Source organism: Asparagus officinalis, chromosome 9, assembly GCF_001876935.1.
Source record: "Asparagus officinalis chromosome 9, Aspof.V1, whole genome shotgun sequence".
NCBI lineage: Eukaryota > Viridiplantae > Streptophyta > Magnoliopsida > Asparagales > Asparagaceae > Asparagus > Asparagus officinalis.
In genome coordinates this window covers 22,232,886-22,285,824 of record NC_033802.1, presented here as the reverse complement: position 1 = coordinate 22,285,824, position 52,939 = coordinate 22,232,886, and the positions used below count along the sequence as shown (strand labels likewise).

General features: G+C 39.4%; 1 protein-coding gene across 1 annotated transcript; it reads right to left on the bottom strand.

The window, feature by feature from the left end:
* On the bottom strand, positions 26,645 to 28,150 carry LOC109823288. The gene is made up of 5 exons (XM_020389573.1): positions 27,663 to 28,150; positions 27,507 to 27,566; positions 27,249 to 27,434; positions 27,098 to 27,154; positions 26,645 to 26,838 (listed from the first exon to the last, which is right to left on the bottom strand). Exons 1-5 carry the CDS (start codon positions 27,898 to 27,900, stop codon positions 26,645 to 26,647), a joined length of 735 nt encoding a protein of 244 aa, XP_020245162.1. The 5' UTR covers positions 27,901 to 28,150.

The following is a 52,939-nucleotide window of genomic DNA, read 5'->3' as shown; positions in this document are numbered from 1 at the left end:
AATCGGATTAGATTAGCATAAGACCCTAATCACCCCCTCTAGGGTCTAACAATGATCAAGTAGTTCACTGACATAGGAGTATAACGACTGTGATTAGAACAGAGACACATCGCATGATAGGCCACTATCAATAAACAGCGTCATTTGCATAAATGACGATGTTGAAATAATCAAGTCGCTCTGTGACATGGGAGTATAACGACTGTGATTAGAATAGAGACACATGACATGGTAGGCCACTATCTTCGATCGTTTTAGGGAGATATAACGTTCGAATAAGATTAGATAACTAATCATCGCATGATAATCATATTTTATTACAGTTTTATACCCTCATTATCTATTTTATATGAATAAATGTACTACTAATAATTTTTTTTATCTTTAATTGCAGGTTAATGAAGAATAAATCTCAAACTCTCATCTCTCAACAAAAACCCATTGATTAAATGAAGAAATGAAGCAAAGAAGCACATTGGAAAATCAATTTCCAAATTATCCAAAAGCCCAGAATGAAGTCGTGTAGCCTGTAGAAGCCGGAGAAAATAAAAAAATTAAATATGAAAAAAAAATGTATCAAGATAGTTGGCTGCAAAGAAACGACAATATCTCTCAATCCGGAAGGCGGAATTTAACATATAATATATGAAAATCGCCTATCTCGACGAGACGAAGCTATCCGTGAAATCAGAATTTGGAAATAGTGGGCATCGATGTCGGCATCGATGTGGGCATCGATGCTGGCATCGATACCTGCATCGATGCCTGCATCGATGCCAGATTACTGTAGCGCGCGTCAATGGCTGATTTTGCTTGTCTTGGGGCTCAAGTTTGATCCAATGGCTCTCATTCACTGATGTTTACTATAAATAGGGGTAGAGAGTGAGGGGTTAGAGGTGTGAAAATTTTGTAAACTCCTTTTGGAGAGGAGGGCTACTCTTAATTGAGAAGGCCTTCCAAAATTGTAACTTTAGTTGCAATTAATAATAATAATTTTTTCACCACTTTAAATATTTCTTCTCTTTGTTGGATGATGAAGATGGAGATGAAGAATTATTTAGAGGTTTGCATTTTCTTTCCTTTTTCTCTTTTATTTCCTTTTTATTGCTTATTAGTGTAGATTTATTTCTATGCTTGTAGTTTAGATTTTATTTTCTTGTTAAATAGCCAAGAGGCTAGAACCCTCTTGCCTTAGATTTATTTCATGCTTATAGAATAGATTTAATTTCTTGCATTTAATTCTTGCAATTTTATTTTGTAGTTTAGATTTTGCAATTTATTTTGTAGTTAGATTTTAATTTCTTATACTATTCACCTTGAGGCTAGAACCCTCTTGGGTTTAGTTTTTCTTTTTGTTTATTTTTATTTTGTTTGATTCGCCTTTAGGCTAGAACCCTCTAGGGAATCACCCTTTTCTAAGAAGTGGGTTCAATTGTAGATTACCCATATCTATAATTGAATCCACCATCTTTAATTTCTTGCATTTTCTTTTATTCTTGAATTTTATTTTCTTTATTCTTGATTTTTATTTTCCTTTTCCTTCTTGCCTTATTGATCATATTCATTCTTTGTCACATCCACTCTCACTTATATCTCGTGCCGATTTACACACTATCACTTCCACTCTCTCTATCTCTCCACAATCACATTCACTTATCACTCCTACTTGTCACGCACACAACATAAGAACCGATTTTATATTTTCTCCTACAAAACACCTTCCTCGTGGGATCGATATCTTAAATACTATAACTTGACACGGTTGTGCACTTGCAACCTTTTTGGTACATGTTTATGCCGCATCAAGTTTTTGGCGCCGTTGCCGGGGAAGGTGCTTAAGTAGGTTTTAATTATTTTGGTTCTTTAACTTGTGTGTTTTTTGTGAAGGAAACGCTTGGAGCTTGAAGATCGCGGATTGGAGAGCTAGGATTTGAAGATTTGCTTTCAGGTAAGTCCTCTTTCTAGTTTTTAATTCCACCCTTTAGCTACTTCTTCACAATTAGAGACAATTAGGACTTAAAAAAGAAGAAGAGATTTTATTTTTTGTTGACCATAATAAAATTCATCCTCCACTTTGACATTTACTAACAAGATAATAAATTCAAACAAATCCCCCCTTCTCATTTGTTTGATTGTTAACCCTAATTAAAAAAAAAGATTTTTCTTTTCCATCCTTTTTAGTTGCTTTTAATTCATAGGGTTGCATTTCATATAGTGTAGGAATTCACCAAGTGATTTGAGCATCTTGATTTGACACACACTTAAAAATATTTTTAAGGGCAAAACCCCATAATCAAGATAAGGTGAGGGATTTCATCACCCTTTCCTTAGCCCAAAAATCACTAATTCCTCACTACACCACCCAAGCCTAATAAAACTCATTAGACGTTGGCCCCTAAGGATTCGAGCTCAATAAGGAACAAGAAATCCTTAAGTGAACCGGTTTAAGTTTTCTCAGATTAGTTGGTGTCTAAGGCAAGGTTTAGGGGTTGCGTAAAGCGCTCCGCAAGGAAAGAGGTACTTAATTGATCTTTGATCACCCTCTAGTACTATCCTTACCTGGCTAACTACCTGGGTAAAACTTTGATCTTTTCACTGTAGGAGTTTTTGGTTAGGAGCTGGTCTAGTTGAGTTAGGCTAAACCCTAGAATTAGAGTTGATTGAAAAGTGATTGTTTTGATTTGTTTCAGTTAGGATTTTTCTTTTTCTTTATCTTCTAAAAAAAAACTAATTTTCTTTCTTTTTTTGAAAAAAAATAAAAAATAAAAAAAATAATAAAAAGAAATATTTTGGTGTATGCAACAGTGGATTAGGGATAATACACATCGATTAATTCGCTTTGAACCAATCATAGAAATGGAGCATCCTAATCCACCCGTTCTTCATGATATGTGCTATCCCATTAGGAATGCAATCCCCTCATGCATTAGGCTCCCCGAAACAAATGGAATAAGTTTTGAGCTTAGACCGCAATACATAAACATGCTTCCCAAATTCCTTGGTAATGAAACAGAAGACGCATATATTTTTATTTCGGAATTTGAGGAAGTGTGTATTATGATTAAAATGAGAGAATTAAATGAAGATGCGGTTAAGCTTAGATTTATTCCATTTGCTCTTAAGGATAAAGCTAAAAAATGGCTGTACAGCTTACCAACAAATTCCATCTCAACTTGGGATGAATTTGTCACCGTTTTTCTTAAGAAATTTTTTCCTATTCATAAAACGGTAAAGCTTAGGAACAGCATTCAAAACTTTAAAATTATCCCGGGAGAACCTTTTTGGAAGTATTTTGACCGATTTAAAGATCTTCTCATCCAATGTCCTCATCACGGTTTAGAGAAATGGCGATTGTGCCAAATAATTTATGAGGGATTAGATTATTCTGCAAAAACTTCCTTAGAATCAATGTGCCACGGGGATTTTATGAGGAAAAATGCTGATGAAGCTTGGGAGTTTTTGGAGAGTCTTTCTGAAAAAACAATGCAATGGGAACAGTGCGATGACAGGGTTTCATCAGTTCCCCATTCTAAGTCTAGTGGTCTTTCCTTGGAGTCAAACATTGCTTCTGAAGCGAAGATGGCGACAATTCTGCGGAGGTTAGAAGCCTTAGAAATTAAGGAACGAGCTCCAGCTCAACTCAATCATGTTTCTTTCCCAGGATGTCATAATTGTCAGTCTCCTACCCACGTTTCAGAGGAATGCCCTCTCTTAGGAAACAATCATTCATTAGAACAGATGAACGCTGCATTCCAGCACCCTAGAAATGATCCATTTTCTCCAACCTACAATCCAGGTTGGAGAAATCATCCCAACTTTGCATGGAATCTAGGAAATTCTCCCGGAACTCAAAATTTCACTCCCGCTTCGACCCAACATTTTCCTAGGGGAAACACAGTTCCATTCAATTCTCATTCACAATTTCAACAACCCAATCTGCCGTATCAAAATCAGTCTCCTCTTCATCAAGCTGTAATTCAGACTCCTCACAATCCAGATCAGGATAAACGTCTCAATGTCTTGGAAAGGGGTTTAGAAACCATAATTAAGGCCTCTACTCAAACCACGAATATGTTGACTCAAACATCTAGCACGTTGAATTCCTTCATGCAATCAACCGGACAAATGCTCAACTCCAACACTCAAGCTATAGCTAGATTAGAATCCCAACTTGGTCAACTAGCTAGTGCCGTGAGTGAAAGAGAGAAAGGAAAATTTCCGAGTCAACCCGTGGTCAACCCTAATAACACAGGATGCAGTTCATCCTATGAAGCTCAAGTGAATGCAATCCATTCACTTCGGTCAGGTAGACAGGTCGATAATCAAGTGAGAACTCCTCCAAGTCAAACTCTTGATCCTGTACAAATTCCTTCTCCTTCTCCTTCTGATGAATCTATTCAACAATCACTCCCCTCAGATGACCAAGAACCTGAACCCGAACCTGAGCCTGCTTTTGATAGATTTAGACCGGTTGCTCCCTTTCCAGATAGACTCAGGTCTAGGAAACACTCTCCTCAGGAGGAGAAGATCCTAGAAACATTCAAGCAGGTTAAGGTCAATATTCCTCTCTTAGATGTAATTGAACAAATTCCATCTTATGCTAAATTTTTAAAAGAATTGTGCACTAAGAAGAGGAGAATAAATGTTCCAAAGAAAGTCTTTTTAGCCGCCAATATCAGTGAAATGCTGTCAAATCCCCATACCTTTGAAACGTAAAGATCCAGGTCCCCCATCATTTCATGTATCATTGGTAATACTCATATTGATAAGGCGCTTTTAGACTTAGGGGCCAGTGTCAATTTGCTTCCATATTCAGTCTATCAGCAATTGGGTCTAGGTGTACTGAACCCAACCAAATGCACCTTACAGTTGGCTGATAGATCTGTCAAGGTCCCTATGGGTGAGTTAGAGGATGTTCTGATTAAGGTTGGAGATTTTATTTTTCCAGTAGATTTTGTAGTCTTGGAAACACAGCCTGTTTCCAATCCCAAAGGACAGACACCTGTCATCTTAGGACGACCGTTCTTAGCCACTTCTAATGCTCTCATCAACTGTAGAACTGGTCAAATGAAGCTGTCCTTTGGGAATTTGACTGCTGATCTCAACATTTTTAATCCAGGGGACCAACCAAATAATCAGCCTCTAAAAATAAACTACATTCAGGAAAAATCAGAAGAAGAAGAAGAAGAAAACTACATTCAGGAAAGATCAGAAGAAGAAGAAGAAGAAGAGTGTGATTTAAGTTTTGAGGAAATTTTTGATGAAGAGTTAGAGTTTTTAGAAGAAGCAGATCAGGTCCTTGAGAATAATAAAACTGTGTTAAACATTTGCTGCTTTGAATTAAATTTTGAAGAACTCTTTCTTGATGAACTTAGATTTTTGGAGAATAATCAACAACCAAATTTTCAGAACTTCACAGAAGAATTGGTTGTTGGAAAACAAAATTTCACAGTACAAGAGTCTAAGTTCATTAAGAAATACAAAATACATGACACCAATAATATCCACCTTACCTTGTTGCAAGGATTGTTGAACACCCCGAAATGCTTAAAAATTCACATTATTGATTATATCATTCTGAATTTGTTTAAAATCCGGGGAAGAATTTTCAACAGTAAGGTAGGATTCAATGTAGAACAGGAACTCTTCATGTTGAATATTTCATTCTACATTGTTTATTTTGTTTATTTCAGAACAATAAAAAGAATTTATTCTTCTCTCATGTGAGAGTTTCTTGTTCAGTTGTAAAAAAAAAGAGAAAAAAAAAGAGAAAAACAGAAAGAAAAAAGAAAAAAAAGAAAAAAAAGAAAGAAAAAAAAAGAAAAAAAACAGAAGAATAAATTTTTGTCTTCATCCTCCTCAGACCAAAGGTAATTGCAGATTTTTATCAGCCGACCAAATGTAAGTGCTTCACTTCTTATCTGCTTTACTTTATGCATCATAGAGTTTGCATTGAGGACAATGCAAAATTTAGGTGTGGGGGTGGGAATTAGTTATTTTTTTCTCTTTATTTTTCATTTTTAGTTACATTTTTGTTTTTTTCCCCTTAAAAAAAATTATAAAAATATCGTCACTTGCCAAATTGATGGAGTTATGTAATAATTGATTTATTTGATAAATTTGAAAATTTCTAATCCCTAGTTAGTTATTTACTTAAGCTCACCTTTTATGATAACTCTAAATAATTTTCTTAAGAAATGATTTTCAAAGTAGTAGACTTTACTTAAGCCTTAACTTGGATTTTTATTTAAAATTTTTCCTTAAAAAAAATTTATAAAAATATCGTCACTTGCCAAATTGATGGAGTTATGTAATAATTGATTTATTTGATAAATTTGAAAATTTCTAATCCCTAGTTAGTTATTTACTTAAGCTCACCTTTTATGATAACTCTAAATAATTTTCTTAAGAAATGATTTTCAAAGTAGTAGACTTTACTTAAGCCTTAACTTGGATTTTTATTTAAAATAATGAAATTTTTGCATGCTTAGCTTAGAGTTGAAAATAATTTTTCAAAGTGTCTTGATTTACATATTTTCCAAAATATATATACATATACAAAAAAGAAAAAAAAAATTTGCAAAAGAAGAGTGCGAAAAATGGGCACCAAAAAGAAAAAAAAAATCTCTTGAATTCAAGGTGATTCTATCTTATAAAGCCTAAGCTGACCGAGTAATTAAGCCCAAGGAGTATTTCCATACTTAATGACCTAAGCCCATTTGGGTTGGGATCCATTGGCCCAAAACTCGTTAAATGGTCACTTAGAAAGCCCGTTAAAGTAGAAAAAAAATCACCAAAGAAGAAAGAGTTAAAAAAATTAATAAATGTTTTATAATTGTATATATGGTATTGGAAAATAAAAACAAAGAGTTAGCATGTTCTTTTCAAAACTTTTAAATTAAATTTCTAAGTTTGGCTTGGTTTTGTATTGCTACAATGAGAAGATTTTCTTAAAATTATACCTTAGAGTTATATATAAATGTTTTCTTGAGTGATAACTGACTCCAATTAGATTATCTAAAAGTTATCAAGTGAATTTAGTTATTTACTGACTTCTTTAATTTGGCAAGTTGACCGAATTTTGTGGGTATATTCACTGCAAACCCTCACGAGACTACAACTCGTCCACTAGGGTAACCTAGGGGTTTAAAGGCTTGTTGTATGCGCTAAATATAACCGCGATTCCTGCGAAAGTGAGTTAGGATTTTCTTTTTATTTTCTTTGCTAGAGGACTAGCAAAAGTTTAGGTGTGGGGGTATTTGATAATCATATTTTATTACAATTTTATACCCTCATTATCTATTTTATATGAATAAATATACCACTAATAATTATTTTTATCTTTTAATTGCAGGTTAATGAAGAATAAATCTCAAACTCTCATCTCTCAACAAAAACCCATTGATTAAATGAAGAAATGAAGCAAAGAAGCACATTGGAAAATCAATTTCCAAATTATCCAAAAGCCCAGAATGAAGTCGTGTAGCCTGTAGAACCCGGAGAAAATCAAAAATCCAATATGAAAAGAAATCATATTCAAAATGGTTGGCCACAAAGAAACGACGATATCTCCTAATCCGGAAGGCGGAATTTAACATATAATATATGAAAATCGCCTATCTCGACGAGACGAAGCTATCCGTGAAATCAGAATTTGAAAATAATGGGTATCGATGTCGGCATCGATGTGGGCATTGATGCTGGCATCGATACCTGCATCGATGTCTGCATATATACCAGGTTACTGTAGCGCGCGTCAATGGCTTATTTTGCTTGTCTTGGGGCTCAAGTTTGATCCAATGGCTCTCATTCACTGATGTTTACTATAAATAGGGGTAGAGAGTGAGGGGTTAGAGGTGTGAAAATTTTTGTAACTCCTTTTGGAGAGGAGGGCTACTCTTAATTGAGAAGGCCTTCCAAAATTGTAACTTTTTGTTGCAATTAATAATAATAATTTTTTCACCACTTTAAATATTTCTTCTCTTTGTTGGATGATGAAGATGGAGATGAAGAATTATTTAGAGGTTTGCATTTTCTTTCCTTTTTCTCTTTTATTTCCTTTTTATTGCTTATTAGTGTAGATTTATTTCTATGCTTGTAGTTTAGATTTTATTTTCTTGTTAAATAGCCAAGAGGCTAGAACCCTCTTGCCTTAGATTTATTTCATGCTTATAGAATAGATTTAATTTCTTGCATTTAATTCTTGCAATTTTATTTTGTAGTTTAGATTTTGCACTTTATTTTGTAGTTAGATTTTAATTTCTTATACTATTCACCTTGAGGCTAGAACCCTCTTGGGTTTAGTTTTTCTTTTTGTTTATTTTTATTTTGTTTGATTCGTCTTTAGGCTAGAACTCTCTAGGGAATCACCCTTTTCTAAGAAGTGGGTTCAATTGTAGATTACCCATATCTATAATTGAATCCACCATCTTTAATTTCTTGCATTTTCTTTTATTCTTGAATTTTATTTTCTTTATTCTTGATTTTTATTTTCCTTTTCCTTCTTGCCTTATTGATCATATTCATTCTTTGTCATATCCACTCTCGCTTATATCTCGTGCCGATTTACACACTATCTCTCCACAATCACATTCACTTATCACTCCTACTTGTCACACACACAACATAAGAACCGATTTTATATTTTCTCCTACAAAACACCTTCCTCGTGGGATCGATATCTTAAATACTATAACTTGACACGGTTGTGCACTTGCAACCTTTTTGGTACATGTTTATGCCGCATCACTTATACAAAACGATTTGAATGCGGGAAAAATATAAAATACAACGATCAGGTGGAATTGGAAAGTACTATAAAAGTAAACTAGGGTCATCAACTAACTAAAAGAGGTAACTAAGCTTCGACTTGTTCTTCTGCTCCGTCTGCAAAGTCTTCCTGTGGAGGATCCTCTGGCTCATGTACTACTACGAACTGTAGCTATCTGTCCTCTAAATATAACGTACATCCCGAGAGGAAAGGAGTACGTCAGCGTGCATGGCACACGGCAAGATCCCAAAAGGAAGAATAGAACGGTCGTGTGACCAATGTAATAATGGTAATAACAATGGAAACATGCAACTGAAATACTAATAATCTAAATATAATCTATTACTAGAATATAATGACCAGAAGAATCCAAGAAAATCAACCAAGTAAAATGTCGATCACGGAGCTAGCGATCATAATAATCATCCAAGAACAAGGTCATACAACTAGATGGAATTAATATTTAAAAATCTACAACTCGAGACATAGTACGTCGAGCGAAATAATCCAAGCAAGGAAACCCTCATGTATATACCATATGTCTCAAATTATAGATAATTAAATATTAACCCCGATCTATGTATGAAAAGAAATATAACTGGTCCGTATCTCACATGTATCCAAATCATCCAAGTGACGAAATCATATAACTAGCTATCCTATCACAACTCACTGGTCCACATCTCAACAAAACTAACAAAGCCTTCCATAAGACACACAAGTGTGAGTGAGAGAGATGGTGAAGGAGAGAGGGAGAGTTATGAGAGAAATGGGGAGTCAGCTAGAATGAGAGAGAGATGAGAACGAGATAAAGGGGGAGGGAGGGAGGGAGGGAGAGAGGGAGAGAGAGAGAAAGAGAGAGAGAGAGAGAGAGAGAGAGAGAGAGAGAAACAGAGTGAAATGCCGCAGAGAAAAATACCATTTTAAATAAAATAATCAAAATACCAGAAAATTTATTCAAATAAATATTGAAAATTTATGGTCAAAATAATAATAACAATAACAATAATGAATCATTAAAAATTAATTAGTTTAAAAAGTTTTACCAAAACAATTAAATTTATAATTAGCAAAACCTTTAAAATAAATATAAAATTAGGTTTTTAAATCATAGAAAATTCTAAAAATTTTGGGGAAAATAAAATACTCTTTTTTTATATTAAATATTTAAATACCAGAAAAAATTATTTAAACCCGTATTAGAAATTTACGATCATTACATCCAACCCCCGTTAAAACAAATTCCATCCTCAGAATTAAAATAAAAGTAATGCAGAAAGAATCTAAATTCAAAGATATGGAACGATATCCATAAACAGAGTAGAATGTAAAACAAAAACGACACAATGTAAGATACAAGATGTGATAGCTAAGACATCGCTATCGCATTTCAGACTCGTAACAAAGTCCAAACAAATACTATGATACAACATATTTAACTGTGTGAACTTGTTATACAGTACTTGTAAATATATAAGCAATCTAAATAGTATAAAGTATAAGATAAGCAATAATATAGAATCAAAACAAATAGGTACGATATAAATAAACAATCATATAGAGTGAATCATACAAATAATATACAAGCATTCATAGAAGCAAAACAGAAACATATTAAGTAAGAATAAAGTCAAGTAAGAACAATAAATCTAAAGCAAACACAAAAATAAGTCAAATACAATAGAAATAGACAAAAACATAAACAACATAATAAGAAAAGTCGAAAAAATCTAAAATACATAACCATTTAAACAAAACATAATAGCAGGGTATAACAATGGTTAATCAAAAACAAAAAGAAATTTAATTATGAAAATAAACAAAACATAATAGCAGGGTATAACAATGGTTAATCAAAAACAAAAAGAAATTTAATTATGAAAAACACAATCAATACAGGTTCAAACTAAAGATATTAAAAACACAATATAAGATACAAAATCAATAAAAATGAGTAAAGAGCGAAAAGCAAACATCAACAGGATCATATAACAAAATAGAATAATATAATAATAAGTTTAAATCAAGGATAATAGGAAAAGCAATCATAAGGCAATTAGAATAATAATACATACAAAATAGACACAAATAAAAAGAAAATATATTTAATTGATGGAATGATGAAAAGTAGTCTAAAATATAGAAAAGATACAAAGACAGTCGAGTATAAATAGCTGAACACAATTATAAAATAATTATACAATCCAATAATCATGTAAAGCAGTATACAAAATTATCAGATAAACAATTCATTACACAAATATTGGGAATTTACAAATTGTATACACAAAATTTAGAATACGACAAGCAATATAATTATGTTAAAATACGCAACACAATGTAAGTGAAATATTAGAAGGTAATTGAACATAAACCAAAAAGATATGATATACAAAACAATACAAAGCAGGTAATCATAAAATGACAAGGTGATATGACACAACAACATATAAGAAATAAATTATACGTAGTATATCATATCAAAAACAAAATAAATAAGTATAGTCGTATATCACAGCAATAATTATCGAAAACACATACTTTATATAAATATTGTGACTAAATAAACGAAGCAGACTAACCTAGACAAAGAACAAAATAAAAAATAAGTATTAGCATGAATAAGAAACTGTATATAGAAAATAAGTAAGCAAAACACAAACAAAACTAAGAAAGATAAAATGATTGATAAATTAAATCAAACAATGATGATGCATGTAATTGGAAGTAAAGAATGAAATGAAATATACTAAATGAAACCACTTTATACGTAATAAAATAAGCTAGCAAGTTAATAATACACTTATCATATAATATACAATAGTAGATAATGATAATGAAAACTGACTGAAATATACTAAAACACGAGAATAACGCAATATTACTAGAAAAGCACAAGATATAAGACAAGAATACAGAACAAATTAGACAGAAGGACAATAAAGATTATAATAATGTATACAGAATATACATAATCACAATTGAAATAACATTAAGAAATAACATAGATAGAAACACATCAACACACATAGAAAACAAACACATGCAAATCATAATCATAATCAATAGCAGAATAAAACGATACACAATAATCATTAGCATACAAATAGTTATATAAAACAAAGTAAATAATACAAAATCATAGTTAGGCTCAAAGAAACACAAATAAAATCAAAGTATGAAAATAAAAGATATAGAAGCAAAAGAGATAAACAAGATTCATAAACATATGATGTGTATAACAAATATAATCATTATGTATAATAAGCGTTAAAAATGAAACACATACATAATAATAAGCATATAAAAGTTTGTATACTCATGGTACTAATCATGCTAACAAAATTAAATTTTGATGGAAAGAGTCACAAAATATTATATGATAAAATAGACATAAGAGTAAACATGTGATTCAAAATAAACATATTATATAAAAGATAATAAGAAGAACATAATTATATATTCGACAAATAATATGATAAATTAGAAGTATTAGTAATATTCATAAATATAAACAAGATACAACAATAATAATCATCACTATATAAAATCAATTTAGACATAGTAGTATATTGTGTAGTAGTCAAAAATTACATAAATACAATCAGCGTAATATACATAAATAAAATATATAATACATAAAACATGAACTATGAAAGATAAAATAAATTTATAAACAAATGAAAACATACAATATACCACTGTATGTGATACATAAAATAATATAATAAATAATACAGAATTCAATACAATCAACGATATACAAGTCAAATAAAAAAAATATAGTGTAAAATAATAACAAATAAAATAATGACCAGCACGAGAATAGAGGAGTTATGCAAGGAGAGGGTAATCACGAAGCGATGGGACAAGAACCGTGAAAAACTCCGGAGTCAAAGAGTGATAAGATAGAGATGAAATGAAATCTATCAAGAAAATAGGATAAGGGGTCAAGAATAGTCTCACGGATGAAATCATGATATGTATCTAAATTGTCCATTATATTCTTACTAGTAGGACTCGGGACCGTGACCTGCATGGGCCACCACTAAAACCTGTCACGCCCCGCTTCCCAAAATACCCGAGAATTAGGACGCGAACAAGGCCGCGACGTATTAGATTGAGAAGAAATATACACTGTAATTTTTTTCTCTTTTCTTTTCTTCTCAATCCAATACGCTAAGCGTCTGGAAATAAATACAATGCGAAGTCACAGGTCCCCGATCACAATCAACAAGAATATAATAAACAACTCAAAACAAAATAATACATATCATAACTAAAATGATCCTCCAGACATAATATTCGGGACAAACATGCCCTTATACAAAACGATTTGAATACGGGAAAAAATATAAAATACAACGATCAGGAGGAATTGGAAAGTACTATAAAAGTAAACTATGGTCATCAACTAACTAAAAGAGGTAACTAAGCTTCGATTTGTTCTTCTGCTCCGTCTGTAAAGCCTTCCTGCGGAGGATCCTCTGGCTCATGTACTACTCCGAACTGTAGTTGTCTGTCCTCTAAATCTGACATGCATCCCGAGAGGAAAGGAGCACGTCAGCGTGCATGGCACACGGTAAGATCTCAAAAGGAAGAATAGAACGGTCGTGCGATCAATGCAATAATGGTAATAACAATGGAAACATGCAACTGAAATACTAATAATCTAAATATAATCTATTACTAGAATATAATGACCAGAAGAATCCAAGAAAATCAACCAAATAACATACCGATCACGCAGCTAGCGAGCAGAATAATCATCTAAGAACAAGGTCATACAACTAGATGGAATTAATATTTAAAAATCTACAACTCGAGACGTGGTACGTCGAGCGAAATAATCCAAGCAAGGAAACCCTCATGTATATACTATATGTCTCAAATTATAGATAATTAAATATTAACCTCGATCTATGTATGAAAAGAAATATAACTGGTCCGTATCTCACATGTATCCAAATCATCCAAGTGACGAAATCATATAACTAGCCATCCTATCACAACTCACCGGTCCACATCTCAACAAAACTAACAAAGTCTTCCATAAGACACACAAGCACATTATAGATATTTTACATGTTATTTGAATTGGAGAAGAATATTTTCATATATATAATCGGGTCCCCGTAAACCTGTCTGGGGGCCGCCTTCAAGTCAAGTATCGGCCCTCTGGCCCATGTATATAACACTCATGATATCACGATAACAAGAAAGCGTTGTGCCCGTTTATATACATGCTATATTCTCCGTCCAATTCCTCTTTATAACCCCATGTTGTCAAATTAATTAAGCAATTGTACATGAAATATTGTGCACTAGCCACGGAGTTACCGCGGAACTACTTCTGTAAAACTATGAAAATAACCGTGACTCACAACACGTCCGATCAAGAGTGCATCGTCTAGTCAATGCTATAATAGTAATAATCAAGAAAACATCATACCGGGATATCGATATCGAGGGAACTCGGGGCTCCTCACATCGGGATATCGATGTCGAGTGAGTATAGTCATGCTTTGAAGCACGCTTATAAATCATACTTAGTATAGTCATGCTTTGAAGCACGCTTATAAATCATACTTTTAACAGGAGTCGTCTTCATGTACAGTCTCTCCTATTGACTTTTAACAGGAGTCGTCTTCATGTACAGTCTCTCCTATTGGATAACAACTAGGTGATAAAACAACAAACTTTCACACAGCTATTCATGTCAAGCAATCCTACGCAGGTAATAACAATATATACACTACAACTAATTATATTACAGTGTCGAACATGTTAAATACTATGTGTATAAATAAGAGTGTCAAAATATCGGTATCATTATAATATGTGGCAAACACAGGTAACATTCGCATATTATAATATAATAAAATCTTTTAAAATATCTATTATTATAATAACTCAAAATAATCCTTTTAATTCTAAACTAATCTTTTAAAATCACTAATTTATTATTTCAAAATAATCCTTTACAAAAATAAAATCCTTAAATTATTTCTCATAATAATTATTCAAAAATAAGATTTTTCCAAGTCAATTCTTTTTTAAAAAAAGGTTTCTCATTTTATTAATAATTAATCTTTTAAAACCATAAACTTATTTATTTAAAATAAATCCTTTTTACAAAATAATTTCTTTTAAGATATTGATTATCATAATACTTTAAAACCAATCCCTTTTTCAAAATAATTTCTTTTTTCATCATAATAAATCTAAAATAATTATTTTTCTCAAAATAAATTCCTTTAAATTTTTTTTACAAATTCTCTAAAACGATTTTGTTGTCAAAATAAATTCTTTTAAATTAATATAATTATCCAAAAATGATTCTGCTACCGAAATAAATTCTTTTAAATTTATAATAATTATTCTAAAAATGCTATTTATCATATTGTTATGATTTAATCAATATTATTTCATCAAACAACCCACGCAGATAAATATATCGTAATCTAAACGCTACAACTAATCACAATACAATCAAACATATGCATATAATTTATAATGAATCTAAAATTCAAATTTGAGCAAGAGGGATCTTACCTCGGGTTGTGTCGAACGATCGACAGCGCAGGTAGGATCCGACGCTGTAGGCGTCAAAAAATGCTAATAGATATCCCAAGCATAGAGAAGATCATTCAAAAATTCACAAGAAAGGATTTCATACTGTTTTGAAAAAATCAAAACAAGTATGAACTGTCTCGCCAGCGAGACAGTCTTTGCTGTCTCGCCAGCGGGACAGTCTTTGCTGTCTCACCAGCGGGACAGTCTTTGTTGTCTCGCCATCGGGACAGTCTTTGCTGTCTCGCCAGCGAGACAGTGTTGAAATAGTCAAAACTACATTTTTAACTGCCCTACACATGTCCATTGACTGCCAAGGGACGTGGGAAACATCGTGGGCGAAAATCACGTGGATAACTGCCAAAATAACCCAGCGAGACAGTGTTGAAATAGTCAAAACTACATTTTTAACTGCCCTACACATGTCCATTGACTGCCAAGGGACGTGGGAAACATCGTGGGCGAAAATCACGTGGATAACTGCCAAAATAACGGAGTTTGAAACGTGGGAGAACAGTTACAGCGAGAAACTGCCATTTTTCGAGACAGCATTTACTGTCTCGCTGGGCGAGACAGCAAATTTACTGTCTCGCGGGTCGAGACAGCAAACGCTGTCTCGCCCAGCGAGACAGTAAACACTGTCTCGCCGTACTGACTTCTTCGATTGTTAAGTTTTTGCAGTTATTGACCCTTGAGGCTATAAATACCCCCCTAGGGTCACTTCTGACGAGGATCGAGCATTTGTTAGAGCATTCCAGAGCAGAGAGAGCAGAGATTTAAGTTCTTTTCTTGCAACGCCTTGAAATTAAGCTTCGACTTGATTTTAAGAAGAACGACTATCTTACTTCGATAAGATATCGTTTCAATTTCTACTTCGATAACGAAGTTAGAATCATAAGCCCCCTCTTCACGATCTGTGAATCGGCGGTCCACGAACCAAAGCGTTCCCGGCACAGGCAAAGTCCCACGAAAACGAGAATTGATAGACGATTTTCGTATTTGTTTCTCAAGAGTTGTAATTTTTGTTTTGTTGTGTAGAAAAAGTCTTATAAAAAGATTATTCTTTCGAATTTGTTGTAATCGAACAAAGTTATAATGAATTCCACAGTAGCGACTTTTGAACCAAACAACTAATGCTTAATAAATTTGGGGATATAATTGTAAAAGAGGCATAATTTAAAACAGATAACTAGATTAAGGGTCTAATTTAGGAATATGAAGATTGCTTAGTCTAATATGGTGAAAACCGTTTTTATGTTTCTGTATTGAAAAAACTCCTTTGACCAAATAATTTAAATTCATCGTAAACAAGTTTTTGTTTAGAAATGTATTTTACTATAAAAAATTATTAGTACTGTATTATTTTATAAATTTGAAAATATAGTCATATACATAGTTCACATGGAACACGCTTCACATGAAATTAGGATAATACCAATTATAAAGGTCAAGCCAAGTTGAAAGAGGAAAGAAAAAGAATACGCATCCATTATTGTACTCGGTTAATGTCATGATCTTAGAAAGAGATTTAGGGGGAGGGGGAGGGGTAGAGCAAATGTAAAGGGTAAAAAAGAAAGAAAAGGAAAAAAAAATGTACGAGGATCTACTACAGAGCCAAGATCATATTCATGTCTCCTCTCTTTTAATTATTGCTGTATTTGTTGCAAGTCTTGGATGAATCTACTACAAAATATATTGCACAAGTTGGTACCAAGTCATGAAGACTTTGATTAATACGACCTATCGACTGGATAATTCGAAACGATGATGATGGTGATGGATGCTCTACCCTTAACTACCTACTATAATTAGCCTAACTACTCTTTCATGATTATAAAAACTCTCGGAGAAACAAGTTTCTAAACCTAATAATACTTCACTTTTCCTTCCCACTTTTTTTTCCTTATAAAATACAGAAGTAATATATAATAGCAAGAAATTGATATTTAATTAAAGAGGAGAAATAGAAAACAAATTGCTTCTTGTGTTTTCTTGATCGACAATGCATATGTTGATTCTCTTTTATACAAATGCTAATCACGCTTTGGAGTGGGCGTGAGCAGAGTCGGGCATGACCCGTGAACCAACCCTGTCGGGCCTTAACTAGTTGGGCTAAGGACTTTGTCCCCGGATCTAGGGTTGGACCTGGTCCAGGCCACGGCCCCTAAGGGGTCGGGCCAGGTTTGACTCCACCCATGATGGTTTGGGTCACAGGTTGGGCTACACTTCTTTTTCCATATAATTTTTGAAAAAAAAGAGCCAGTACAAACATTAAACAGGTGGTTTGACTGGTTTCATCCAGTGTTGGACAAGCCAGAGAATCATTTGCAATTACGCCAGATCAATTGGCTCACATGCTGCAGGAAGCGTTGGCTAAACAACGCGAAGAAATTAGAGCTGAGTTCAAAACCGAAATGGAGTTGACTATGCAGCAGATGCGGGATTTGCAGGTTCAGCAACACCAACCGGAATCAAGCCAAAGAGCGGAATCCAGTCGGCGTAATGAAGAGGATGAGACGATATTTGAAGATCATCCTCTAGATAAAGACAACTCCGGAAGCGATCCGACCAAGTCAGCCACTCAACCTCCACAGATCTATTTGAAGAAAAGCGAGGAAGAGGACAAGAAGATGCACGATCTTGAGAGCAAAGTCAACGCTTTGATGACGGCTCAAGAAGTGAAGAAAACGGGCATCCCATACCCGTACCCGAGGGAGTGGGACCTGATTCCTTATCCCCAGAAATTTAATTTGATTAACTTTACTCCTTTTGATGGCAGGGGTTCACCAACTCAGCACTTGATTTATTTTAAGTCGCATCTCGGCGCAATATCCGGGAACGAAGCCCTGATGGTTCGGTCATTCGTGGGGACCCTTCGCGGGCCTGCCTTCGATTGGTACCGACGTCTTAAGCCCGGGAGTATCACTAGCTGGGAGGATATGGAAGAACTATTCCTCACCAACTTCTTCGACGACGACACAGAAGTCTCGATCGGCACGTTGTTGGACGAAAAGCAGAAGGACGGGGAATCTGTTGATGTCTTTGTCAAGCGATTCCGGGACAAAGCAGTGAACTGCAGAGATCCACTTACTGAGGAATTTATTCTACAAACATGTCATAATAACCTGTCCTTGGATGTATTAGAAGTGGTAGGGGTTGTTCACTCTAAGACTTGGAAAGAATTGAAAATGAGGGGTGAACAGGCTGAGCGCTTTCTCAAGAGAAAGAATTTGGAGAGAGGTTTGCCACCAGCCAATAATCAGAATCAGAAGCAGAACTTTAATCCTCGAGGCAGAGGAAGAGGGTCGGTGGCCGCTGTCGATGCACATCAAACGTCACAACAGCCACCGCAGCAACAACCGCAACAATCATCCTTCCAGTTGGCGCCAAACCAGAATCAACAGCCTTCGAAGCAGTTTAAGAATTCTGAGCCCAGATTCCCAAAGGAATACTCTTTCAAAGATGATGAAGTTCCGGTCATCTTCAAATACTTGTTAGAGAACAACAAGATCAAGCTTCCACCTGTCACAAACCAAGAAGAAGCAACGAAGATCAATGACCCAAAGTATTGTGCATATCACAGAAGGGTCCACCATCCTACTAAGACATGTTATGTCTTAAAGGATAAAATTCAAACATTAATTGATGTTGGTATTGTGACGCCGAAGCCAAAGGAGAAGAAGGTAGGCGCAAACGCGGTCTCTATTAGCTTCGGATCGGTTCCTTTGTCCTGGTTTCAAGCCGAGCCAGTATCAAAGGTCAAGATGCAAACCATCAACGATGACCCTCATGGACAGCGCCAGAAGGGGCTCGTATCTCACACAGCCCCCAACGGCGAAATCCTTTGGGTTCATCCGGATTTGCTTGAAGATGAACAGTGGACGACACCCACATCAAAGAAGAAGTCAAAAGGCAAGGGAAAGGAGAAGTCCTGCTATGGAGCCTCGGCGATTCCCGAGAAGAACGATGAGGATATAGCAGCTTTATCACTTTCTGGATGGAGAACAAGAGGTTTTCGCTACAAGAAGTGGGAATGAGTATCATTATAAATATCCTGAGACCTCTAACCCAAATGCTACAACTTTGAAAGAGTTGGGGATAGTTACAACTCCTCCAGTAGCTGCTGAAAAGCCGCAACAACCGGCTAAGCAAAAGGAGAAAGAACCTCAACACAAAGAGGTTCAAATTCCGAATCAGTCTCGTTTTAGTCGACCGATTGGACGGGACAAACCGGAAAGCTCGAACGCACCATATCGTTTCGACGTTATGGCTCAGCTGGCTAATATCCCAGCAAGAATCACATTGTACGAGTTGCTGCGCCTCTCAAAAGAAACCAGAGAAGCTTTACAAGAAGCTTTGGCTGATTCCGAGGTATTCTTAACTCAGGTCAAGCCAGCTCCTGAAGAGCCAGAATCGTCAGTGCAGCATTGCAATCTGGCAGCCACCAAATTTCCTTGCATTGCTTTCACAAAAGAAGACATGCAAGTCAGGAATTCAAAGCATGATAGACCGTTATATTTTACTGGATATATCGGTTCGAGCATGGTTAACCGGATCCAAGTCGATCCGGGTTCCGCTGTTAGTATCATGCCACTTCGTTTGATGTACCACCTCGGAATTCCCGCCAGCAAGTTAGCCTCCACTGGAACGGTTATCTATGGTTTCAACACAAGCGGGTCACGACCGTTGGGAAAAATCCGGGTGAAGTGTCAACTCGGAGATCTGAAGTCTGAAGTCACCTGCTATGTGATCGATGCGGAGACTTCCTATAACTTACTGTTGGGTCGCCCATGGATCCACGGTAATCTTATAGTTCCCTCCACCCTCCATCAGTGTTTGAAATATGTCGACACTAATGAGGAGGTCAAGACGGTGGTCGCGGATAAGCAACCATTCAAGGGGTTAGAAAATTACTTTACTGACTCCCTTCTTTATGGTGCTGAGTCCGAAACTGAACCATCGGCCCATGGCACGGACAGCGGAGAAGAAGCTGATACCGAAGCCGGGCTCGATTATAGTGAAGGTCTTGTACTAAATGACATTGAACCTCTTGTAATCGATCTTGACGGTGATGAATCGTCAGACGAAAGTTGTAACTGGCAGCTTGCTGATGAAATAATAAATCATGATTTAGAGTACTCGCATTGTCTTGATGATGTAATGCAGAAATTGTACGACGACTCTAGTCTACATATGCCACTTCGTTCGTCTTGTACGGCGACGAAACACCTCCAAAGCTCATCTGGAACAACTATGATCCTACCCGCAAAGGCAGGGGGTGAAAAAGAGATAATCTTTGGAAAAGGGGAATCATCCCCCACTCCAGATCATTTCTTAGATAGTAATTCGGATGAAGAAAAACCCGGGCGACACTTCTCTCGGTATAGTTCTCAAGCGAATGATTATATGATGAGTCGAGGCTATGACCTTTCACTTGGTGAAGGCCTTTATTTTGGTCAAGGTATTAGGGTTCCACCCCGTTCTACCTATGTACCAAAAGGAAAACCAGATAATTACTACAGTCGTAATAGAGGTCTGGGTTATGATTCATCCGAAGACGATTATGGCCAACAAATCATTAACCAATTAATAGATAGGAGCGGACATTCATCCGACACTTCAAATTGGGATTCTGACGTGAGCATTGGTGAAAGATTCAAATCCCTAATGTCGAACATGGCGACGGTTGACCCTTCCACAACAGAAGAAGACGATCAGTTACCTGTTTGGGAAGATCCATGGATGCATTACATGAATATCCAATACGGTGATCGATTTGAGCAAAGAGAACCTCCTACCGAGGATAAAGTGGTTCAAGTTAATATGGGTGACGAAAATAATCCGAAGCCTATATTTATCAGCGGTGATCTCCCGCCAGACGAAAAAGAGGAATTAATTGCCCTCGTTAAAGAGTATATCGACGTTTTCGCATGGAACTACGAAGATATGCCAGGACTCGACCCAAATGTAGCAATGCATACCCTTAACATAAAATCGGATGCTAAACCTGTCAAGCAACAACAAAGACGGTTTCGTCCGCAAATTATGGAGGCAATAGAAGCTGAAGTTAAGAAGCTAATTGACTCGGGTTTTGTCAGAGAGGAACAACATCCTGAATGGTTGGCCAATATCGTTCCAGTCCTCAAAAAGAACGGAAAAATCAGAATCTGTATTGACTTCAGAGATCTGAATACAGCATGCCCCAAGGATGATTTTCCCCTACCGATTACGGACGTCATTATCGACAACACATGCGGGTTTGAAAGAATGTCGTTCATGGATGGATTTTCTGGGTATAATCAAATCAAGATGCATCCGGATGATGAAAAGCATACAGCTTTCAGAACACCTCTTGGCGTCTTTTGTTATACCGTTATGCCTTTCGGTTTGAAGAACGCCGGTGCTACGTATCAACGGGCGATGACGAAGATCTTTCAAGAACACCTTAGGAAGACAGTCGAATGCTACGTTGATGACCTAGTCGTTAAGAGTCGTGATAAAAATGACCACATTAACGATCTAAAGACAATGTTCGAGCTTATGAGAACTCATCAGCTGAAAATGAACCCGACTAAATCCTTCCTGGGAATGTCGAGCGGCAAATTTCTTGGATTCGTCGTCACCACAAAAGGTATTCATATTGATCCTGATAAGGTGAAGGCGATAAACGAACTGCAGCCTCCAAGAAATCTTAAAGAACTCAGAGGATTGCAAGGTCGATTAGCATATATCCGTCGGTTTATATCGAACTTGTCCGGAAAATGTCAACCGTTTTCCAAACTCGCAAAGAAAGGCGTGTCGTTCATTTGGGATGAAGCATGTCAGAAGGCATTCGAAGATATCAAGAAATATCTAGCGAATCCACCTATTCTCGTTGCACCGAAATCGGGCAAGCCGTTTTTGATTTATGTCAAAGCGACGAGCCATTCGTTAAGTGCCTTACTTGCACAAGACGACGATAACGGTCACGAGCAAGCTGTGTATTATCTGAGTCGTACATTGGTAGGAGCTGAGTCTCGTTATCCGATGATTGAGAAGGAATGCCTCGCTTTGGTATTCGCGATTCAGAAAATGCGACATTATTTAGTCGGACAGACGATTTATGTCATTTCCAACATAAATCCCGTCCGAGTGTTCATGACCCAACCGGCTTCCATGAATTGGCGTTTGGCCAGATGGGCTTTACTCTTATCGCAATATGACTTGTACTTCAAACAGCAGAAATCTGTTAAAGGACGAGCTATTTGCGACCTTCTGGCAGAAAACCCTACGAAGGATGTAGTCGAATTGTACGACGACCTGCCAGATGAAACTCACGAAGTTAATACCACCTCACATCAACAAGTGTGGCAATTGTACTTCGATGGGGCTTCCCGATCAACCAACGTGGCAAGTGCACCCGGATGTTCTAAAATCTCCTCAGGAGTGGGGGTCGTTTTAGTTTCCCCGGAAAAGCACGTCTTGCCTAGAGCATATTCACTGACTGAACCATGCTCTAATAACGTGGCTGAATACAATGCATTAATAATCGGACTTAATTTCGCCAAAGAGCTGGGGGTCGAATACCTTGAAGCTTTTGGAGATTCTCAACTGGTGGTTAATCAAATACGAGGAGAGTATGAAGTCAGAAATCGAGACCTGATTCCATACCACCAGGTGGCCATCGAAATAGCAAGCTCGTTTGAAGAATTTTTCATCGAGTACGTTCCGCGTCTCCAAAATACATACGCGGATGCATTGGCAGCATTGTCAGTATCCTTGGCTCAACCTCCCGAAACAGAGCAATTAATTACAGTGAGGACTCATCAGCTTATTGTTCCAATCTACGATTCGAATGCTAAAGAGGTATACTCAACTGGAGTTGAACCCGAAGTTCGAGATTGGCGTTTTCCTATTATTGACTACGTCTTACATGGTATATTACCTGAAGATGTAAGAGAAAGGGAATCGATTCGGCGAAGAGCGCCGAGATTTTATTACAATGCCACATCGCAAACGTTGTATCGACGAGCTTATGATGGTCTTTTACTTCGTTGTCTATCCAGTAAAGAAGCGGAACAAGCACTCAAAGAGGCACATAATGGGATATGCGGTGCACATCAGCCCGGTCCTAAACTCTGCGACCGACTTAGGAGAATCGGATATTATTGGCCAACTATGGTGAAAGACGCAGTCGATTACGCACGACAATGTGTAGTGTGTCAATTGCATGCAAATTATATGCACATACCCCCTGAATATCTGCATCCTTCGGCGACATCGTGGCCGTTTGAAACTTGGGGAATGGATATAGTAGGTCCTATTTTTCCACCTTCGGTTAAAGGGGACCGTTTCATTCTGGCAATCACCGATTATTTCTCGAAATGGGCAGAAGCAGTTCCACTTAGAGAAGTAAAGACGACCAATGTCATCAAATTTATCAAACACCATATCATATATCGGTACGGTGTGCCAAGGCGAATAGTGCACGACAACGGTCCTCAGTTCGTGAGCAACGCATTCATCAAGTTCTGCGGTAAATTCGGGATTAAAGACGTTTCGTCGACTGCTTATAATCCTACAGCTAACGGATTGGCCGAAGCTTTTAACAAGACTATCATCAAAATCCTGGCAAAATTGGTGAAAACCAATAAGCGAGATTGGGATGACAAACTCGGCGAAGCTCTCTGGGCTTATCGTACGACCGTCCGCACGCCTACCGGAGCCACCCCGTATGCTTTAACGTATGGGTGTGAAGCCGTTCTTCCATTGGAAGTGCAGATTCCTTCTCTCCGTATCGCTCTCGTAACGGGAATGACGACGGAAGAACATCATCAGAAACGTCTCGAGGAATTAGAGATGTTAGATGAGAAACGCTTGGAAGCTCAACAACAAATCGAGTTTTATCAAGCTAGAATTTCTCGGGCTTTCGATAAAAAGGTCCGACGACGAAGCTTTAAAGAAGGAGATCTAGTTCTCGCCGTTCGAAGACCTATGATTCTCACTTCTAAGAAGAAAGGCAAATTTGAACCTAAATGGGAAGGACCGTTTGTGATAGAAACAGTCTATTCGAACGGTGCATATCGCCTGGTTACCCAAGATGGCAACAAATTGATGATGCCAATAAATGGGAAGTTCCTGAAAAAATATTATCCGTAATATATTCAGGATAACCTGTGTAAAGCGGGAAGTTCCTAGAGAATCCTATATAGGATATTTCAGGATAACCCGAGATCAGTTCACTATTTTAAATGAGAAGCTGGTCATTTGAATAATTCATTGTTCTTTTACAACTTTTGTTGAGATGAGATTTAATGATAGTTAATCTTTCCTCAGCAAAACCTTGTAATATAATCATGGAAGATGAGATTTGATGATTTGTAATCTCACGCTATGAAACCCCCATCGGTCGGATTGATCAACGATCATCAGTATGTATCAGTCGACAGATTATTTCGTGTCAAATTCTTATGTTTAAAATCAAAATTTCCCACCGATTAGTTTGTGCAAATCAACAAACTCATTGTTATTTGCACCCTACTCCTATTCCTCACTTGGTCAAACCTTTAAACAGTTAGGACCAAAGCCAAAATCCCCTCTCGATTCGTTCCATGAACGAGAGGTCCACAAATTGAGCGATCAAACCTTCCTACAGTTAGGATCGTCTCAAAATTCCCACTTGGTCAAACCTTACTACAGTTAGGACCACAACCAAAATCTCCTTTCGATTCATTTTTGCGAACGAAAGGTTTACTTTTGAATTGAGTAATCAAACCTTATGACAGTTAGGGTTATTCAAACCAACCTATTTTCTCTAAGTGGAGATTCCACTGTGAGTTTCCTTTTCATCAGGAGATAGAATATAAAATTCTCCCTCTCCGATTCTGGGTTTATCTCTACCAACAAACAAGAGACCAGGAGATAGAATATAAAATTCTTCCTCTCCGATTCTGGGTTCATCTCTACCAACAAACAAGAGACCAGGAGATAGAATATAAAATTCTTCCTCTCCGAGTATGGGTTTATCTCTACCAACAAACAAGAGATTGAGAAATGGAATATACAATTCTTTTTCTCTCCGATTTTGGGTTCGTTGTCCTATATAGGAAATGCAACCTATTCACACTTTGAAATCCATGTTGTTCACACATGGGGGATGTTATCTCTATCCCTTATTAGAGATAAGCCTACATCTAACACATGTAGCCTACATATTCAACAGTGTAGTTCAAAGTCTAAAAGAGTTTAATTCTTTTAGCGCAACGTTATATGTGAAACGGACTTAGATAATTCACATACTAGCCCGATTCAAACGGTAATCGGTAAAGGTATATCAAATCCGTTGATGGCTGAGGATTTGCCAAAAATCCTATAAGTATTATGGTTATTTATTCTAAATAAGAATGAGTAATCATAATAAAAAACCTCAATGAGCAAAAAGATTCAATATAATGAGCAAAAAGGTTCACTATATTGACCAAGAATTTTCAAACAAAGCTACAAACAAAAATATAATGTTCTCCGATTACAAGAGTTTATATTGACTAATTTGATTTTCAAGTTTTGACAGCTCTAACGCATAAGTCTGTTCAAGCTCAGCCGTCAATTTAATTTTGAAAGCTTCTTCATCAACACTTTGAAGCGCGGCGACCTCTTGTTCCTTTTCAGCAATTATTTTATCTTGAAAGTTCAGTTGCTGTAACAGGTCTTCCTCAACATGAATTTCCTGCGTCAACTCAGACTCCAAGACATCAAGAGCATCCTTGGCCATTGCAAGTTCCTCCTCTAAGCGAGCTATTTCCGCTCGACTCGATTTTATATCTCGGCGTAGGTTGACCTTGGCTTGTGTCCTTTTGCCAATATTCACCCTAAGCTGATGACTGTGGGCTCTTAACTGTTGGAGTTCGGAGTTGGCAGATTCTTGAGAATCACGCCACGCTTGCAGCCTGGATTCCATATGAGAAGCGATGTAAAAAGGTACGCCTTTGGTGCGAAGAGTTTGCAGAAGTTCAATATGTTGCCTCAAATCAACCAAATAAGCGGTGACTGAATCGGCTAAGTCGTTATACCCTTCCTCTCTGAACCCTGATATAAAACGCTCAAAAGATTTTTTATAATTCTCAAAATACGATCTTTTGAAGAGAATGCGATCGACCATAGAGTTCAAAAAGGAGATGAAGCCTTGGAGATTAGAGCAGATAACAGACTTGTCCGGATCGTCATCAACCAATAACGCTTGGATTTGAGTTGATAATGATGAAGGAACTGCGAGAAAGTCAAATAAGTCAGTACAGTATATATATATGCATACAAGACAACAAACTAAAGCATACCAAATTCGACGGAAGAACCTTCAGCATGACTTGGTTCGCTCAAGGATGATAATCTGGATTCCTGAACAGTCAAGATTGGTTCAGGAATGGTAGCTGTTGATGCACCCGCTACATCAGGGACTTTTTCAACTAAAGTCTCAGAGGACGGCGGGTCCAAACTAAGAGACTCTTTAAGAGGAGATTCTACAAACAGGAGGATTACAATGAGCATAATGATAATCCGAGCTTGAAACAAACGATAAATGAAACTCACCAATTCTAGTCACAACATCGGCCGATGTACCAACTTCTTCAGTTGGTCTCGCTTTTGTTGCAACTGGACTAATCTGGGGAGTGACAGTGACTTCTATCATCATGGGGTCCATAGGAGTAGAAGGTTGAGGTTCAAGAACTGATGATTGCAAATCAACCTCAGTTCCTGCCCATGGCACGAGTTCACTACCCTCCGGTTGTTCAGATGTTTCGGTGATGATAGTAGTATCAGTTCCAGTAACTGGTCCTATAATTCAAATACTTATATGGTTAATCAAGTTAAAATATATATGTATGCATATATGGAGTTTACAGAATAAAGGTCTTACTTTCAGAAGGACCTGCTTCTGTTGAACCGACTCCAACACTGGATTCCGTGGCTGCACCAGGAGTTTTCCCCGATAATAAGTCGGAGATATACTCATGGTCGCCTTCAGAGAGATTGAAATCGAGGTGATGTTCATTGAATTCCTCGACCTCTGTTGTATGCGTGGTCTCTCCTCCAACAGATTCGTGCATTGTGACATCTACAAAATGTGTTGAGTCGTAAATGACACATAAATTTAGACGAATTTGCTCAAAAAGACAATTAATTTTACCTTCGTTGGTCGGGGCTGATTCGAGAGCTCCACTACTGGTACCTGCTTCTTTTAATTTGACTAAAAGGAGAGAAAGCGCACAGGTCATTAGAGGAGGCACACGGTCCGACTCATTCATTTCTCGGATTTCTCTTCCGAGAGGAGAAAGATCAGTACCTGTGTCCGCAGCTGATGGATCAACGTCAGGAGTGGGTGGAACATCAGCCGATCCTTCCTTCAGAGCATCATGCATTTGTTGGACGAAGCTTGTTTCCTCAATTTCCATACCTCCGGGAGAAGCAGCATCAGCTGGCAATTCTCCTTCCTCTCGACTCCCTGCAGAAGTTGAACATGAAATAAGTTTGAACATCAAAAAAGTGTAAAAGCTATAAAAACAAATCGCTACCTTGTTCATCAGAAGAAACACTACGACCGGATGTCTCTTCTACAGCAGGAAGATGAACGCGCGGTTTAGAAACAGCTTTCTTCTGTTTCTTCAGAGGGCGTGCACCAGAACCTTCATGACGATGTTTGGTGCGTAACTCAGCTCGGGGAGAAACTTGAGTTTGAGCTTGAGTAGAAGTTCGAGATATTTGCCGACGAATGAGAGGCACCATATCCTCTTCATCCTCTTCGTCGCAACTAAGAACTTCTACCGTCATCCGGTTAGGATGTTCGCTAACAAAGCTCGGATGCGATCTGATAATGATGATGAAGAAGCTGCGATGAGGGTAAATAAGTCAGTATAAGACATATATATGCATACAAGACAATAAACTGAAGCATACCAAGTTCAACGGAAGAACCTCCAGCATGACTTGGTTCGCTCAAGGATGGCAGTCCGGATTCCTGAACAACCAAAGTTGGTTCAAGAATGGTAGCTGTTGATGCACCCGCTACATCAGGGACTTTTTCAACTAAAGCCTCAGAGGACGGCAGGTCTAAACTAAGAGACTCCTTAAGAGGGGATTCTACAAACAAAAGAATTACAATAAGCATAATGAAATGTTAACCCAAAATTTGAAACAAATTATGGGTAAAATGTACCAGCTCTGGGCATAACATCAGCCGACGTACCAACGTCTTCAGTTGGTCTCGCTTTTGTTGCGACCAGACTAATCTGGGGAGTGACAGTGACTTCTATCATCATGGGGTCCATAGGAGTAGAAGGTTGAGGTTCAAGAACTGATGATTGCAAATCAACCTCAGTTCCTGCCCATGGCACGAGTTCACGACCCTCCCCATGGCACGAGTTCGCTACCCTCTGGCCGATCAGACGTTCCAGTGATTATAGTAGTATCAGCTCCAGCAGCTGGTCCTATAATTCAGACACTTATATGATTAATCAAGTCAAAATATATACGTATGTATATACGGAGTTTACAGGTCCAAAGTCTTACTCTCAGAGGGACCTGCTTCGGGTGAACCAATTCTAACATCTGAGCCGGTAGCTGGACCAGAAGCTTTCTCTAACAAAGAATCCAAGATTTGCTGATGGTCGTCCTCTGAGATATTAAAGTCAAAATTATTACAATCATCGACTTTAGTGGCATGGGTAGCTTCTCCTTCAATAGGCTCATGCATCGGGACGTCTACAAAGAGTGTTGAATCGTAAATGACACGTAAATTTAGACGAAATTGCCCAAGACAAAGATCGATTTTACCTTCGTTGGTCGGGGCAGATTCGAGAGCTTCACTACTTGTACCTGCTTCTTTTAATTTGACTAAAAGGAGAGAAAGTGCACAGGTCATTAGAGGAGGTACACGGTCCGACTCATTCATTTCTCGGATTTCTCTTCCGAGAGGAGAAAGATCAGTACCTGCGTCCGCAGCGGATGGATCAACGTCAGGAGTTGGGGAAACATCAGCCGGTCCTTCCTTCAGAGCATCATGCATTTGTTGGACGAAGCTTGTTTCTTCAATTTCCATACCTCCGGGAGAAGCAGTGTCAGCTGGAAATTCTCCTTCCTCTCGACTCCCTGTAGAAGTTGAACATGAAATAAGTATTGAACGTCAAAAAGTGTAAAATTCTCCTTCCTCTCGACTCCCTGTAGAAGTTGAACATGAAATAAGTATTGAACGTCAAAAAGTGTAAAAGCTATAAAAAAACAAATCGTTACCTTGTTCATCAGAAGAAGCGCTACGACCAGACGCCTCTTCTAGAGCCGGAAGATGAACGCGTGGTTTAGAGGCAGCTTTCTTTTGCTTTTTCAATGGACGTGCGTCAGAACCTTCGTGACGATGTTTGGTGCGTAATTCAGCTCTGGGTGAAACTAGAGTTTGAACCTGAGTGAGAGTTCGAGATATTTGCCTACGAGCAAGAGACACCAAATCCTCTTCATCCTCTTCATCGCAGCTAAGAACTTCTACCGTCATCCTGTTAGGATATTCCCTGGCGACTCTCTCTTTCCGTTTTTTCGGAGCAGCTTGTGATTGAGTAGGCGCAGCGGATGGACGCACAAGTCCCCTATCAAAGAAAGAGTCAGGGAGACCTGATGCCTCTTCAGAATTTGAACTGGTTTCACCTTCCGCAATATTGGTGGCTATCAGCCATTTGCAGAAGAGAAAGGTCATCCTTAGGGGCGGCGCCTCTAAAGGAAGATCAAATTCAACATTTGTGCAGCCAGCAATGCTCCAGAACCAAGCCCTCGCACCATCGATAAGTCCACCTCGAAAGCTAAGGTGGCGGTTTGGATTGCCGACATATATCTGATCATACCCGAATTGACGGGCGAATCGACATGGGAGATAGGGTTCAATGTGGCAAACATCCCTTACTCTGAAGAACAGATATCCAGGTCGAATATTCATCAACCATCTGAAGCACCCGACATCCAAGATAGTGCGATTCTGCCTTGGGTCTTCAGCATCTACTAAAGTAGTATTGTAGGTACCGGAGAATTGAGGGAAGCAGGGGAAGAATTCCCAACACTTGTGAATCTTGAATTGCCTCGTTAGGTCCGGCTCTCGATGTTTGATCCATTTGCAAGCTTCAAAATTCTGCAACAGAGGAAGGTTGGGATCTATCACCCTAGGAGCTTCCATTAAATCTGGCCGGTGAAGTACTAACCAGGCCATTAGATAAGTATATGGCAGCTCCAGTTTCGGAACTGATAAGCTGGCGGAGGGTTTCTTTTTCTCCTGGGTAAACACAGAGATTAATTGCCGTAATCCACTGTGAATAGCAGCCACCATAGCGGGAAGCAAGGATAATTTGCGACCTGTAGCTATCTGAACGGCTGGATATAATACTTCCATTGGCATCGCATCAGAGGACTGGTAGGGAACTACGCACCTTTTTAGCCATATAGCCAGGAAACCAGCCAACAGAGCAGTAGGGCTAATCGGAACACCGGCTTGCCACAGATAAGAGCGGAACTTAGTGCCGTGCAAAAATCCATCTTCTGAGCGCGAAGTATAAGATTGCGCGTTGGTTTTCTCTAACAGACGGTTAATTTCATCCGTACTCAAAGGAGACAATCCGCACACATCTGCTGAACGATCATCCAAATTCTTGAAGAGATAATCGGCGAATTGTTTCAAGCTGACCTGAGGAAATTTCTTTCTAGCTTTGGGCTCCATCTCGGCCATGGCTATATGATAATGGCAAGTCAATTCCCATAAAGTATCATGAGTCACAGTTGAGCTATCTTTCATCTTGTTCAGCTGATTGCTAGTTGGAAAGAACTCTTGATAGGGAACATCGCCCATAGGCAAACCAGACACCTGCATCATTTCATGCAGTGGTAATCCGAGTTCCCCGTTCTTGGTAAAGAATGTATTAGTGTCCGGGTTATAGATCTCGAACAAACAGAGGAAATGACCTACACTGCTCTGTAGGCCATGCATGGTGGCACGAATCGGGACATCTAACCCTAATTCTACTAACTCTCGCCCAAAGCGGTTTAACACATATCGGGTCATCCTGGTCCACCACCATTTGTCCCCAGAATAATGGACCCATCCATAGCATCTAAAAGTCTCTTTGGGTAATCTTTTTCCCGCTGCCGCTAACCGGTTCTTCACGGTATTGGCTTGCACTATCTTCTCATTCTGAGGTATATTATCTTGTCCTAAGATACCCGGATGAAGCCCCCGCACATGAGCTCTTTCACTGGAGCCTGGGTTGGCTTCCTTCCCAATAAAACCACAATGAATACGCTCGTGGTTTTCGGTTAACTTCCAGAACATCTCACGTCCAACCGATAGGTTCCTGAACTTTAGTAATGAATGATCCCGAGGGATAAAAGGCAGATATAAGAATGAGGACCCATTCTGGTGCAACCATTGCGCAGGCTGGCAGAAAGCAATCTTCGGATCTTTCACCGAATCACCAAACAAGAAATCTGGCTTCCTTATGCATTGATTCGAGTCTTGCTCCGAGATCAAGGGCGCATCTGTGATTAATCGTCGTAGAACACGACAACTACCTCGCTGGATTAATTCTCTATCACTTCCGCTATAATCAGATTTAAACTGGGGAGATGATGCAATTAACGGAATTCCCTCATAATAAGAATGGGTCACGCTACTCTGACCCGTAACCGCATCAGCATTAAAGATGGAGGAAGGGAATCGGACTGATAAAAGAGGCATACACATAAATTGTGTAAGTGTCATCCTAAAATTTTAGAGAAAAGCGGTATATCTCATTCTATAAGATATAGTCGTTATCTCATAACAGGTGTGACGATTTTCTATCCACCATATGTATAAAGGAGGTATGCGGGCATTATAACGGCATACCAAAACCTTTCAATACATATGGGATGATGTAAAATCGCCCCTGTGTATTATGAAGTGTGTTTTGTCAAAGCAAAACAAACACTTTTAAGCGTCGATCCCCTCAAAGGAGGATACCGGCTCTTCTCGAAGGTACCTCAAAGGATACAAACGAGGATCTGCAAGCAAAAATAGGAACATACATATGGAATTGACGAAATACAGTATTTAAATTCGTGAAAAGGTGAAAGAAATATACCTCCACGTGAGATCGCAGCAGGGGCAGCCTCCTCAGGGCTCTGAACAGTCGGTCGGATTCCCTTCCCTCGAGCTCTACGTGGCGACATGATGAGTATGTGATCTACATTGAAATCCAAGAGGAAGGTTAAGATTTTGAACATGAAATCGACAAAAAAATAGGACAAATACAACTGAAATGCTGCATGCACAGTCACAGGTTGCCAAAAGTCAAGATTTTGAAGAAAAGAGGGGAAACAGACCTTTCAAATCCAAATGAAATCTCTTCAAATCGAAGCACCACCAAAGTCAGAAACGAAGAGAAGAAGAAGAGGTGAAGAACTGGTCGAAAATCGCTCGAAAATCGCTCAAAAAATCGCCAAAATCCGACGTGAAAAAACCCTAAAACCCTAAGTCCCGACTTTTATAGCCTCTGCCTCGCTGAGCGAGACAGAAAACTCTGTCTCGCCGAGCGAGACAGAAAACTCTGTCTCGCTGAGCGAGACAGAAAATACTGTCTCGCCCAGTGAGACAGCAAACTCTTCTGTTTCACTCCATGAAACAGTAGATATTATCTGGGTCAAAAGCCAAATGTAATGCAAATGAATACTCCAATGGGTACACGAGTCTAAACTGTATTCCCACCCTCAACAGGAAGTTTCTGGAGAATATTAATCTGAATATTCTTAAGGATAACCTGAGGAATTCTCAATGGATATACCAATTCAATGGTAAACGCTGAATTCACAAGAGCAAGTATCAACTTCAATTCAAGATCTCGACAACGGTCAAGCGATAAACGCGACGCCGGGAGAACGTTAGCTATTCTACGAAGAACTGGATAGACTAACAGCAGAAGAGGTTAAACATTGAAGCCATTTACAAGTCCTTTCATACGATCTATTCAGCCAAGCATTGAAGGGATCGTAAGTAAAATCTATCTTATCCAAAGTATCCCATGCTCCTCTATAAAAGAATGAGTCTGGAATACTTTGGAGGGGGTATCTGTAGGCGTCAAAAAATGCTAATAGATATCCCAAGCATAGAGAAGATCACTCAAAAATTCACAAGAAAGGATTTCATACTGTTTTGGAAAAATCAAAACAAGTATGAACTGTCTCGCCAGCGAGACAGTCTTTGCTGTCTCGCCAGCGAGACAGTGTTGAAATAGTCAAAACTACATTTGTAACTGCCCTACACGTGTCCATTAACTGCCAAGGGACGTGGGAAACATCATGGGCGAAAATCACGTGGATAACTGCCAAAATAACGGAGTTTGAAACGTGGAAGAACAGTTACAGCGAGAAACTGCCATTTTCCGAGACAGCATTTACTGTCTCGCTGAGCGAGACAGCAAATTTACTGTCTCGCGGGTCGAGACAGCAAACGCTGTCTCGCCCAGCGAGACAGTAAACACTGTCTCGCCGTACTGACTTCTTCGATTGTTAAGTTTTTGCAGTTACTGACCCTTGAGGCTATAAATACCCCCCTAGGGTCACTTCTGACGAGGATCGAGCATTTGTTAGAGCATTCCAGAGCAGAGAGAGCAGAGATTTGAGTTCTTTTCTTGCAACGCCTTGAAATTAAGCTTCGACTTGATTTTAAGAAGAACGACTATCTTACTTCGATAAGATATCGTTTCAATTTCTACTTCGATAACGAAGTTAGAATCATAAGCCCCCTCTTCACGATCTGTGAATCGGCGGTCCACGAACCAAAGCGTTCCCGGCACAGGCAAAGTCCCACGAAAACGAGAATTGATAGACGATTTTCGTGTTTGTTTCTCAAGAGTTGTAATTTTTGTTTTGTTGTGTAGAAAAAGTCTTATAAAAAGATTATTCTTTCGAATTTGTTGTAATCGAACAAAGTTATAATGAATTCCACAGCAGCGACTTTTGAACCAAACAAGCTGGCGACCACAGTGGGAGCCAGCGGTCTCGCTGCCGAGACCGCGGTGTCGCAACCGATCAAGATCATCATCAATGAAGAGATCGAATACGAATTCGATCAGGCGAAGTTTGAGGAGTATTTATCATCCTCATCCGCGAAATCTTCCTCGTCTCGCAAATATAGGAAGATTTCGAAAAATTTCAAGTCTGCAATTCCAACGGAGGCCGCAGACAAAGATTCTGGCTCGATCGTTGTTAAGGAATCTCCTTGCAACGTCCCTGCTCAAAACGACTCTACACCAGTTACGGAGTCGTTGATCAATAGCTCACCGGTGCTGACGAAAAGAGCTCGTCAGAGACAGCGTCAGCGCCGTGCTCGACAATTGGCTAAGGCCATGCAACAAACCGACGGGGTCCATTACTATGCGGACCTAAAGTCGAGAAAACAGAAAATGACCCAGTTGCCTCAATGGCAAGATAATCATATTTCTGCAAAGCTTACGACGGAGGAATGGACTCTCGTCAAAAGGGCCCGTTCAACCCTTAAAGAACGGATACAAAGGCGTAAGGCGAAGGCTGCCCACGCTCGCGCTCTTCGTCAACGAGCGCAAGAAACCAAGAAAGAGGCGGTGACTGAAAGGCCACCGAAGAATCGTAAAGTCTGGATGCCAAAGACGCCACAAGCATCTGTTCCGGGCCCGTCTACTGCAACACCAGTAGAACCCTGGGTTAGCCCAGATTTGTCCAAGTTCAAGATAACAATGGCAGATCGCCTTGGTCCTTCAGTTGATGATCGAGGCAAAGCCCCAGTCAAGGAACAACCATGTCCGGCAAATAAACCATTAATGGTTTCATATGCAGGGGGTCGTAAACACCCTCCTGTCAGAACTGCACAAGTCCAAAACGAGAGAATACCAGTTCACTCTCGTTTAGGACCTCTGAAAACTCCACACCCGCAAGGGGGTGGATTTAAACATTCAACTTTGGATCGCTCAGAGGCGACGACCAGTCGTCCTGTGCATGTTAACAAAGTTCAAAAGCGAAAGATAGGTTGCTCGAATCACAATAATGATGAGCTGTACTATCAGAAAGATAACTCAAGAAAGAGAGTTGTCAGAGAAAATGAGTCTCATTGCGCTTGCGAGAGACTCATTAAAGCAGTGGTCAGGTTTTTGTAGAGGAGGAAGAGAGAGAACGGATGAGGGAGAGAGAGAATGAGAATGAGAGAGAGAGAGAGAGGACGTGTGAGTGAGGGTGAGAGAGGGGGACTTTTGAGGAGTGGGGGAATCACGAGGAGGGATTTGGGGAGGAAAACATGGAGGAGTAGGGTGAGTTGTCGTGAGGTGAGGGAGAGAGTGACTGATGAAGAGAGAGAGAGAAACAGAGTGAAATACCACATGGAAAAACACAGGGAAATATATCATTTAAATAAAATAATTAAAATACCAAAAAAATTATTCAAATAAATATTGAAAATTTATTGTCAAAATAATAATAACAATAACAATAATGAATCATTAAAAATTAATTAGTTTAAAAAGTTTTACCGAAATAATTAAATTTATAATTAGCAAAAACTTTAAATTAAATCTAAAATTGGGTTTTTAAATCATAGAAAATTCTAAAAAATTTAGGGAAAATAAAATAATCTTTTTTTATATTAAATATTTAAATACCAAAAAAAATTATTTAAACCCGTATTAGAAATTTACGGTCATTACAAGCGTCTTCGGGCAGCATGTCGTACAGGACGTAATCGATGATCGGGAGACGTCAATCTTTCGCGTCGGGCTGATCCGAAACCTGGTCAGGGGCATTCACTTCTAAGAACGTCTTTTGGTCGAAAGAGTCGTCACCTCACCACAGTGACCCATTGAGTCGTTTCTAGTGGCTGGGCCAAGTTAGCCGCTAAGGATGCGAGGACGTCTGCGTGCGTGTTCTTGGAACGAAGCACATGCTCGATGCAGAAGCTTTTGAATGAATAGCTACTTTATGAAGCGGGATCAGGTCGCCATTTCTAACTTCGTATTCCCCCGTCATCTGCTTGACAATGAGCTGAGAGTCGCCATAGGCCTCGAGATGCTTTATCTCTAACTCTCTTGCCAACTCGAGTCCAATGAGTAGCGCATTGTACTCAGCCACATTATTGGTGCATGGCTCCGTTAGAAAAAAGGCTCAGGGTAATACGTGGTTATGTGGGGAAGTGAGGACCACTCCTACTCCTGCAACGATAGATCTGCTTGTGCCGACGCGAGACGCGCCATCAAAGAACATCTGCCAGGTTTTCGCTGGGGAGGTCGTGTTGACTTCGGGGGGTTCATCTGGCAAATCTTCAAACAGGTTAGTTTTCACCCCTAGCGGATGACTGGCCATGAGATTACAGATAGTTTGCCCTTTGACTGACTTCTGTGGCATGAAGTGAATGTCGTACTTAGACAGTAGGAGTGCCCATCTGGCCAAATGCTAGTTTAGGCCACAGGCTGCGTCATGAAGACTCGGATGGGGTTCATCCAGGAAATAACATAGATGGTTTGGCTAACTAGGTAGTGTCGCATCTTTTGGATGGCAAATACCATGGCTAAACATTCCTTTTCGACCATATGGTATCGTCGTTCAGCGCCCTGTAGAGTTCTACTCAGGTAGTAGATGCCCTGCTCATGGTCGGCATCATCATTCTGTGCCAAGAGGGTGCCCAGAGAGTGCTCCATGGCTCGGATGTAGATGAGGAATGGTTTTCCTGAGATTGGGACTGCCAGGACAGGTGGGTTCGAGAGATAAGCATTGATCTCTTTAAAGGTCCGCTGGCAGGGCTCGTCCCACACGAAGGAAGTACCTTTCTTCATCAGTTTGGAGAATGGTTGACACTTACCCGAAAGATTTGAAATGAACCTCCGGATGTAAGCCAATCATCCCTGAAGACCCCTTAATTCCTTAAGATTCTTGGGCGGCTAAAGCTCTTGGATAGCTCGTACTTTATCTGGGTCAATTCGGATCCCTTTCGTCGTGACCATGAACCTAATGAATTTACCGCTGGACATCCCTAAGAATGACTTCGTAGGATTCATCTTGAGTTGATGAGTTCTCATGAGTTCGAACATCACCCTCAAGTCTTGGAGGTGGTCCTCTTTACTGCGACTTTTCATGACCCACTCGTCCACATAGCAATCGACTGTCTTTCGCAGATGGTCTCGAAAAATCATGCTCATGGCGCGTTGGTAGGTTGCACCGATGTTTTTGAGTCAGAAAGGCATTCCCTCTACCGATCACATTGATAGTGACTCTAGGATACTCGGTCTCTGGAGATTTCTTCATGTGCAAACGTCGTCGTTGGTTAGGCAAAGCAACGTTCGTTAATTGGTCGAACACCAACAGTTTGGCCGCATATGAGCAGCATTGATATCCTGAGAGGACCGTAGGGATCAGTCGTTCGCATTGGAATGAACAAATAATTTGTTGCATCGGTCTTTCACTCGATATGAACTCTCCCAAATCTGTTGTAAAGACTCAAGGAGAATTACTCATTGATCGTGAGGTTTGAACTGGAACCCCAAGTCTATGATTGGACATGACTAGCTCTTGATGGACATGAATCTGGTTTAGATGCCTTGGATCCATGGACTTTTAACATCCGCCCCTCAATCTAGTCACGCTACACAGAGTATTCGGGGGGTCCGGGGGGGTGGAATACCCCCCGGTGGGGTTCAGGGCAGCGCCCCGAAGCTCCACGGTATACACCAGGTTCTGTATTGGATTTGGAACTTGGGACGCGAGGGTCGTGTTTAGCACTTGAGACGCGAAGGTCGCGTTTGGCACTTGAGACGCGAAGGTCGCGTTTGGCACTTAAGACGCGAGTCGCATTTGACACTTGAGACGCGAAGGTCGCGTTTGGAATTTGAAACGTGAAGGTCGCGTTTAGCACTTGAAACGCGAGGTCCGCATTTTGGTTTGGCAACACGAGGGTCGCGTTCTTCATTGTCGACGCGAGAGTCGTGTTTTGACTGGAAAACGCAAAGTTGAAGTTTGCATTCAACGAAGGCTTGAGGTCCGTGTTTTGGCTGTAAAACACGCCATTGAGGGCAACATTCAGTCTGGTTCTCGCGAGGCTCATGTTTGAGCTCATAAACATGAGGCTTGCATTCTAAAGTAGAAACACGAAGCCCAGGGTCGCGTTTAGGCTCACGAACGCTAAGCTCGCGTTGGTTGGAGGATCGACTTTCTTGGAGTTGTGCCGAAGCTAAGTCTTCTCCTTCAGAGAGGGGACTGTATGAACAGTGCAACCCCCAGGGGAGACAGCCCTTTGATGAGTCGGTCACAACTGGAGCTTTAATCTCCTTAGAAACTTTGTCGATCTTACGCATAGCCTTGGGGCTAAGGGATCCGGAGGAGAGGGCCTCCTCGAACTTGGCTTGATCAAACTAGATGATCAGAGTTTCGACGGTTGTTCCAGTAAGATGAACATCGAATTGCGCCATCACTTCTTCATCGGAGTCGCCATCTTTTGTTTGTGGGAAAATTTGTAGTAAAAAGACAGTGAAAGAAAATTAACTTGTATTCTCTCAAAATCGATTATAATTTGGATTTCCTGATTACAAAAAAGAGGAGAATGAATTTGATTCTCCCCTTTGTTTAAAACTGGGTTCTTCTTGGTAGCGATGGAATGCCTCCCTCGAATGCTCGCGTCAAGTTTGCTCTCCGTTGACGATCCGACGTTTTGATTCACTGGAACGATATCTTCTCCTTACGATTCGACGCTGTGGAGAACTTGCGTGGCAAGTTTAAAACTCTTGATGAGTTGATAACTCTGAACGAGTTTGAAACTCTATCAAAGAGTTGTTTTGAACCGAAAGTCGGTTGATAAGCCAAGGATGAAAGCTGTTGCTCAAGGGTGCTTCAAGATCTTCTTGTTGCCAAGTATCTCTCTCCAGCCGATCTCCTCCAAAGCCTGCCCAATGATCTCTTCTGCTGCTGCCCAACCGAGAGACAAATCCCCTCTGCTCGAACCCCTGAACTAAATTGATTTTTAGTTATTTATAGAGGATTAAGGGGGTGTAACTACCCCTTAAATCACTCCTAAGTGGGGTGTAATCGCCCTCCAATCATGGGAAACAGTTTTGGAACTGTTCACGGGTTTAAGGGGTGTAATTCCCCCTAAAATGGCTCCATAATAGGGTGTAACCGTCCCCATTAAGTGGAGATACGGTTTAAAACCGTTTAGGTTCTGTTTGAACCAGTCAAACACAAAAACGCGGGTCTGACCCTAGCGTTTTGATGTTGCAACGCAGGTTTGACTCTGGCGTTTTGATGTTGCAACGTGGGTCCGACCCCAGCGTTTTAATGTTGACACACGGGGAGGACGTGGGTCCGACCCCAGCGTTTTAATGTTGACACACGGGGAGGACCTCCGCGTTTTGGTGTTGATGCGCAAGGATGACCTCTGTGTTTTAGTCTTAGAGCGCGGTGATGAGTTCCGCGTCTTGCTTCGAAGAGATTATCAACAAGTAATCTCTTTTGTCATAGCGTTGCAAAGATCATTATCTTGTAATCTTCATCTTGGCTCCTTGAGAATATGAGAGTCGTCAGATTGTAACTCTCGATGTTGATTGTGAAGGCTGTTGATTAGAGCTTTCATTAGTTATTGTGAAGGTCGTTAGATTGTAACCTTCATCAACCTACGTAAAAGTCTTTAAATTGTAACCTTCTGGAAGTCGTCAGATTGTAACTTCCATCATTGGTGTTTAGATGGGGATCAGCTATCTATTGTCTTTTTTAGATAGCCTACACTCGCCCTGGCGAACAAGTTCCTTCCAGGTCCGGGTTTCCACTGTGCCGACCTTGGATAGAATATGGATCGAGAGATTGTTGCGGCACATTTCGATCAGTGTGGACTCAGAAACTTGGTCCCGACAGTGGACCGATCGGTTCATGAACCTCTTTACGAAGTCGTTGACCGACTTTGACTTCCGCTATTTTTCGACGAGGAGGGTGGCCATCGACACCTCGGTGTCGTCGTCGAAGAAGCGAGCCAAGAAGAGCCTTTCTGCGTCGGCCCATGATGTGATAAAGTCGGGTTCTAATTTGTGGAACCATTCAAATGCTACCCCCTTGAGGGCGCCTATGAACAACCGGGTGAGAATAGCATCGTTCCTCGTGAGGAACCTGGTCTGCGCCATAAAGTAGTAGATGTGCTGTGAGGGTGACCCCTTGCCATCGAACTGAACCAAGCTAATCTCCTTGAATTTTGCTGGGTATGAGATTGTATCCCACTCGACAGGATAGGGTCGGACTACCCCCCATTTGTTCATGTTTTGCTAGAGTTTCAAAGCGTTGAGTTGGCTTTAGAACTCATCGAACCTCTTGTCACGGGTGCTACCCTCAGTGTACGACATCCCTAGCAACGTCTTAGAAGAGTAATCGGAGTGTAGGCCGACATTATCTTCCGTTTCAGTCGCTGGATGAGAAAGAGGTACCCACTCCTTACTCCCCGTCGACCGCGGTAGGGTGTGCTGAGTTCTTTTCTTCTTCTTCTTCTTATTTAGAAGCTGCTCTAACATTTCCCTTAAAGAGTCGATGGTTGCATGTTGCTCTTCGAACTTCTTGGCCACCGTCTGATCATTCATGGTGTCAGCCACGTGTACTCTTGCCAGTGCGTCCTAACTTGAGTGTGAGGTTTGGGACGTAGCTGCTGCTGAGCAAACCTCATCTTCACCGCTGGAGGGAGGTGCTAGGATTGAGTAATCAAACCCAATCCCCCCCTGTGTGACTACGGGTACGCTAGAATATACCATCTTATTCACGTTGAACAAGCGGATGATTAGGCCCCAAGAAGGAGTCCGAATCTAGAGAACCAGAAAGCACGACCTTACCCTTGTCCATCATGTTGATTGTAGTGGATGAGAGCTCTAGATCATCGGCGGTAGGTTTCACTCGAAGAACTCGGCTTGGAGGGCCGTTGAGTGAGCCTTTCGAATACCGAGGGTCTCGCTGCTTCCACACACTGCAGTCAGTGAGCACTGCCTGAATGAGTCTCTCATAGTGACATTACGGACTCACTTCTTGCATAGTGCGTTTGTAAGTTAGGTACCCTCGGAGATCTTCCGCGGGTGGTTGGTGACAACCCCCAGGGCCAGATGGTTCAGCTAGGTGATCGCGTGATTGGGGTTTGGATGAACCCCTTGTGTACCTCGGGAGGGGTGGTTAAGTATTAGAGTTGGGCAGATTCGCCTTGACAGGCGAGTTGCCGCGCTCGGACGAGTTCGCGCCTGTTGGCGGACTTCGTCTACTCGATCGTGTGGGCGAACTTGGGATGTCTCGCCTACTGCTTTGCCTTTATTGTGAAGGCTTGTTTGATCACGACGTCTCTCTGTCGAGTGGACTCGACGTGGCTCGCTTGATGTCGGCGGTTCGTCTGTCTGAGCAGACCCGCCTGAGTTGGGTGGCCTGTTAGCGTCAGGGATGTGACCTGAGAAGCGAAATCCTCCTGTTTTGGTGAGCCCGCCTGGAGCATTGGATTTGACACAATGGGAGATGTTTTGGTCAGGGCGGATCCCTCCTGAACGTGAGAGTTCACCTGGTTTGGTAACCTCTTCAGCCTTGGAAGGGTTGAGTCTCCATCTTGCATCTTTCAGACCCGAATAATAGTTCAGGCCATCATACGAGGCGAAGGTTTGAGCCTTCTGTCGGGCGAGGAGCTATCGTTGTCGCTGCCGGGCTCTTCTTGAGAGAGAAGCGTCCGGGCGAATCATGTCGGCTTGGTTCGTGCCAGAGTGAACCTCTGTTTCCTCTTGGGCGGAGGTTTGTGATGGTCGTTTGGCGACCCATTTGGCGATATTTCGCCTAATGCTCCCGGCCTTTAGTTTGGCCGTGATCGATTTTGGGGAAGTTTGATTCCCTGCCATGACTCGGATGGGGTCTTCGAGCGCGGAGGCTTTGACCGTTTGAGGTTGGCCTCTACGCACGACTCGGTGGCATTTGCGGGACGCATCGCCACCAGAGGAAGAGGAGGATAAGTACTCTTCGTACTTGGCCTGGTCGAACTCGATTTCTAGGGACTCCACTGTCGTCCCGACAGGGACCTCGTCGAATTGAGCTACCACCATTTCTGTTGAGGAAACAGCTTCTCCCACTGTGGTCGCCATCTTCTGTAGGTATAAATTTTGATTTCCCGAAATAGGGATTTTATTTGTATTGATAAGAATAGCTTATTACAAACTAATGAAATGAAATTATAAGAAAAGTGGAGGGAAGGCCCTCATTGTTTAACGTGGGGACTTTGGTAGCTATAGGACGCCTCGCTCGGTTCTCATGCCGAGTCTGCTTTCCTTAGACGATTCAACCGAGGTTGCTGGTAAGCTTCAATACGCGATAGAAGCTCATGCTAGTCGAGTTCGAGTTTCCGAGTTCGATGGCGATCAGGGCCCGAAGCTAGGAGAAGATGCTACAGTACAAAGGTTATGCAAAGAGCTTGGCGTCAACTCCGTTGAGAGTTGAGAACTGTGGTTCAGCTAACTGATTGAATTGATCAATTAACTGTGAGCCAACCGAACTACCGAACCCCTACTCCATGGACGGAAGAAGTTCTTAAATAGAGGAGAGACGGCATGGTCACTCTTTGAATCATGAGATGTGACCATGCACTGTTGGGAGATACCATACTTCTTACTTGTACTGTGAGCGACCGTTTGAGTGGCTCGAAGCACTGTACTCTCTCTTCACGTTGCGGGAAATGGGAAGGTCCACTCCTGTACGTGATACTACGGCTGCCTAATACTTGAGTGAGTCTGGCAAGTTCGTCGATTGCTTGGTAGTTTGTTTGGTCATTCAGGCGAGCCTTGGCTGCTTGATCGAACTTGACTCATGCAGACGAGTTAAGTACAGCGACGGTGTCCGACAACTGCAAGGATTTGACTAGCCACCAGTACTGTGAGCGGCCACTTGAAGGAATTGGAGTACTGTGCTCCTTCCCTTCAGGTCGCGGGAAGTGGGAAGGCCCATTCCTATACGTGGTATAGCGGCTGTCAAGTACTCTGACGAGTTTGGCGAGCTTACCGTTTGTAGGCGAATTCGACTCTTGACTCGTGCAGGCGAGTCAAGTCAGCAGGCGAGTCTGTGGTCACCCGACGTAGGTGAATTTGGTGATCACGTGGCCTTGGTTCGTGCAAGCGAGCTAATCCATTGGGTGAGCTCAATTTCTAAGCTGCGCGGGCAGTTTGAATATGCAGGCGGATTTCATGTTTTATCTGCCAAGGTAATTTTTACCGTCTACAAGATGCTTTCCAAAGAATAATCGTAGTCAACATTGAATGAGAAGGAAGCTTGAAGAAGAGCAAAAGAACATCACATGACAAGAAAAGAGATCACTGAGATGTAGAAGAATGATTTTCAGTTTATACCTCGGTCTCATTGATGGCGACTGGTACGGGTGTCCCCCTAAAGCAGGAGATAGATCCTGAGCCTAAGGAGATGTTATAGCCTCGGCCATGAAGACTGCGCAGCGCTGGCGGCTGAGGAGTGAGAGAGAGTGAGAGAGGCGGACAAAGAGTGAGAGAGAGAGAGAAAAAAAATGAGGAGCGACGACTGGGAGAGGAAATGAGTTTAAGGTTTGAGTCTTTGACTCTTTGGGAACGGGTCGGGTAGGGTTTGAGATCAGAATAGGTAGTATTGCACTATATTCGGTTAGTTCGGTTGAAATATTTTCAACCCGACCCAAATCGCCCTACTCATAAAATCGATTTTTTCAGGTCAATTCGGGTCGATTCGGTCGGTTATTTCGGTTTGGACCAAACCATGCTTAGCCCTAAGTATTGATAGTAGTATAACATAAATTTTTTAATCATAGTGTAATAAAATAACAAAATATTTATATATTAATTTATTAAAAAATATTATATTATATTATAAAATGCAAAGCACATGCATTATACTAGGATATATATATATATATATATATATATACTGTAGCTATGACAAGACTTTATTCAATGGTAAACCCAATATCTTTAGTATATACAAGCAAATTTGACCCGTGCATTGCCGTGACATTTGTGTGATGAAATGGAAAAATAATATTCAGGTACTTTGCTTAAAAATTCTTTCTTATTTTGTGGATAAAAATATTTTTAGAATTTGCAATATAGGTAAATTAGTGTGAACGAACAAAAAAATGGTTTAAGCATTTCGCTAAAATAAATTAGCTTGTCAACAAAAATATTTTTCGGTTTGTATCATAGATAAATTACTGCAGAAATTTTTTAAAATATAATGATTTAAGCATTAGGATAATTCTAATGCCTTTGGTAGTTGTACTGTAGATAAAGCAAAAATAATAATAATTTAATCATATTAGTGTGGAGAAAGCCAACAAAGAAAAGCTCATTTTTATTTAGAAAAAATATTAGCTAAAACATTTGGCGGTCATTACTTAATACGGAGAAAAGAAAAAAATAAAAATAAAATAAAGGCTCATTTGATTTTGAAAGAAATATTTTCAAAAATTAGTCCTCACAACTTTAATAATTCCATATTTGTCCTTCAAATCTCAATAATTTCTCATTAGTCTCTCAAATTTTAAGGGGTCTTACAATTTGGTCCCTCAATGATGAAAATAATTATGATTTCTCTCTTAAAACTCGTCTTGCTCAAAAAAAAAAGATTATTTACATTTTGGTAATATAAAGTTTACATCTTTTAAATTTAATACCAGATGATTTTGGCAATTAGATACCCTAAAGTTCAGACCTTTTTAATTTTGATACCTTAAATTTTTTTCTTGACACTTTTGTTAAGACAAAGTTTATATCTTGTTAACTTTGATACCCAAAGTTTTTTTGACACTTTGATACATTAAACTTTTTCTTAAACTTTAGGGTATTAGAGTTAAAAAATATTAAAACATTAGGGTACCAAAGTAAAAAGAATTGGAATCTTTAAGGTAAGAAATTTAAAAAAAAACGTATAAATGTTAGGCATAATATTCGATGGAGTATTGAAATAAACTTGTGGATATCAAAGTTTTAAAATAGTGTAAAGTCTAGAGTGTCAAATTGCAAACAACGCTTTAAAAACATTAGATGATGGTTTGTTGGACATTGAGGGGTAAAATTGCAACAAGACTAGGATTTGATGGAGTATTGAGCAATTATTTAGATTGAGATACTAATATGAAATTAAGATACTAATATGAAATTATTGAAGATTTGAGGGACCAATATCTAAACAATACTATGTGAAAATACCCTCTAAAAATGCAAAATTGCAAATAACCATTTAAAAAAAATATTAGATGAGGGTATTTTCATCATTGAGGTACCAAATTATAATGACCTTAGAATTTTAGGGACTAATGAGCAATTGTTGAGATTTGACGGGCTAATATGCAATTATTGAGAATGTGAAAGACTAATCAGCAATTATTGAGATTTGAGGGGCTAATATGCAACTATTGAAGATTAGAGGGACTAGTACTAACTAATAACCTTAATTTTTGAAAAAAACACTATGTAGAGATTTGAATCTACAATTTTTGGGTTATTTCTGTGGGCTTTAACTAACTAAGACATGCTTCAGTTAAATTTTTTTTTCACAAAAATATAATTAATAGAAAAGTTACTATTTATTTTCACATTAGCTATAGTACTAACCCCTATAACTTTAGTATAAATAAAAATTTTCCAAAAATTTAATAAATAATATAATAGATAAATAATAATAATAATACTAACCTAGGGCTGGATTGGTAGGTATACCAATTACATTTTCCTAGTACCATGTACCAACCAATATATAATTGGTAGGAATAATTCACCATTTCTACCAATCAATAATGTTGGTATACCAACTACTTGGTACAGTTGGTACTCGGTTGGTACGGTTGGTAATGGGCTTCTACCAAGATATTTATGACCCAAATATTTAAAGACCCAGCTTGTCACGCCCCGCTTCCCAAAATACCAGGGAATCGGGACACGAGCAAGCCCACGACGTATTAAACTGAGAAGAGATAAGTGTTAGACCCTGTCTTCTCAATCTAATACGCTAAGCGTCAAGAAATACAAACGAAGGCACGGGTCCCCGATCACAGTAGCGAGAATATAATGAACAACTCAGAACAGAAAATATACATATCACAACTGAATGTCATCCCAGGCATAATATTCGGGTCAACATGCCCTTATACAAGACTATCTGAAAGAAATGCTAGAAAATATAAAATACATCGATTAACAGAATGGAAGGTGCTACAAAAGTAAATGGAGGACCAATAACTAAGCTTCGGCTTCTTCTGCTCAGTCTGCAGAGCACTCCTGCGGGGAATCCTCTGGCTCCTGTACGACTCCGAACTGAAGCTGTCCATCATCTAAATCTGACGTACACCAGAGAAAACAGGTATACGTCAGGGTGCATGGCACACGGCAAGACCCCACAAAAGAAAAGAACGAACGAAAATCTAAAGCGGAAATCGATACGATAATAGAAACGACAAAAGAACGTGCAACTGGAAATTCCACAAAATCAATTAAGTAACAAGTCGATCATGCAACTAGCGATCAGAACAATCATCCAACTAACAAGGTCATACAACTAGATGGACTTAATACTTAAATATCTACAACAAGAGACGTAGTACGTCGAGCGAAATAATCCAAACAAGGAAACCCTCATGTATATACCATATGTCTCAAATTATAGATAATTAAATATTAATCCCGATCTATGTATGAAAAAAAACACAACTGGCTTACATCTCACAAGAAATCATACCTAGCCAAGAAACGAGGTCATGTAACTAGCCATTCTATAACAGGTTACCGGTCACATCTCACACAGAGTCAACGCTCCTGTCATCGGATACTGACTATTCACAAATCCCCTACGTGCATCCAATCCCGCTACACATGCGGCCTAAAGGACTACACGTAAACCGTTTTCTGCCTGGTTCGAACTTCAAACAGAACCCGGGTGACGAAACGATTTCACTGACTAAAGTGATGTACACACTTCACTTTAGCACTACAAAACAACCCCGGTGGCGACACCAACCACAGGAGCGAGCCTAGAAGATACATCAACAATCTTATCCGATCACATGAACATTAACTTCCACATCCCAACTCTCTTGTTTTTCTAAGTTATCATACACACAGGCTTCTAAGTCTTAAACAGAACACACCAGGCCACACTAGTCATGAATTTCTAACGGTTCTCAAGCATAACAAAGAGTAATAAATGCAACTAATCATATACAACAAGATCATAACATATCACATAATTAAGAATCATAAATCATGAAAAATTCATAATAATACTTTCTCTAAAATAAATCCTTTAAAAATATTTATAAATGTTCTAAAATAATTCTTTTTATAAAACTTTCTTAAATTATTGAAATTAGTCTAAATTTATACTTATTCTAAATAAATTCTTTTAAATTATTTATAATTATTCTAAAATAATTCTTTTGTCAAATAAATTCTATTAATTTATTATAGTTACTCTAAAATGATTTTTCACCAAAATAATAATTAATTAAAATTGGTTATTTTATCAATAAATTCTTTAAAATTATAAATTAATCTAAAATTATTTTATTTTATTTTATCTTTATAGTATCTATTATCAAAATATTATTTTTAGTATTATTCGTCAAATAAATCCGTGCAGGTCATCACAGTATATGTATTATAATGTGAATGGTCATACGTTATTGTCCACAGTCCATTTCGTCACAACAGTTCTATACGTTATAGGTCTCAGTTCAATATGTTCACGACAATTCTATATTTGTAACGAGTAATTATTCGGGTAACGAGTTCGTATGCATAATTAATCTGTGATCAATCTAAAATTATACTAAGCAAGAATAAGGATCTTGCAAGCAACTAATTAATTCACAGCGAGTCTAAGAATTGAATAACAAGTCAAGAGAGTATCGGGATCTTGCCTCGGGGTTTTTGTTGAACGAATCGACGCTGACGGCGTGGGTCGGATCTGACGCGGAGGAGCACGGCGTCGGAAGAAACTCTGGCGAGGACTGGGAGATTCGGCGACGCCCGTCGGCACGAGGGGGCGGACAGCGACGAGGGGTGGTCGGGTCGAGCGGGACTACAACGGCGAAGAGCTCAGGGCGGAGCTGTTGGAGTGGTCGGGTGGAGGCGGGGAGGAGACGCGGTGCAGGCGGCGTAGTGGCTGTCAGAGGCTCGAAGACTACGGTGTGGACGAGCTCAGGCGGAGCTGGAGGCGGTCGGAGGTCTGGTCGGAAGGGGAGCGGCGGTCAGGGGCTGCGCTGGTCGTCGACGGGGCGGCGAAAAAGGGGGCTGGAGGGCGGAGGAGATGGACGCGGAGCTTGGGGCGCGCGGTCGGATCTGAGAACGGGCGTTCAGGCGTGGGGAAGGCCGGAGCGGCAGCTGGTCAGCGTCGGCGTGGGTTCAGGAGGGGGTGGCGAGCTCAGCGAGCAGCGACGGGCTCAGGCGGCGTTAGAGCTGGCCAGATACGTGGGCTGGCAGAGCGGAGGGTTGGGCGACTGGGCGAGGCGGAGCTCGCTGGCGGCGTTCGGAGCTCGCGGCGGCGGGCGGAGCTTGGCCGAGATGGTCGGGGTGGGGCGGCCGCGCTCGGTGGCTGGGGCGGAGCTGAAGCTCGAGCTCGAGCTCGAGCTCAGAGAGAGAGCGAGAGAGAGCACCACGAACGAGAGATGAGCCAGGGTTTAAATAGAAAATAAGTTGAATAAAAAATTTAAAAAATAAAATAAAATATTGAGAGATGATGCGCATGGAGCCGTTTTCTTGGAAAAAAGAGGAGGGAGAGAACATGATGAGGGGGTTATTGGGGGTTTGACGCGGGAAGCAAAATAATGTTGGAGTATTTTCAAATAGTTTCAGGTATTTAAACGAAAATAATTAAATAAATAGTTACGGGTATAAAAAAAGTAAACCAATTACGGAATAATTATCTACAAATAAAAACGTACATGTTGTGCTAATACGACAGTTGATATGAAATAGTCGAAATATACACATATTGTATAATTAAATAAGAATTATTAATAAATAAAATATATTTACTTATATTTAAAATCAAACAATTATGGGATAATTATATACACAGTAAAACGTACAAGTTAAACTAATACGACAGATAATATGTAACAGTAAAAATAATACAACAAATTATACAAATAATACGTAATTAATAATACAACGTATTATACAAAAATATACGTAATAATAAAAAAAATACAACGTATTATTCAAAATGACATGTAATAGTATCGATAACGCAACAGATAAATTCCAAAAATTTTCATTGCACTAAATTAATTTATAAATATCAAAACCATTTAAATAAATATAAAACTTAGACTTTTAATCATAGAAATTTTTTAGGAAATCGAGAAAAATACAAATACTCTTTTAAAAATCATAATTAAATATTTTAAAATACCAAAATTTATTTTAACTAGTATCAAAATTTTACGATCATTACACAGCTCAACAACACCATTACAAAAAGTTGAAAAGAACATAATTCTCCTGCTGCCAAAGGCCAAACCTATCTAATTCAGTAATTCATTGTTACGAAATAAGTAAGAAACTAATAACAAATAACCACACACATCCAAACTCCAAAGTCTTATACAAATTCAACCAAATTACCGAATACGAAGTCATAAATTGAACATGTCAAAGTCCAAACCGCCAAAGTACTAACAAATTCATAAAATAATTGAAAAAAATGATAGGTCTAAAAGCGGGACAGGTTGATATGTTGTAGGCGGTGATGATGCTAGGCCATAAACCCCGAACGCTTGATGCCTAAGCAGTTGTCTGAACAGAGCTATTGCTACTTGGGCCGCCTCTTCCTGCCTCCAAATTTTGTGTAAAAGCATTCTCTACAACAATAACATAAATACATAATTAAATCCAATAGCAAGTCACAAAAACAATATAGCTAATAATGCCAAGGTTTACAATTCACCAATGCATATCTACAAGCTGAAATTAACTAAGCAAATTATATTTTCCCTCTGAAGCAAAGCAGCCCCAGATAGTAGCCACAACATCCCCTAAAGACATACATACCCACGAATAGTACTGGAATTGCCAAACTATACCCTAGGTCTCGCTTGCAATAGTTTCATTGGAGAACGCACAAGATGAATATGAGCTTTAGTTGATACAAGCGCTGCACAAGGACGTCATAGCTGAGGTTGAGTCATAGCCCAGTCATACATGGTGTGAGAGTTGTGTTACTGGGATCTCTTGAGCAGTCATACATGGAGTGAGCATACAGATAATGACAAATACAAAGAAAATTCCAAAGTGAACATAAGATATATTGAAACACATTCACTTTGCACATCAGCATTTCAGATAAAAGGTGATCATCTCCACAAACAATACATTTGAAGTGATTGATTTCCAAGCACTAAGTCTTAAGGTTGCAACATAAAACTTCTTCAAAAACACACAAAATGCTGCTGCATACCTCCAATTTTCAAAAGTTGGAGGTCCAACTTTGTCCGCAAAGTAGATCTTGAACGCCTCATCCTTTTCACACGTTCGGTTAAACGTCAACTCATACTTCAATGCAGCTTCAATCATAAGATATGTGCTGTTTCATCATGTAATAACATCTAACGGGATATTGGCATTTGCCTTGCACTGTTCCAGAATTGCAAACTCCCTAAACTTGTCAAGTCTTTGCGATGAACTCCTCACATGTTTAGCACAATTCCAAATGGCAGCAATCTCACTCTCTAACTCCTTCAAACCGTCCTTCACAATCAAGTTGATAATGTGACAAGCACATCTTAAGTGTAGATACTCTCCCTTAAACATTAAGGTCTGGTAACTAGTAAGCCTCCTCTTCATATATTGCACAGCCACGTCATTTGCACTAGCATTGTCTACTGTAATAGTAAACACTTTGTTGATCTCCCATTGTCTCAAACACTGCTCAAGTGTTCTCCCAATGTCCTCACCTTTGTGACTAGTAATATTGCAAAAGTTAATGATCCTTTTGTGTAGCACCCAATCGTGGTCCAAAAAATGCGCAGTCACCACCATGTAATTAATATTTTGAATCGATATCCAAGTGTCGGTGGTGATAGAGACTCTTGTGTCACTCCTCTTAAGCTGACTCAACAACATAGACTTCTCCAAGTTGAACTTTTCTAGCACGCCCTTAGCAACTTGCTTCCTGCCCAGGACTGTCCATTATGGTTCCTGTTAGGAATCTTGACCCCAAGATTAGTTTGTTTTGATGATAACAAATATTACATGTTGTGTGTATTATGTGCTAACATTTGTTTTGCAGTATCAGAGCTATATCAACAATTATATTCAAAGAGATACTCAAGACATAGATGAGTTCAAGGCAAAATGAAGCAAAGAAGAAGATATACTTTATTGTCAAAATGTAATTTTATATTTTCTTTGCTTAGAAATTTGTACAAGCCTTGATCACTCACACACATGCACACACATAGTGTTAGAACACACTAACACATGCTTAGTGTGTTGGTTAACAATAGAAATCCCCTATGTTAGCCATTAGAGTTTATAAATATTGGGTGAGTCTTAAAACATTTCATTTACACCCCTTAGAAATTAGAATCTGGAAAAACTCAAAAGACCAAAGTTGTAGGTCTCTTCAAGAGCTTTCCAACAAATCTTAAATCACCTCATTCCGATATCGGATGAGAAAGTTATAGTCAAAATACTAAACAGAAAAATTCCAGAATCTGAGTTTACAGTGTAGTCGACTACTATGCCTTGTAGTCAACTACTAAGCAATTTTTTGACTTCACAGAGTCTATTTTACAGAGATTAAAAGAATCCTAAGCCACTGCTGCACATTATTACACATTCAAGGCTTATAGGATCATTGTGTTCTTCTTCAACAAGTTTTCTCTCGGTTGTGAGAGGGTTAGTCTCTTGGGTTAGAGATTGGTGTTCAAATTGACAAGGAGTTTGTCAATTGGTGTTGCAATTTGCATGGACTTGCAAATTGGTCAGGTTTGCGTTTGATTTTGTAAGTTTATTCAAAATCATAGTGAAAACTCTCAAGCGGGATTTGCTTGGGGACTGGATGTACACCAGTTTGGTGGAACCAGTATAAAATCCTTGTGTTTGTGTTTGCAAATTTCTGAGATTGCCATTTTTTCTTTGCAATTTATTATCTACTTTGCAATAATTTTAAAAGAACACTATTCACCCCCCCTCTAGTGTTCAAGTGTATCTATTTCAGATCCTACATTTGGTATCAGAGCAAGGTGAAAGATGGCATCGTCAAATACATCACAATTCAAGGAAGGTTACTCTACAAATCGTCCTCCAATGTTCGATGGCACGAACTACAACTATTGGAAGTGTAGGATGAAGATCTACCTCCAATCTCTTGGCTACGAACTTTGGAACGTCGTGGAAATAAAATATGAGAAGCCAACAACTCCTTTCACGGAATGGAGTACATCTCAAAGGAACAATGCAAATTTGGATTCAAAAGCAATGAATGTCTTATTTTGTGCACTTGACAAGAATGAGCTCAATAGGGTGTCAACGGCCACATCTGCATACGATATTTGGCATACACTTGAGGTAACTCATGAAGGTA

Bases quoted from the DNA above. Each gene is read 5' to 3' on its own strand.
- LOC109823288 (XM_020389573.1), bottom strand. From the start codon at position 27,900: ATGAACAAGGTAGCGATTTGTTTTTATAGCTTTTACACTTTTTTGATG. The intron at 27,567-27,662 runs GTACTGATCTTT...CTCTCCTTTTAG, and splicing joins TCCATCAGCTGCGGACACAG to TCAAATTAAAAGAAGCAGGT. The intron at 27,435-27,506 runs GTAAAATTAATT...CACATTTTGTAG, and splicing joins ATCAGCCCCGACCAACGAAG to ATGTCACAATGCACGAATCT.